The sequence below is a fragment of the Castanea sativa genome, chromosome 6 (genome assembly GCF_040712315.1).
Source record: "Castanea sativa cultivar Marrone di Chiusa Pesio chromosome 6, ASM4071231v1".
In the NCBI taxonomy this organism is placed as follows: domain Eukaryota; kingdom Viridiplantae; phylum Streptophyta; class Magnoliopsida; order Fagales; family Fagaceae; genus Castanea; species Castanea sativa.
The window spans coordinates 52,302,454-52,374,542 of NC_134018.1; the positions used below are offsets into that span (position 1 = coordinate 52,302,454).

The 72,089-nt window shown below is 34.1% G+C and overlaps 4 protein-coding genes across 8 annotated transcripts in view; 3 read left to right on the top strand and 1 right to left on the bottom strand.

The window, feature by feature from the left end:
• Nucleotides 1-15,279: 15,279 nt before the first annotated feature.
• Nucleotides 15,280-17,163, top strand: LOC142641554 (protein NUCLEAR FUSION DEFECTIVE 4-like). Its single transcript, XM_075816001.1, has one exon. The coding sequence runs from the start codon at nucleotides 15,354-15,356 to the stop codon at nucleotides 17,136-17,138; it is 1,785 nt and encodes a 594-aa protein (XP_075672116.1). The 5' UTR covers nucleotides 15,280-15,353; the 3' UTR covers nucleotides 17,139-17,163.
• Nucleotides 17,164-41,795: 24,632 nt separating this feature from the next.
• LOC142638044 (protein SEEDLING PLASTID DEVELOPMENT 1) lies at nucleotides 41,796-46,731 on the top strand. The gene is made up of 9 exons (XM_075812033.1): nucleotides 41,796-42,491; nucleotides 43,296-43,510; nucleotides 43,995-44,145; nucleotides 44,250-44,441; nucleotides 44,687-44,849; nucleotides 44,979-45,220; nucleotides 45,565-45,741; nucleotides 45,825-45,986; nucleotides 46,273-46,731. Exons 1-9 carry the CDS (start codon nucleotides 42,021-42,023, stop codon nucleotides 46,573-46,575), a joined length of 2,076 nt encoding a protein of 691 aa, XP_075668148.1. The 5' UTR covers nucleotides 41,796-42,020; the 3' UTR covers nucleotides 46,576-46,731.
• Nucleotides 46,732-49,430: 2,699 nt separating this feature from the next.
• On the bottom strand, nucleotides 49,431-57,999 carry LOC142638122 (4-hydroxybenzoate polyprenyltransferase, mitochondrial-like). 4 transcript variants are annotated; one of them, XM_075812118.1, is made up of 10 exons: nucleotides 57,502-57,999; nucleotides 57,276-57,411; nucleotides 56,034-56,155; nucleotides 54,882-54,951; nucleotides 54,605-54,754; nucleotides 52,107-52,242; nucleotides 51,843-51,939; nucleotides 50,839-50,910; nucleotides 50,543-50,602; nucleotides 49,431-49,507 (listed from the first exon to the last, which is right to left on the bottom strand). In XM_075812118.1, the coding sequence occupies exons 1-8, from the start codon at nucleotides 57,939-57,941 to the stop codon at nucleotides 50,841-50,843; spliced, it is 1,221 nt and encodes a 406-aa protein (XP_075668233.1). In that variant the 5' UTR covers nucleotides 57,942-57,999; the 3' UTR covers nucleotides 49,431-49,507; nucleotides 50,543-50,602; nucleotides 50,839-50,840. The 4 variants fall into 4 exon arrangements, with proteins under 4 accessions (XP_075668233.1, XP_075668235.1, XP_075668234.1 ...); XM_075812120.1 differs by having other exon boundaries at nucleotides 50,543-50,626; XM_075812119.1 differs by having other exon boundaries at nucleotides 49,431-49,908; nucleotides 50,543-50,626.
• Nucleotides 58,000-71,155: 13,156 nt separating this feature from the next.
• LOC142640676 (glycine-rich RNA-binding protein RZ1C-like) overlaps nucleotides 71,156-72,089 on the top strand; it is a 5,602-nt gene continuing 4,668 nt past the window's right edge. The window contains exons 1-2 of one of the 2 annotated variants that reach the window (XM_075814877.1): nucleotides 71,156-71,410; nucleotides 71,517-71,656. In XM_075814877.1, the coding sequence (XP_075670992.1) occupies nucleotides 71,546-71,656 (111 nt within the window). In that variant the 5' untranslated portion in view covers nucleotides 71,156-71,410; nucleotides 71,517-71,545. The remainder of the gene's footprint in view (nucleotides 71,411-71,516; nucleotides 71,657-72,089) is intronic. The other variant, XM_075814878.1, reaches the window with a different exon arrangement.

Here is a 72,089-nt window from a genome sequence, read left to right on the forward strand (position 1 = left end):
TACATGTAAATCCAATCATTTCCAAACCATTTCTAAACCCAGCCTAAAAATTCCGAACCTTTATGTTACTGTCATGGTTTGAGTGGGTTGGAATTTGGAAACCCATTAAACCCAATCAATAGTCAACCTGACATGTGCTTGTTTATTATGTAATTAACTAGTACATAAGCCGTGTTACTGCATGTGAATAGATATTGATGAGGTCAAAAAAATCACCAGTAAGCTACAGGCACTCTCCAACTCGAGTCAACACCTGCAAAGAGAAAACAAAGTGACCTAAAAGAGAGCACCGGTGTGGTGCCGGCCAAAAACCCTCCGAATGTCAAGTTAGAGTCTTTTCAACAACTCTAGAGTGCAAGAGTTGAGATAATTGTGCGTACCTTTGGGTCATGAGGGTTTTGGGGTATATATAGTGGTATGGGCCGAAATAAACGCCTTGGTGAAGAAGTACTTTCCTTTTAGAAGAGTAATTCGTGTATCTTTGCCTATTGTATAGAGCCCTTTCCTTATAGGAATCTTCTTGACTAAAGTCGAACGTGTAGCGCAAAAACTTTCCTTATATTCACGCATGTAGAAGTCAAGATAGGCTAAGAATGAAGGTTGGACTACTCCTTCAGCTTTTACCTGCCAAGGTCATCAGCCCACATGTACCTCCTACACTGTCGTCAGCCTATGTATGTCTCCACAAAGAACGTCAGCCAAGGACCCTTACAACCAAGGTCGTCAGCCTTCACTCGTCAGCTTGATCCATTAGCCTAACGTTGCCACGTAAGGGGTATAGCCTCGAACGTCAAAAGGAGGCATCTTAATGAGACTGGCTGACGGGTTGTATATTCCCGTCAGCCTCCTTAACGCATTGACAGCATGTAAAAAACGTCACTATCAGATATAATTTAATAAAACAATGAAAAAAAATTGTATTTTATTATTTAAGTGATACTTTGGTTTTGTTTTATTTATTTATTAATCATGAGTTTATTCATGTTTAAAAGGCTTAGTTAAATCTAAATTTATGTTTAAATATTAAACGGGAATGGATATCATTTATTAAAACAATGAAAAAAAATATATTGCATTTTATTATTTAAGTGATACTATTGGTTTTGTTTTTATTTACTTATTAATTATGAGTTTATTCATGTTTAAAAGGTTAGTTAAGTCTAAATTCATATTATTAATTAGAAAAATTCATTAACAAAACTTAGCATTATGTAATTTTTTTACAATTTCATGGATATACTTAAAAAAATACACATTAAGATGCATAATATAATTCTTATATATATATATATATAATGTAAATATTATTGATAAATAATCATTCTTATATTTTGTTAAGTCTTTAAAAAATGCTGTAAGGATATTATTAGGTAGATTTATTCATGTTTAAAAGGCTTAGTTAAGTCTAAATTTATATTATTAACCAAAAAATTTGATTAACAAAACTTTGCATTATGTAATTTTTTTACAATTGTATGAATATACTAAAAAATACACATTAAGATGCATAATATAATTCTTATATATATAATTTAAATACTATTGATAACCGCACGGGAAATGGTTAATTGTAGTGATAGTATTGGTCAATTTTTCTTTTCTTTTTGGGTTTATCACAAAGAGGATAGAATTAGATAAAAAAATTAAAAATATATATTGCATTTAACTACAAATTTTTAATAATCACAAGGATAAGGTTGATTGCACTTTGAATTTTCCACAATCGATAATCATTGATTTTGGCAAACCATTAAGGAAATCATAATTGTAAAACTTTTGCAAAGCTTAACAAACAATTAACAATGGAACAGAATATTGCATCTTTTGCACGTCACTACAAATTCTTCATAACCTTAAGGATAAGGTTCATCTTGGTTCCAATGTCCCATTCCAATTTTGTGGCATGCTTGAAAGTTTAGAATTTTATTCATATTGGTTCTTGCAGTAAGTAGTGGAAGCATTTTTCGGCATTTGACAGCCAATGCTTCCCATGTTTATCATTTAAAATTTTTAAAAGGTTATCAATGCTTTCATTATTTGACTCACAAAGTAGCATGATTCCATAAATATAAGGTGCAATAAAATTGCCACATGGAAGAGTTTTTTCAATTTTTTTTTATACAACAACTTCTTCATTCAAAAAATATTGGTAGCTTGCCACTATCAGTAGTGCATAAGGATTTTTTGCTTCATAACATGAAAATATTAAGCTTTTTTCTTTGTCATGTAGTAGAGATGGATGATTGAAATACAGAGTCAACTCAATTTGTTGGAGGACTAATTTCTTTTCTATTAACTTCTTGAAGTGTTTGCAATTAATTAAGACAAAGGAAAAAATTAAATTAATAGACCGAATTATTTATATAGAGAGAAATGAATAAGTAGATATAAATTGAAGAAATAGTTTTTTTACCTTAACTTAATGTTTCCTAAAAGTGTTGCTGAATCTTTGCCCACTTTCGAAAGGATTTCAACCCATATGTCATTAGGAAGGTTTTTTTGAAGTTTTCATATTGTTGTTTTATTTGAAATAGTGTTATAACATTTCATCTACTATTTATAATAAAATCATTTTTTAAGGTTCATAGTATGATATTAAATAACAATACATAATAATCACGTGTTTAAGAATTTTGAAATGATTATACATGAATTCGATGGTGAAATGGTTCAATTCGTATAGAATTTTGTATTGCAGTTGGTTCTTAATGAATTTCATTGTTTCTATCCGCTAATATTAATACTTTACAGTGAATGTTAGTGGTTAATTAGGTTCATTGAATTGTTGTTTTAGTCCCCTAACGATTCACAGTATTAGAAAGTGGGCAATGATTCGGATCCCAGGAATATAACACAAACTAGTTCAATAAATCAACAAAAACGAAAATCAATGTAAAACATAAAGGAATTGAATTTGCTTAGAAGGAAGGGAAAAAAGTCATAACATAGAAAAGAAAATTGATCAATCTTATTAATTATTATTTATTGAACCGTACAATGAGAAGAATCCAGAAACAACTATAAAGATAGATTCAGAATTGGGTCACTGCTTTCTTCAAATTTATATTCAAATATTGGTAAATTATTAAAGAGTGACAAGAAATGTAATTCATTTAAATCACTCAACATATTATGGATTCAATTTTAATTAGTATATATTTAGTCATTATGAGTTTAGTCATGGATGTTTATGTGTGATCTTATTATTATATGTTTAAAGTGACAAAGAAATGAAAAAGACAATAAATACGAGTTTTTATCATGTGATATGGTGAAACCTCCCATCGAATTTGACTCTTGTCATAGTTTATAGTTTGGAAAAAAAATTATCAAAGACTTATGGGGTTACTGTTCAATGTGACATGAATTATTAATTGATATGATATAATTCTTGTCATGTATAAGTTGGTATAACCTTGTTAGTTTTTTTTCAAAGTGACAAAAATGAAATGAAAGAAAATAAGAAATCTAGCTTTTTACAATGCAACGTGGCAATCCTAATTAACTACTATGTAACCATGTCACGGTCTAACTTAAAATATAATTACGAAAAAAATGGTGGAGTTATTACTTGATTTGTAATGTTATAGTCCAACATGAAATAGAAAATAAAAATAAATAAATAAATAAATAAACTGAAATAAGTTGTTTAGTTACCCACTTGATTTAAGATTATCAGCAAATATAACAAATTAAGTTACTGTTACCTTTTTATTAATTAACTATTTAAAATCAATATGATTGGAATATATAATATTTACTTTATAATGATTATTTTTTATCATTAGACCAAGATATTAATGAATTAAAATAATTTATTTATTTATTTAATCGGGGCTTTCATGCACTAAGAAAAATCATAGAAGTACTATCTAATAATGCTACAATTTTATAATTGAAGAATAGGCTTAAATTAACCATTCTTTAAGGTCAATCTTTGACTTAACTCTATTTCATATTTCAAATGGGGAAAAAATCCATATCATCTTTTTTAAAATGAGGGATCCGTTTGATTCCTCTTCCTCGAATACATAGGAATCCAAGCCCTTTTCCTTCCCGTATTTTTACTCAAGATATCTTTTGCTATACAAAGAGCTTTTTTGGAATAGGGCCTCTCGTCTTGCTTTTGGGAGATATCTTGATAGATCTCTAAAAAATCTTGGACTGAGGAAGCAGTTTGTTTATCCATCTTCACTTTCTCTAAGTAATTGAGTTTGATTGGACTCGGGTAAAGGCTCTGTATCTGGGAGTTCCAAAAGCTGAGGTTTTTTTAGAGATTATGGGAGCAAAGATGTGGATTATGAATGTAGAGGACACTGATGATTATTTTTTTGACTGTTCATTGTTTTTTTTTCCTTTCATTTTTTGAAATGAGAGGTTCATTGATTTTGGCCTCTTTGATTTTAGTAGTAAATCAATTGGCCTCTCTCTCTCTCTCTCTCTCTCTCTCTCTCTCTCTCTCTCTCTCTCTCTCTCTCTCTCTCTCTCTCTCTCTTAGAGGCTAATTTAATTAAATTATAATCTAGATCTAATGCAAATTCACTCCAACATGGGTTATATTTTAATCATAAAAGAAAATAATCTATCTGAACATAGATCTTTTCTACAATTTATTTAAAAAATATGACCTATTAAAACAAAAATGTTCAAGGCTTTAACGAAAAGCGTATTAACAGTAAGTCATAAAATTTATTGGTAATTTTAACAACACTATTTGTAAAAAAGTAGCTAACCTTTTCACGAGAATAAGCAATTATTTATACATTATCAGGGTTAAATACTAACCATATTTTTTTGTAATCACAACATAAACTGGGGAAAAAATTGACATTTGTTAACAAAATAAGCAGATACTATGGAACATCACAGCTAATTACTTTTCATATTTTTGAATGATTTAAGAATAGATTCAAGGGATAATAGAAAGTTTTGGTACAATTGTGACTACCGTTCAAATAAGAACATCAAAAACTTTAATAAATAGAATATCAACAGCCTGTCAAATAATTCACTAATAATAATAACAACATAAACAATAAAAACAGAGCTGACCTTTGGTAAGGAAATCAGTAGTTCTAAAGCCTCAGTTCGTTGGCAACAAAGTTTCCAATATTATGACAATCTCCTGTGGGGGGAAAAAGCACAGCAACATAAACTATGAAAACATAAACGACCTTGGTCAAGATAATAAGCTGTTTATAGCATATACTATTACGCAATCAGGGGAAACCTGATTAACATAGGCAAACAAAAAAACTTTTATGAAACATGAAATAGAAAATAAATATGTAACATCAATCATAGGCAAACAAAAAAACTTTTATAATTTAAGAGCAAAAATTGTTCACAAAAAGGACGGAAACAATAGGCAGATGAAAGAAAGGAGTAATCAAACCTTAGGAATGATTGAAATTCGTTTTGCAGACCATAAATCAGGACCATTAAAATTCTGAGTTTTATTGCAACTTGTTATGAAACAGAAAATAAACATGCAACATCAATGATAGGAAAACAAAAAAAAAATTATAATTAAACAATAACAATTATTTACAAAAACGAATGAAAGTATAGGCAGATGAAAAAAAGAAGTAATCAAACCTTAGGAAGCATAAACCAGGACCATTAAAATTGTAAGTACAATCTAAATCTATGGAAAACATCTTCTTATATAAAATACAGAAATACCCAAATACATGCATCATTGATTGGAGGGGAAGACTTTTACGTTTTGATTATTGGAGAAGGGGAGATGAACCTTGAAATACGCAGGTGTGGAAAAAAAAAAAAAGAGGAGCACACCAGAATTACAAATGATCTACTTAAATTTAGACAAATGGAACCACATGAATGTTGGCACATGGCACAAAATTAGGATTCTAATTTAGAATTGAAATTAGAGTTTCTATCTGCGTTACCTATTATATATATATATATATATATATATATATATATATATATATATATATATATATTCATATCGTTAATAAAGTTTCTTGTTTCATTACCAAAAAAAAAAAAAAGCAAACATAGAAGAAAGGAATTGGGTGCGCCACTAAAATTTATTTTTCAGAACTTTTTTTTATTGAATTATCAAAAGAGAAAAAAATTGGAGAAAAAAAAAAGAGAAGGAAGATTATTTGAATAATGCACGGCACACATAAAAATACATAATTTATGCCACAACTCGCTATGTGATGAGTTGTGAGTGATGAGGGTGTCTCCACATGACCCACGAACATATTGCCACTACTCATAAGTCACAACTAGTCACATGACAAGTTATAATATAAAGTTATGTATTTTTATGCGTCTTGAAAAAATTAAAAAAAATTATACGCCAAAAGCCAAACGCCAAAACAGGGAAGTAGCTAACACGGCTCTTCCTCTTCAAACATGTGTGGTTCGCAGCAAATACATCAACTTCAGCGTACCAAACTAAACTGCGTACCAACTTCAACACATCAACTTCAGCGTTCAACCATTTATTTCCCAAACTAAACTGCTAGCTAACTTGTCTTCCCTCTCTCTCTCTCTTGGCCCCCACCTTCCCTCCAATCCCAGAGGAGATCCTTTCGAATCTTCTCTTCAGTCAAATTCTCTGAACTGTTCCTTTATCTCTTTATTATATTGTATCAGCCATCTACCACTTTTTTAGCATGGCCCGTCTATAGGTGATGTAATTGATATACCCTCAAATAAAACAAGTCCCCGCTTGAAAAAAAAAATTATATATATAATATATTTATTTATATATTTTAATTAAAAAAATTTAAGCACTTCTATTAGTTAATAAAATGCAATAAAAAAACCCATTATATCTTAAAATACAAAAAATTAAAAAGAAAAAAAATATAAATAGTCATAATTCAGCTAACAAAATTAAATTTTAAGAGACAAATTTATTATTAATAAAATATAATTGTCTTGAAATACGTTAAAATAGAGATTATAAATTAAAAAAAAAAAAACTCCCATCTCTCTATCTCTCTGCCTTTCCATCTGATTATATTCTTACCTTTCTCTTGATTCTTGATTTTTTTCCAACTCAATTTAGCTTGAATTTTTTTTTTTTTTTGTCGATTCCCTTCAATACACAGAAAATTTAAAATTGAGGAGAGAAGCGTACCAAAGCCAGAGATAATCTTCTTCCCCTCTTTATCGGAAAAATGAAAATGATGAGTCTGATGTTTATTTAACTTAAATTATATATATTTTTAATTTATTTTATTACACAATTGATTGATGGGACACATTTTTAATATGATAAGACCTTTTTCTGCTCTTCTCTTATTTCACTGCACAAGCGATGGGAGTGGGACACGTTTATTTATTTCACTAATTACTGCACAAGCCGGCCTGGGTTTTAGTGAGTCTTTTGGGTAAATATTGCTAAAAGTGAAGTTTTTTGAGGTTATAGTAACTGTTCGAAGTTATTTGGGGAAATGAGGAGAGAGAGTGAATTTCGGCAACAGTGTTGCCGAAATTCGAAGAAAAGTATGAGAGAGAAAATTAAAAGTGAGGAGAGAGAGATTTTGGAATTTCGGCAACAGTGTTGCCGAAATTCCTTCTGCCCAAACCCTGCCCGCTTCACTGAGTGCCCATGCGCCTGAGTGCCCAAAAGGAAAAAATAAAAAAGGTTTGTGGCAATCCCATTGCCGAAAATGGAGGGAAAAGAAAAAAGAAAAAGAAAAGAGAATTACAGCAATGAGATTGCCGAAATAGGGGGGAAAGAAAAAGAAAAAAAAAAGTGGCCATGTAGTGCCGAAATAGGGAAAAAAAAAAAAAGGAAAATTGGCAATGGGGTTGCCGAAATAGGGGGGAAAGAAAAAAAAAAGTGGCCATGTAGTGCCGAAATAGGGAAAAAAAAAAGGAAAATTGGCAATGGGGTTGCCAAAATAGGGGGGGAAAGAAAAAAAGAAAAAGAAAAAGGAAATGTGGCAATGGGATTGCCGAAATAGTGGGGAAAGAAAAAAAAAAGAATTATGGCAATGGGATTGCCGAAATAGAAAAAAAAAAAAAAGAAGGAAATGTGGCAATGGGATTGCCGAAATAGGGGGGAAAGAAAAAAAAATGTGGCAATGGGATTGCCGAAATAGGGGGAAGGAAAAAAAAAAAAAAAGAATTGTGGCCATGGTGTTGCCGAAATAGGGAAAAGAAAAAAAAATTGTGGCAATGCAATTGCCGAAAATGAGAAAAAAAAAATTTTTAAAAAAAAGAAAATCAATTATGGCAATGAGGGGAAAACGACAAACTCAAGTACACTGAGTGTTTGATTCTTGTCTTGTCTGTCTGTCTGAAAAAATTCAAGTACCGTTTGATTCTTATTCAAAGTACATAGATTCTAAAACGTACATGAAAGAAAGTTATAGAAGAGAAAAAATGATTGATGTGTACCGTAAATAAAAAATAAAATAAAAACTGAGATTTTTGTAGAGATTCTTTGCAGTGGCATTGTCGAAATAAAAAGAAAAAAAACGTACACAACATTTTTATTTTTACAATAAATTATAGATGGTTAGTTGTTGTTGGTTCAAATCTGAACCTAACGCTAAGATACTTTTTTGCCCTAACAATAACAACTAGTAACAACCTGACACTTATAATTTGTTGTGAAAATATTCACATCTTCCTCTCATTCTTATTTTCTGCCTGAAATGATTCTATTCACCCTTCCCAATAAAAGCATATCACGCCTAAAATTTGGTTTCAGAGATTCTTTTTACTTTTTATCCCTCCTCCCTGTAATAAGTCTTCTCATCTTTTTGGCTTTTTGTTTTTTTATTAACTGTGTTGTGACAAGTCTCCTCATCTTTTTGACTTTTTGTTTTTTTATGAACTGTGTTGTATTTTGTAAATTTTTATTAGTACAATTTAAAGTACATAGATATTCTTATTCAGATTCTTATCCATGCATGGGAGAAATTTATGGAAGAAAAAATGATTGATGTACACGGTGTAAACAACAAAAAAAAACAAAAAAACTTAGAATTTTGCAGAGATTCTTTGCAATGGCATTGCCGAAATAAAAGGAAAAAAAAAACGTACACAACATTTTTATTTTTACAATAAATCATAGGTAGTTAGTTGTTGTTGGTTCAAATTTGAACCCAACGCTAAGATACTTTTTTGCCCTAACAATAACAACTAGTAACAACCTGACACTTATAATTTGTTGTGAAAATATTCACCTCTTCCTCTCATTCTTATTTTCTGCCTGAAATGATTCCATTCATCCTTCCCAATAAAATCATATCACGCCTAAAATTTGTTTTCAGAGATTCTTTTTACTTTTTATCCCTCCTCCCTGTAACAAGTCTCCTCATCTTTTTGGCTTTTTGTTTTTTTATGAACTGTGTTGTATTTGGTAAATTTTTATTAGTACAATTTAAAGTATATAGATATTCTTATTCAGATTCTTATCCATGCATGGGAGAAATTTATGGAAGAAAAAATGATTGATGTGCATGGTGTAAACAACAAAAAAACTGAGGATTTTGCAGAGATTCTTTGCAGGATTTGCAGAGATTTATAAATGATTGATGTGCACTGTAAACAAAAAAAACAAAGATACTTTGAGATTTTTTGCAGAGATGGTCCTTGCTGTATTTGGTCAATTTCTATTAGTACAGTTTAAAATCTAAGAATTTAACTTATACGAAACTTGCATCTTATTTAAACAGCACCAATATTACTTTAGTTTTCACGTTTCTTATTTTCCACTCTTTTCCCCCTAAAAATTATATCAGCCTTCTTCTTCACTCTTATTCCCCTCATAATTCTATCAACCATTTTCAATTCATGCGTGCCATACATTCTACAAACAATTATAAGGAACTGAGCATCTTGGCCATAATTGTATTGCCCAGAATAGTATGGAGGTGGAGATGGATGATAAGAAGGAGGGGTTGAACTAGGCTGGGGATAGTGGTCATAACTAAACAAACCCTCTAATCCTTGTCCTATGGAAGTGGATAATCCAATCTGTTGATATAAAGACATACAATACTCATTGACATTAATTGGATTATACTCGTTGAGGGTGGTAGGCTCATTATGGGCAGATGTGGATGGCCCAGCTTGGGTAGACGTGGATGGTCCAGCTTCATCATTTCTACGTTGTCTACCATGTCTTCCTTGGTGCCTTTGTCGTCGCCCAAAGTGTGTCACCCTCTCAATAGGGACGGAGGAAATATCTGCTTCCATTGATAACTTCACTCGAGTAAGGCCCTCTACTATTGCCGGAAGGACTTGTTGTGCAGTCAGGTCAGCCCTCCCTTGGTTTGCAACAGCTGAAGTTAACATCTTATTAATTTTCGTTTGCTGCCACATAAAAAGAAAAAAATAATTATTAGTGCAGTATTATTGAAAATGCTAAAATAATAATTTGTTATCAATATTAGTGCAGTATTGAAAATGCTAAAATAATAACCTGGTACATATGGGCAGCCGCCTCTGGTGTCGTAAATGAGTGGCCATGTTGGTGGTACCATGTTGTGTAGTCCACATCTAGATGAAAATTTTCATCTCCAACTATATTTTGAGCTCGCTGGTTCCAAAGTTGGTAGTAATGTGCATGATGCTTACACCAATCAACACCAGCCTTTCCTGTCAACTTTACACAATGTATAGATTTATCCAAATTGTCAGTAGACCACTTTGGACATCTTTGCAACAATCCAAATTGTCGCATGACTCTCTCTGGATGGTAATACTCAACAATTTGGGAACATAGCAATGGCGCTGTTGTAAGCCATATATGTTGTCCTACAAGACACCATGGATGCAGATAATTATCGTATGGTGTCCAAATAACCTGCGATTTCAATTACAATAACTATGTTATAATCGATCAAGACAATAATATAACTAGTAAATTAACCATTGATGCATTGTGACAACATATATTACCTGATCCTTATTATGTGCATCGTGATTAGAACGGTACGCAGGTAGAACATGCGTTGGTGTGTGAGTATAAGTTTTCCTAGTATCCCACCTATACACAATTAATGATTGCCACTGATTTTAGGGTTTGGAAGTATCAAGGATAAACGCTACAGTATACAATTTTGTATAGAAATAAAAAGTAAATATTATACCTGCAACCGTATGGGTCGTCACCATTTAAATTTATTGGAATTATTGGAATTGGGGTCAGATATGGAAGATGCTCCCATGCCCATAATTGTAATATGAAAATAGGACCTGCAACCTCTGTGGTTTTTTTAATAGAAGCAATACACAACTCTTTATAAAGGAAAGCAAGTGTGGCACTACCCCAGTTATATTGCCCAGCTACACCAAAGTCCGCTAACAGCCTGAGAAAGCAGCAATGCAATTTATTTTGACTCTTATTTCCAAATAGTAAAGCCAAGACCTGGAACATGTATGCCCTAGCATACTGTTCGGTTGTTATAGCATTGACACCTTCTGGTAGGTTCAAGAATGTATTCCTAACCCATGTTATTTTAAGGCTACCATATGTCAATGCAGTTTCAGGTGGTGTCACTCCAAGTAAATTCTGACAAACTGGTCCCCATTCCATATTAGTGGGCCCGCACACTGCATTGCCATCAATAGGCAATCCTGTAATGATTGCTATATCTTGTAGAGTGATCGACATTTCACAATTTGGTAGGTGAAATGTATGAGTTTCAGATTGCCACCGCTCCATCAAAGAAGTGATAAGACTCCAGTCAATATCTATATGTGGTAGGCGGGTAACACGGTATAGTCTACATTGATGCAAATATGGGGTGATACGCTCACCTAATTGCCGGGGGGGTGCAAACCGTTGGGGTCGCACTCGTAACGTGGAAACCTGAATTTTAAAAAAAAATGTACAACGTTATATTGCTAATGTTGAAATTATTTTCATGTAAATTGAATAATTGTAGATATTATTAGGATATTAATAAATTTGGTTCTTGCAACGTACATTGCCTTCCATTGCATCATTAGAGATGTGATATTGTTGTTGGGTTGGCAGAGAATGATCGAATGACCCAGGCTCCATTTCAAATATATCCTACATTAAATGCTACAATGAGTTAAACCATATCTGAAGATGAATTTTCACAGTATCTTTAATATACTGTACTACTGAGATTAAAAAATTACAATATCTGAAAGTACATTTTCTACAAATCATCTATATAAAAAATTACAAACTAAGCAAATAATTTCCAATTAAATAAGGGGCTGAGAAGCTTACTACAATTGTGATACGAAGTGAAGGAATGTAAGAATTATAGAGTGATGCTTGCAAGAAAAGAAAGAAAGAAAGAAAAAAAAAACATAATCAACAAATGTAGGATTACTAAAATATAATAACATTAATATAACCATACATAAAGCATATAATTTTTCCACGAAACACAAATGTAGGATTTATTGTACTAAATAAAAAAAAAATACACATACATATCTTTATTATAAATCAACAAACATATTATGCAATATAGTTTTTTCCAAGTAATGATGTAATAACTGATAATAACAAAGTAAAATTGACTATAAAAATATCACAATAATACAATTTATTACAATTTTTGTGGTCATATACTACTAATAATAATAACAATAAATAATATTAAATAATTTCAAAATTAACAAAACATATACGTAAATTTAATTAGATAGAGAGTTGAGATGCTTACGATAATTGTGATACCAACTGAAAGAGTGAGAATTATAGAGTGATACTTGCAAAAAAGAAAAAGAAAAACACAATTAGATAATAATAAATAAACACAAAATAACAACAATACTAAAAATATTTGTAGTCCTAACCATAAAAAATTTATTAATCTAAAATTTGAATAAAAACAACAACGACAACAACAACAACAATCATAATCGCTGAAGCAAAAAGTAAAAAACTTACATTAACCCAAAACTTACAATTGTGTATGCTGAAGCAAAACTGAAGAAAAACTGAACAATCGGATAGAAGTGTTTTGTGAGAAAACTTCAAGCAAAGATGTAGAAGTGTTTTGTGAGAAGGAAGGCTTGCCTTTTATTACAAAGATGTGAACTAAAAGACAAAAAAAATTCATTTGTCATGGAGACTAACTGAGTTCCAGTCTTTTTGTTACATCAATCATATTTTTCTTGCAAAAATTCTTCTTCAAGTCTTGTTTGATTCTTAGCAAAGAATCTCAGCAATGTTTTATTCAAGTACGAGTCACATTACTATATTTTTTTTCTATAACTTTCACGTGTTAGAATCTATGTAATTGAAATTGAAGATGTAGATAAGAATCCTTCTATTTCGGCAATGTTATTGCCACAATTGATTTTCCTTTTTTTTTAATAATTTTTTTCACATTTTCGGCAATAGCATTGCCACAATACCAACAATTTTTTTCCCCTTTCCCCCTATTTCGGCAATACCATTGCTACAATTCTTTTTTTTTTCTTCCCCCTATTTCGGCAATCCCATTGCCATAATTTTTTTTTTCCTCTTTCCCCCTATTTCGGCAATACCATTGCCACATTTCCTTCTTCTTTTATTTTTTTTATTTTTTTATTTTCGGCACTACATGGCCACCATTCTTTTTTTTTTCCCCCTATTTCGGCAATTCCATTGCCACAATTCCTTTTTTTTTTTTTTTTTTTCTTTCCCCACTATTTCGGCAATCCCATTGCCACATTTTTTTTTTCTTTCCCCCCTATTTTGGCAACCCCATTGCCAATTTTCCTTTTTTTTTTCCCCCTATTTCGGCAACCCCATTGCCAATTTTGCTTTTTTTTTTTTTCCTATTTCGGCACTACATGGCCACTTTTTTTTTTTTTTTTCCTTTTCCCCCCCTATTTCGGCAACACCATTGCCAATTTTCCTTTTTTTTTTTTTTTTTTTTTTCCATTTTCGGCAATGGGATTGCCACAAACCTTTTTTATTTTTTCCTTTTGGGCACTCGCGCATGGGCACTCAGTGAAGCGGGCAGGGCTGGGCAGAAGGAATTTCGGCAACACTGTTGCCAAAATTCTCAAAATTTCTCTCTCCTCAGTTTGGATTTTCTCTCTCATACTTTTCTTCGAATTTCGGCAACACTGTTGCCAAAATTCACTCTCTCTCCTCATTTTTCTAAATAACTTCGAACAGTGATTATAACTCCAAAAAATTTCATTTTTACCAATATTTACCCAAAAGACTCGGGTCTTAGTCGTAGGACAGGCTGGCACTTGGGAAAATATTAATTCAAAATATTGATACAAAATTCTGCCCCTCTCTTAATACTTAATTGGACCATTTTCTGCTAAGATAGTACACGTTTTTTGCTTTTAGCCTTTTACACTTAGCCATAGGAGTATTAGCCTGGCTGGACATCTCACATCTACACTACACTGTGCGTAGGCGCACAGCAACACAGGCTGCACTGCAAAATGTGCACTGTACAGTGCAGCCACAGTTATAAGACAATCCATTTTGCTCACTTTACCGACTATTATAAATTATTATACTAATTAGTAATGTAATAGATATTATTTTGATTTATTTATATTACAGCGACACTAATTTATTGAATTATAAAATAATTTAATTTTTATTTTTATAGGTTTAGATTTTAATGTGATCACGACTTTAAAAAAATTGTAATAATTAGATTCTATCATTTTATACTTAAAATTTTATTTTTAGTTAAATTATAATTTTTAATTAAATAAAAAATTTAATATATATTATTTGATTAAAATTTGAATATAAAAAGATTCTACTTAAAATTTTTGCCTCAAATACCTAAAATTGTTGAGCCGGCCCTATTTGTTAGTACTTAAATTTCACAAAATTGAGTTTTTGTTAGTATTTAAATTTCACAAAATTGAGTTTTAAATAATACTAAAGTAGTATAAGGTAGTAATCCATCTTACTGAAGTCGATTACTTTTTTGTCTTCTGCTCTTTGGTTTTTTGTTTTTTAACTGAAGAAGGTAGAATTGATATATTAAAATTGGCAAAAGTACAAAAGTATAAGAAGAGGTCCAGAGCCACAACAGGCCTACCAGCCTAGGCTACACGACAAGAAACAGGCTAAAGAAGACATGACTAAAGAAAACGAATAAAAAATTGCAAAAAGCTGCTTTGGAAGTTCGAATAGGAGTGTCTGAATTGATGGATAAGTTGTGGGAATGGACATAATGAGCTTTGACCCATGCATGGGGGCTGGATCCACACGGTGCTTGCTCCCAACATATCCTTCTCCCTCCCGCTCTCACACGCAAATACAAATTCATTTCTATATATACGCTACTTGTTTCTTCTAACACCATTACAAACTTGTGAGATACTTATCCAAAGAAAAAAAATTGTGACTGTGTAAGAGTATTGTTACAACTTAAAGAGTGAAAGAAATGGAGGGTGCTAAACCCAAAGGTGGTGGTGGTTTGGCTAGCAAGAAGACCTTTATCATTCAATTACTCACAGGGTCATGGTTCATGGTGTTCGCATCATTGCTAATCATGTCCACCGCAGGCACACCCTACGCGTTTGGTCTATATTCAAACGTGCTCAAATTAGTGCTCGGCTATGACCAAAGTACTCTCAATTTGATCAGCTTCTTCAAAGACGTTGGCACCAACGTTGGAGTCCTCTCTGGCCTCATTGCCGAGGTCACACCAACATGGTTCGTTTTATCAATTGGTGCAGTCTTAAACTTTTTTGGCTACATAATGATATGGCTAGCCGTGACTGAAAGAATGGCTAAGCCCCATGTATGGATGATGAGCTTGTACATCTGTCTTGGGGCGAACTCAACTGCTTTTGCTAACACTGGAGGACTTGTAACCAGCGTGAAAAGCTTCCCTGAAAGTCGTGGGGTTGTGTTAGGGCTTTTGAAGGGTTATGTGGGACTAAGTGGTGCTATAATCACACAACTATACCACGCTATCTATGGTAATGACTCAAAGTCTTTGATTTTGCTTATAGCTTGGCTTCCAGCTGCTATATCTTTCCTTTTTCTACGAACTATAAGGATCATGAAGGTCAATCGGCAGATGAACGAGCTCCAAGTTTTCTATAATTTCCTTTATATATCACTTGGCCTAGCTGGGTTTCGAATGATCATGATCATAGTGCAACAAAAGGTTACATTCACGAAAAGTGAGTATAGTGGTAGTGCAGCTGCAGTGTTAATCTTGCTCTTTCTCCCACTTGCTGTGGTTATCATGGAAGAAAATTATATTTCAAAAAGCAAGAATTTTTCAATGATTGACACCGAGAAGTCCAGCACGGGAACCACACCGTCTCTTCCAGAATCAACTCTTGCCAAAGCCAATTTGATCACTGAAGTACAGGACACAGAAAAGCATGTTTCATGTTGGAAAAAGGTGTTTAGGCCACCGGAGAGAGGGGAGGACTATACCATATTACAAGCACTGTTCAGCATCGACATGTTAATACTGTTCTTCTCAGCAATTTGTGGCGTTGGAGTCACTTTGACAGCAATAGGCAATTTGGGACAAATGGGAACTGCCCTTGGATACCCAGCTCGAAGTATTAGCACCTTTGTTTCTCTTGTGAGTATATGGAATTATCTTGGACGAGTGGTCGCTGGTTTGGTCCCTGAAATTCTATTGAAAAAATACAAGTTCCCTCGACCTCTCATGCTGACTCTAGTGCTCCTATTAGCATGTGTTGGTCACCTTCTAATCGCGTTTAATCCTCCCGGTGGTCTCTATGTTGCATCAATAATTATCGGGTTTTCCTTTGGTGCACAATGGCCATTAGTTTTCGCAATAATTTCTGAAATTTTTGGCCTAAAGTATTACTCCACTTTGTACAATTTTGGGTCAGTGGCTAGCCCCATTAGACTATATGTACTCAATGTAAAGGTCACTGGACATTTATATGATAAGGAAGCTAGAAAGCAGCTGGCTGCCTCAGGAAGCGTAAGAAAGGCTGGGGAGGCTTTGAATTGTATTGGGGTTGAGTGCTTCAAATTGTCTTTCATTATAATTACTGCTGTGACATTGTTTGGCTCGCTTGTTTCCCTTATTTTGGTTCTTAGGACTAAGAAGTTTTATAAGAGTGACATTTACAAGAAGTTCCGGGAGGAGGCGCGGGCGGCCGAGATGGAGATGGCTATGGCCGGAAACAGCATTGGATCGCAGGACACAAATAATGGCCAAAGACGTTGACTTCAAGTATAAAAGATATCACATACCTCCGTTTGGTTACAGCGTTTGCGTTGTTGTTGTTTTTTTTTTTTTTTTTTACCTCAGCGCCTCTTGAACTATATATAAATGATAAAAGAAGAGTAGAATGTGGTTGTAGATGGAGTGAAAAGTGGTGTTGAGTATGTTAGAGATATATTAGCCCATTAGTATAAGTCCAAGCTTAATCCTATCTTGTATGCAAGTTAAGTTTTTTACTTGTATTAAAAGTCTATTAGTTTAGGGTTTAGTCTACTACATATATACATGTTATGGTTCATTGTAACACATGATTTGTTCTACACTCTAATATATTATTGATGTAGCTCTTTAGGGTTTTCTCCGTGGATGTAGACCGTTAGACTGAATTACGTAATCCTCTTGTGTTATTGTGTTCTATACTTTATACTTTCGCTTTCGCATCCATAATAGCATATTCAACATGATATATCAATACTAATATTTAACAGAGTAAATGACTCGTAATGAATAAAAAACCCATGCCAAACCCAGCCTCTTGAACTGTTCATTAAATTTTTTTAATAAATAGTCCAATCAATTTTTTAATAAAAGTTTATTCTAGAGGAAATGAGGAACATATAGAACCTGTTTTATAGTATAGTTATAACATATTTTTATACATTTTAAACAACATTACATATTTTTACACTTTTTTTTATCACACGTATATCAAAAACACCTAAACAACATAACTAAAACTATTCTTTCAAACACCTCCATAGTATTCTTTATCTGTAATAGAGCAAAATGGGTATAAGTGCAAACATTGTAGGATTTTCATTATTTATTTATTTATTTTTCCAGATTTGTTCTTGCATGCAAAGCTGTTTCTTCATGTTTTACATCATTACAGGAGTGATCAATTGTCATTTGGTATAGGTTAGAAGTATCACGAACAAAATTGTCATTTGCGATACGTTCCAAATGGAGTAGCCAAAAATATGTGGTATTGGTTTAGACTAAATTGACCCAAATTTGTACTTATTCTCACCCTCGATTATTCTAGGACCACAATTTAATGACATTTGCATCATGATGGGTGAATTATTACTTTCATACGAATCCAGAATTTTTTTCTCTACTATTTACATGTGAACATATCCGGATTGTGGCAAGAATAGCATAATAGTTGTGTTCATATACTTTCTTTTTGAGAGTTAGTTTGTACACGAATTTGGTATCGGTTAAAGATTGAAGAAAAATTATTTATCTGTTGTGTTAGAGATGCCTAAACCTCAAATTCATTCAAAATCAATTGAATATAATAATTATACTAGAAAAATTGGAATTTCTTAATTCAGTATTCCCTTGCAAGACAGTGCTAGAAAGGGCAGAGAGACCAAACGTATATAAGCACAAAAGAAGTGGCGGCTTGCAAGAGTAATTGGCCTGGGCCTCGCAAGGGGTAGAAGTTGGCGCCCTTATGCTTATGTTCACGGTTAGCCTAAAACGAGTCTTTGACAATGAGCACCACAACAATTGGTGGTTGACCATACCTTATTTCCCGTCATGTGTGTCATGTAGCTAGATCGTGTGCTCATTGGCAAGTTTTAGAGTGAGAGGTTAAAGAAAGAGACATTAAGGGCATTAGAACATAAGCAACTGATAATAGAGAGAAGATAAAGAGAGAAGGTAAAAAGGGGGTCGAAAAAATTACTTTGTCTCCCTTGTTGGAAATATCTTAAATTCATTGGTTTATTTGGCTTAAAAAATTAAGTTGAGTAAAATTGCAATTGTAATTAAAAAATAAAAAAATAAAAATTCGTTTACACAAATTTATTGAAAATACACCTATTTATAAAATGAATAAACTATTAAAAAAATAAAAAGAAGAACAGGAATGAACAATTTTATTGCAAGTCTATACTTGAATGACACTTATTAGAATGAAAATCTTTAGGGGTGTTTGACACAACAGTTTTAATATATTTTTACATATTTTAAATAATATTACACTTTTTTATACACTTTTTTACTCACACATATATCAAAAATACTTAATTTAAACTACTCCCGTAAACACCCTCAGCGAAAGATGCAGACTTTTCAAAAATGACGCAAAAAAATAAAATAAATCGAAGAAGATGGTAAAGCAGGTCCCAGATGTGAAAATGAAAAATCTCCAATAAGCCTGGGACTTCAAAGTCTAAAAAGGCGTGTGGTTGCTTTTACAACATAATGAGCTGGGCCATTTTGTGAAAGCGGTAGATCAGCTAGCGGGTGTTTTCGATGCAATAAGCCCTTTGCACGAACAACTTTGTACCACCATTATTTTTCTTAATATTTTATTAAAGTGATTGGTTGCAAGTAATGAAAAATCACTTTAGCATAAATTTACTATTAATATCACTTTATTGAAATGATAGGTTGCGAGTGATACAAAATTACTTTCGCATAAATTAACTATGAACGTCACTTTTATTTTCACCAAATACATAATGATAAACCCCTTAATAAAAAAAAGAAGTAATCGTGAAAATAGATGTCACTAGATTCATAATGTTGCAGTTTTACATGAGTAGAATTATCCCTATAAATTCTAATTATGGCAATTCTATTATAACCAGAAAATCACCTAATTATGGTGATTCTATTATAAATTCTTGCCATTGTCATGTAGTCAATGATATTAGTATTATTTTTTTGAATTCAATTTTTTTTAATGTTCTTCTTTGTATTTGATCCTTTAAACTTTTTAGAATAATTGGCTGGTAAAAATTTTAAAATATTATTTATTCATTTTGAAATGAGTAAATTGGATTTTCTAATCATGTCATCAATAAGGTAAATAGAAACAAAAGTACTGATAGTAAAAAATTTTAAAATATTGATGACACGACAAAATCCAATTAATGTATAAAATTTTAAAATTTTCACTGTAAAATTTCCCTATAAACTCTTAGGAATCTTAATCCATTTTAAGCCCACATTTTCTGCTTAATGCTTCTCTTTTGTAAGAGCAATGGATTTCTTATATGTTCACTGTCCAACACATGTGCTGAACATGTATTAAAAACTTTTTTCAGCTAAAGAATTCTTCGATTTTTAATTCTAATTTTTCTTTGTTGTAATATGGCCTAAATTGGTCAACAGCTTTGGCTGAATTCAATGAATATTAGGATTCTACGTGGCCAACCTTGGCTATATTTTGGATAACCATTCCAACAAGGCTTTGGTGACAAGCTTTTGCCGACTTTGGAGTTGTATACTTTGGAATAGTAAATTACAAGGTTCAAGGACACTTTTATCCTATTTTTGTGCACAATTTGCTTAAGTGGTCAAGGTGGTGGACAATCATTTTAACAATGACCTACCATTCAACTAGCTCAGTGCATTGTGACAAAAGTTGTTTCCCTAGGCGTAGACTTATTAATGATATATTGATTGATGTCTCGCTCTTTGTATTTTATTCAAGTCTTTTGTTATTTTTCAGAGACAGTTTATTTAGGTTTTGTGATACTACTATAATTTGTTTAATTCATTAGTAAAACTTTTGCTTCAACACTACTCGTTAACGCAAGTTTACTCTCAACCAAATAATTTGTTTAATTCTTATAAGCTTGACTTTGATGCAGCTGTTTTCAAAGCTTCTAATTCAGTTGAGATTGAGATTATAGCTCGTGATTGGCATGGGGAAGTTATTGGTGCTTTGTCTCAGCCTATCCCGGCTTCTCATTCAGTTGCAGATATGGAAGCAAAGGCTTGTTGAAGAGTCGTCCAGTTTGCTGTTGAAATTGGGCCTCGCAGAGTTGTTTTTGAAGGGGATTCGACTTTGGTGATCAATGCTATTACTCAAGGAGCTATTGATTTCTCAACCTATGGAAACATCATTGATGACATTTCCTATATTGCCGCAAATTTCCAGTTTGTCAAATTCAATCATGTTAGTCAAGTATGTAATTGTGTTGCTGATGTTTCACCTAAAAAAGCTAAAAGCATTTTGGAACTTCAGGTGTGGATGGAAGATCCTCTAGATGACATTGTTCCCCTATTGCTATTTGATGTTCATTAAAATTTTTTTTTCTTTCAATAAAGCCCCAAACTTCTAGTCTGGTTTCTCAAAAAAAAAAAAAAAAATTTGAAGCACGTAAATTTTAGTGTTTCCTATATAATATTTATTTTTATTTCGCATAAATTTACTATAATTAGTTGTGAATTCTTTATTTAAATTTTGAGCTTTTCAATTTTCGTTTTAGGGGCTTTACACGAGTAGTTTTTTTTTTTTTTGGAGTAATTAATCTTATATTTTCTTGAGAGTAATTAATCTATTCAATTGGTTTTTTGGTAGTGTCCACAAACCTTTCATCAGCAACAAAATTTTAAATAGTAGAAATTCTGGTTGCAAAATTGACATTCTAAGTTTATTCAGATTTCATTTCAGTCATTTAACTTTGCTTTCATTCATTTCAATATTCTAAGTTTCATATTTATTCAATTAAGGCCTTTTTGTTTTTATTAAAATTTTTTGAAAAAAAAAAAAAATTGAAAAATATTTTTCAATCATTAATTGAATTTTTTAAATTAAATCTAAAAAATTGAAAAATTAATCACAACATATAACAAAAGTTGATAGAAAAGTCTTAATTGAATAAACTTAAAAGTTAGAGGACTAAAATGAACGGAAGCAAAACTAGAAGATTGAAATGAAATCTAAAAAAGTTTAGAGGGCCAATTTTACATTTTGACCAAAAGATTAAGAAAATTGAATGTGTACCCAACGAAAACAATTGCACCCATTCCTAGAGAAACAAATTTTTCTAATCAAATTAACCTGCAATTTCAAGGGAATTAAGACACACATCTAGTGAAGTATGACACATTATTTTCAAACTCTTTTGGACTAGTTCTCTAAGAAAATTACAACTTATTTTTCAATAGAATTCCCCACATGCTTTTAAAGAAAACTTACATTTTTTTTAATGATATTGTCAAGTTAGTAAATGGACGGATAGAAGTAAGGGCAAAGAAAAGAAGAAAATCATCAAAGAACAAGGTTGTAAGCTAAACGACAGTACTGTTCTATAGCAGATAGTGTAAATGACAGGTAGTTTAGTTTCTGCATATAAATGTTAAGTGTGTGATTGGCACGTGTGATTGTTTGTTAGTTTGTTATTATTGGAGGGAAAGTTAGTTACTCCTCCTATGTTATATATATATATATATATGATTGTATCCCTTTGTACAGAATTCAATTCAATACAAAATCTTTCTCTAGAAGTTTCTCTGTTTTTTGATATGGTATCAGAGCAATTATTTGCTTCTGCTTATTTTTTCAAACAAGAATTTCACTTCTTCTCTTCCAAAAGCTAGGTTTTCTTCTTCGAAGCTTCATCAATGGCTTTCTATGATCAAGTATTTGCGAGTATCACTATTGATGAATTGCATCCATTCTTTATTCAGCCGAGAGTCCTGGTGCAATCCTTGTATCCCAACCACTGATTAGAGGAGAAAATTACCAAACATGGGCATGATTAATGTAGAGAGCCCTCAGAATCAAGAATAAGTTTTGGTTGATTGATGGCTTTGCTTCTCTGACTTCAGCTATGGAGAAAATTCCTCTCCTTGTTCAAAGCTGGGCACGATACAATGACATTGTGGTTTCTTGGATCATTAATTGTGTTTCCCTTAAAATTGCAACAAGCATGGTGTATTGCAAGACTGCTAAGGAGGTTTGGAAGAAACTTCAAAACATGTTCTCTCAAGGTAATGGACCTAGGGTTTACCAATTGCAAAAGGATCTTGCCAGCTTCTCTCAAGGAGAGCTCTCTGTGAGTGATTACTTTACTAATCTTTCAATTTTGTTGGATGATATACAGAACTATATGCCACTTCCTCTTTGTTCATGTGAGAAGTGTGTATGTCATGTGAATAAGAAGATTTTTAATCTTCATCATAGAGAAGCAATTATGCAGCTTCTAATGGGTCTTAATGATTCTTTCTCTCACATTCGAGGCCAAATTTTATTGATGGATCCTATTCCATCGGTTGACAAGGTGTACTCCTTATTGATTCAAGATGAAAAGCAAAGGTCAGTTGGACAAGGCAGCAACAATTGTCCTTTTGTTGATACACAGCTTTTGTAGCAAAGACAATGAGTCTTGGTTCCAAGAACTTCAAGAAAGAAAAAGAGAGGCCTACTTGCAGCCATTGTGGATTGCTTGGTCACACTGTTGAGAAGTGTTACAAAATTCATGGTTATCCTCCTGGATACAAAACCAAGCTAAGGGCCAATCAAGTCTCATCTCTTGATTATGTTCAAGAATCTGTTGCTGCAACCACACAACAACCTTTTCCCTTTACATTGGAACAATGTCAGAAATTGCTTGCCATGATTGGAGGGACTGATGCTCAGAATAATACCGTTGCTATGGCTAACAATGTTTCCTTCAATCAAGCTTCAACATATTAGTCCACACCATTGGCAGGTAATCTCAAGCATTCCATATTTTCTACTGAGCTTGTTAATAGAACTGCTTTTGGTAATAGTATGTGGGTCATGGACACAGGAGCAAGTGATCATATTATTTGCTCTATCTCACTTTTTAAATCTTACACTACTGTTTCTCATTGTGTTGTTGAGTTACCTAATGGTGAATCAACACATGTCACTCATATTGGAACAGTAAACTTTCCAATTCTCTTATTCTTGAACATGTTCTTTGTGTTCCATCTTTTTCATTCAATCTCTTATCTGTTAGTTGATAGGCCAAAAATGTATTGGCTTCTTTGGCAAATTAATTAATTAATTATCCAAGCTAATTAATTAAGTCAATTTAACATGCAATAGCGTGGTAGCACAAACAAATCACCAACTAAGTTAAATGTAGCGGAAAATAAATTTGACACAGGTGATTTGTTTACGAATGAGGAAAACCACCGAGGCAAAACCCCACCGGGTGAATTTAAGGTCACCACTCCTAAGAATCCACTATTATCAAAACAAGCGGTTACAAGTAAAAGGAATCGCAGTATCTAATACCAACCTACAGTTGAACCCTTACCCCAATACCCAATTAGACTTGCAATGTAGCGGCAAACTCTCCTTTCAATGCACGAATCCCAGTACGTGACTAACCAATGATGCACGGATCCCAATACGTGACTAACATACCAATCTTGAGTAAGATGTTGGTTGCAAAGTTCTTTAGTTCATCAACATAAAGATCAAGAAGCTCTTTGGTTACAAAACCCTTGGCACAAAGACGCAGTAACTTCTATAGAGAGAATGATGAATTAGGGCAATATCTGTCTCCGATCACAATATGCATGTAGAGATTCAACAAAACCTTTTGCAACTCTAAGACGGACCTTAAAATAATCCTTATATATGTCTAGGGTTGTGAGAAAAGAAACCCTACACAAATACACTTGGATATACGTGTAATCATAATTGAAAAGGCTGATTTCGTAATTCTCAACAGATACAGCTTTTGTTCAGCTGCTGTCGAGCTTCAACATTAAATCTTGATAGATAGGCTTATATCGGGACATCTGTCAAGCTTTAATGAACATCACTTCTTCACTTGTTTCTTGAACAAACTTACATGACTTTAACACTTGACTTGATCAACATGTTTCTTGAAGCCTTAAACCATCTTAGATCTACTCAGTTACAAGTAAATTGCATTTTGTCAAAGGATTAGCCAATTACATAAAATAACGTCCCTAACAATCTCCCACTTTGGCAATCCGTGACAAAACCATAACAAACAAATGAATCATGAGAGAAGTCTTAAGTCACTAAACTCATAATCACTTGTTGAATTACAAAATAAGTCTAATCCTAACATAAATTCTTGAAAAAATTTGTAAGAAGAGAATTCATGGCAAGATAGATTTTCACAACCTGTCTTTCTGAAACACTTAAACGAAACACTTAAACAAAACTCATCAAGGCATCATATGTGAAACAAAAATAAAAGATTGCATACATAAAGAACACATGTGTATTAAGAGAGAAAGGAAACAACACATGGGAGAGGTGAAGAACAACACACATCATCATATATATATATATATATATATATATATATATATATATATCAAAAGATAAGTACAATGTATGTCAATAAATGGTTACAAGACCAATATACATGAGGTAAAAGTAACTAAAAGAAAAAAAGATACATAAAATCCTTACTACATTCCTCAAAAAAAAATGTATAGACACTCCCCTAAACAAAAAATGTCTTATACTAACTCTCCCCCTAAGTACAAGACTACTCTCATCCAAAACTACTCTCCCTTTTTGTCACAAATGACAAAGGGTAAGTCACTGAGAGGGCGTCATCTCGACATCATTGGAAGAGCTAGCATCCTCATCACTATCAGCACCATCATCACTATCCTCATCAACTGAACCTTCTGGAGAAGGAGATGGTGAGGGAATGAAACCACCAAGTTGAGCCTACAGTCGCGCAATACGATTGACACAGGTGTTCACTTGACATAGTTTATTAGAAAAAACGTCAGGGCGAGTATCCATGCGCTGAAGTTGCGCCATGATGGCCACTAGGGTTACAACACTGGTTGAGGAAGAAGGAATAGAGGTGGAAGGACCAGCAGAAGCTGCAGGATCAGGAGTCACCACACGTGGCCACTTCAGGCGAAGTTAAGCCTCGCACCATCGAACGGTACCAGCGTCGATGGCACCCATAATGGGAAAGAGATGAGAAGAATCAAGAATCTCGATGGAAAAGTGTCGAAGGATACGCGTGATAGCCAACGAAAAGATGAGCTTATCACGTGTAGCCGTATCCTGATAGACATCGATGACCAATGTGATGAAGTGAGAGGGGAAGTCAATCGAGAGAAACTCCATTAGAGCAAGAAGAAAACAAGCACGAGGCTCAGTGATGGAGTTATAGTGAGACAGTGGAGTAAGAGTGAATGTCATCACTATGTTAAGGAACCTCGGACCTTTTGCAAAGCCCGAGCATGGGGTGGTTAACTTACCACTCCATGTGAAAGGTGTCTCACAAAAGTGAGACAGAAGCTCGTCTCCAGACACAGTCCTAAGATGCTCACAACCAGGGTAGTCAGAATGTGCTACCCTAGGTATATGTAGTACCTCGAAAATAAGCTCTGGGGTAACTACGATACATGTACCTTAAATGAACGTAGCAAACTGAGGTACAGAGGTATTGATTCCGTGTATATTGGAGTAAAATTCCTATATAATCACGACGGGACACCTCAGTGGACTCTTACAGAGAGAAGCCCAACCTTGGGTCCGAATGACGGCAGGGAGAGGAGTGTCGAAAAATTCCGACAGAATGACTTGGCGTTCCGAATGAACACCACGTCTTTGAAACTTCTCTGAGAAGTCCTTTCGGGCCTCCTCATCATGGAACTAAATGTGAAGAGGAGAAAGATTAGAAGAAGAAGACCTAGAACCACGAAGAGGGTTTTGAGCTGGAGTGAATTTGCGCTGTTTGGGTGCCATAGCACAGTCTATCTGAGAGAGAGAGAGAGAGAGAGAGAGAGAGAGAGAGAGAGAGAATAAGAAAACACATCACAAACAGAACCAAAGAATGGAAAGAAAGAGGTACGTTTGCATGAAATATGCATAAACATGCGACGTTCAAGAATAAATACATCATGGGCATAGCCCAATCCAAACCTACCAGCATTCATTTCGCATTTTAATCAAACACACATCTATAATGCATGAAACAGAGTTAAAATGCAATGATAATACAGTGCATGAGAATATAACAACAAATCAACATTACCCAACCCAAAGATTTCACAAAAACTTCAAAAACCCCAAAACCTATGTCTAAAATGCATCAATGCTTGTAAAAAGAGGGTTTAAGAACACTTACCAAGTGATTGAGGCTTGAACAAGGCCGAAATATGAGTGGGTGAGGAGATTGGAGTGAAAGAAAAGTGTTTGGAGTGAGAGAAAATATTTTATGTCTAGAGAGAAAGAGAAAAAAGTGAGATCTGATTTGCGCCACAAGTATATAAAGAAATCACAGCTCGATGGATTGAAGTATCTGTTGAGATTTTTCGAGCACTAAATCTCGTCGAGGTGCTATCGAGAATTTGTTGACGGCAAAAATGCTTCAATGGATTGAGAAGCTATCAAGAATCTATCGATTAGATAGAAGGTTGCTCGATGGATCGAAGAAACTATTGAGCATCTATCAAGAAGAAACACAAAAACCTCTACGGATCGAGATTGCGATAAGATCTGTCAAGACAAGAAGAAAGAGGGGCTCGATAGAAGAGAATCTATCGAGGATCTGTCAAGAAGATGACGAGCTTGAAGAAAGGAGTTTTTTAAAGAGAGGAAAAACACATGAAGATGAATGCAACAAACAAGCTACTCAACATAGATCCAATCAACATATTAAGCTCTCAAAAACATCTCTCAACATATATGTAAAGCATTTAGAGATCCAAACACACACACACACACACACACACACACTAAACAAGTCTAACTAATTTTATATTTCAAAAACAAGTTAAGACAGTTTAGTGAGCATATGTTAACACATGTATTCCTTGTGATGGCCAAATCACATTGTACCTGCACATGTATCAAAAGTAGCAAAGAATTTTTGCATGAAGTGTGTGAAGAACATAACAAGTTTGCATAAGTTTCTCATATTATGATGATTTGAGATATGAGGGAAGCAAAAACACTCACACATAATCATAACTGTTTAATGGAGACTATCACCTTCGAGGTATATTCTATAACTCCCACATCTCCTAAAAACACGCTTGCAACCATATTTAAAAGCATTTTAATTCTTTTTGCTTTTATATTTCTTTGCATATTTTTCTTTTTGAACATATCATGCATGGGCATATAGAGAGGGAGAAGAAATACCTAATTATGTAAGCCAAAATATCACAATTTTGCTATGCCAAAGCACACAGATGTTATACATGATTGGTGAGCTTTAGTGGTGTGATGGTTATTTATGCCTTTCTCTTAGGATTTTTTAGTCATTCTTGTCAAAAAGAGTGAGATGAGTATTAAACGTAAAAGAGACAAACTTAATCGTACTCATCACGAACATGAGCCACAAAGCTCACTTGCTTAGTTGTGCATTAGAGTGCTCATCTAAGCTATAAGAGATACAAAGTTTAGAAAACTTTGTTTCAATGGCCATACAAGGTACACAAGTACCAATATATTCAAACACACACTATTTTGTATTTTTCTAATTTTTCAATTTTTTTTTAAATTTTTATGAAAAACAAAATAAAGCAATACTGAAAACAAACAAACAAAAACATGTTAAACAAACAAAGCATAAAACTAGATGCAAATGCATGAGAAAAAAGGAGAAGAAAGGGAGATCACTCCATGGAGATTACACCAATGTTTTGGTGTAAGAATTCAAACAGTTTGCTATCAAGAGGTTTAGTGAACAAGTCGGCCTTCTGATCATCAGTATGAATGAACTTAAGAGTGAGTGTGCCATCTTCGACAAGCTCCCGAATGAAGTGGTGTCGTATCTCTATATGTTTTGTTTGAGAATTTTGAACAGGATTTTTAGAGATGTTAATGGCATTGGTATTGTCACAATAAATGGTGAGATGTTCCTAACAAATACCGTAATTAAAGAGGAGTTTTTGCATCCATAAAAGTTGGGTGCAACAGCTACCAACAGCAATGTATTCAACCTCAGCAGTGGAAAATGAGATGGAATTCTGCTTCTTACTCATCCAGGAGACAAGATTATTACCCATGTAAAAACAACCCGTTGAAGTACTTTTTCTATCATCAGCATTCCCAGCCCAGTCTGCATCAGAATACCCAATTAAGACATCATTGGTGTCCTCGCTATACCACACTCTGAAATCGGCAGTGGATTTGACATATTTTCTGATTCTTTTTAAAGCAATCATATGAGACCTTTTGGGGTTAGCTTGCTATCTAGCATAAACTCCTACACTGTAACTAATGTCAGGTTTACTAGTAGTAAGATAAAGAAGACTACCTATTATGCTTCTATATAAAAGAAGAATCAACACTTTTGCCTAACAAATCAACAATGAGTTTAACATTTGGGCTCATGTGGGTTCTAACAGAACTAGCAGATTCCAAACCAAACTTTTTCACAAGATTTTTAGCATATTTAGATTGAGATATGAATATACCTGACTCTTGCTAACGAATTTGCAATCTAAGAAATTGATTCAACTCTCCAATCATGCTCATCTCAAACTCGGCCTGCATAAGCTTTGAAAAGTTTTGAGCAAGTTCATCCTTTGTAGTCCCAAAGATGATATCATCAACATAGGCTTGAGCTACTATCAACTCGCTATTCTCCCTTTTGATAAACAGAGTTTGATCTATCCTCTTGTGAAGTCATGTGAGATCAGGTATTCTGTAAGTCAGTCATACCAAGCTCTAGGTGCTTGCTTTAATCCATAGAGAGCCTTCTTGAGGTACAACACATGATCCAGAAAGTGTGGATCAATGAATCCTTTTGGCTGAGCAACATAGACATCTTCTTTAAGAAATCCATTCAAGAGTGCAGTATTCACATCCATTTGGTAAAGCTTGAACTTCAATTGACAAGCAAGGGCTAGAAGAACCCTAATGAATTTTATGCGAGTTATAGGAGCAAATGATTCATCAAAATCCACTCCTTCCACTTGAGAGTATCCTTGGGCCACCAGATGAACCTTGTTGTGGATCACATTTCTCTCCTCATCAGTTTTATTGCGGAATATCCACTTTGTGCCAATGATGTGCTCTCCTTCTAGTCTAGGTACTAGGGTCCAGATATCATTCCTTTGAAACTGGAGCAGTTAATCATGCATGGCCTCAACCCAGCTTTCATCTTGGAGAGCATCTTCAAACTTGATGGGTTCAACCTGCGACAAATAGGAAGAATAAGACACAAAGTTAGTAACACATTTATCAACTGTACGCTTTCTTAGTGTAAGTTCATTCATATTGCCCAAAATAACTTCAGGAGGGTGATTCAGCTTGATCCTTGAGGAATGTCATTTCTCTTCATGAGATTTAGACTCAGGTGATGTAGGAATATCTACTGAGGCTTCTACAACACTTGGAGAAACAGGCTCATTATCAACTTCTACTTGAACAGCCTTAGGCTTTGAAGGAAGTATTTCCTTAGGTATTTCCTCACTTCTTTTCTCAGAACCAGAGTTTGAAGCTTCATTAATAACAACACTGACAGTTTTCATCACCTTCTTGGTCCTTTTGTTGTATACCTGATAAGCTTTGCTTGTGGAGGAGTATCCCAAAAATATTCCTTTATCGCTTTGGGAGTCAAACTTTCCCACATTCTCTCTATCCTTCAGAATGAAACAAGTACTTCCAAAGATTTTGAAATACTTCGCATTTGGCTTTCTTCTCTTCCATAATTCATAGGGAGTCTTCTTTGTACCGAGTTTGAAGTATACCCTGTTAACCGTATGACATGCGGTATTGACTGCTTCTCCCCATAGATTTCTGGCCACATCTTTATTGTGCAACATGGCTCTAGCCATTTCTTGTATGACTTTGTTCTTTTTTTCTACTATACCATTTTGCTGAGAAGTAATAGGAGTAGAGAATTCTTGATATATACCAGATCTAGTGCAAAAAAGATTCCATGTATGAGTTCTCGAATTCTTTACCATGATTACTGCGAATTCGATCAATTTTCATATTCTTCTCATTTTGCAATATTGTACACAAAGCTTCAATGTGCTCAAGAGCATCTGACTTGGATCTTAGAAGAATGACCTAAGTATACCTAGTGAAATCATCCACTACAACCATGATGCACCTCTTCCCTTCAAGAGATTCATAACTAGTTGGACCCATGAGATCTAGATATAGTAGCTCCAAAGGTCTAGATATAGCTGATATTTGAGTGCCTGGATGTTTTTCTTTCGTTTGTTTCCCAAGCTGACACGGTCCACACACAACATTGCTAACCCTGTTGAGCTTTGGTATTCCTAACATTGATTAATGCTTAGATACAATTGACAAATGTTTGTAGCTAGCATGTCCCATCCTTTGGTGCCATAGGTCTTCATTTGGCAAATGAATACTATGCACACAATATCAGCATCAGGTACCAATCCATAGCAGTTATCCAGGGTGCAAACTCTGCTTATGAGTTTCTTCCCAGACTCATTCAACACAAGGCATTTCCCTTTTGAGAACAACACCATGAAGTCTTGATCACATATCTAACTTATTCTCAACAAGTTTACTCTTTGTAATGTCTGGCAGTCCAGGTAGAGAGATAGCTCCCTTCCCTTTTATTTGTGATTTGCTCCCATCACCAAAAGTGACATTTCCACATTTCTTAGACTTGAAAACCTTGAAGAGAGAACGGTTTCCAGTCATGAGTTTTGAGCATCCACTATCAAGGTACCACAAACATGTATCCATTACCTTAAATGCAAACTTCATCATAAAGCACACTTCATGCTTGCTTGACAAATCAGTAGGGAAGGTTTTCTCTCTTATCTGCCATTTATGTACAAAATCTTTAATTTTCACCCTTCTTAGACGAACTCCTTTGTACATTTTCATTTTGAAGTAGTCTAGTTTCTCCGTTGTCACACTAAGACCTTTTTCAACAGTCATCAAGATAGCTTTCAAATAACTTTTAGACTTACATTTCCTGAGACATTCAATCAAATAGAGATTAGAAAAGTAAGATGTATTTGAAATAAAAGATCTTTTCATGCTGCTTGCAGCCATGACAATAGGGGTCAATGGATCACACAACAAAGATTAACCCTAATCAGAGTGTGCTCGCTTTGATACCACTTGATAGGCCAAAAATGTATCGACCCCTTTGGTAAATTAATTAATTATCCAAGTTAATTAATTAAGTGAATTTAAATTGAAATAGAGTGGTAGCACAAATAAATCACCAACTAAGTTAAATACAGTGGAAAATAAATTTGATACAGGTGATTTGTTTACGAATGAGAAAAATCACCAAGGCAAAACCCCATCGGGGTGAATTTAAGGTCACCACTCCCAAGAATCTCCTATTATCAAAATAAGCGTTTACAAGTAAAATGAATTCCAGTACCTAATAGCAACCTACAGTTGAACCCTTACCCCAATACCCAATTGGACTTGCAATGTAGCAGCAATCTCTTCTTTCAATGCACGAATCACAGTACGTGACTAACCAATGATGCACGGATCCCAGTACATGACTAACACACCAATCTTGAGTAAGATGTTAGCTGCAAAGTTCTTTAGTTCATCAACATGAAGATCAAGAAGCTCTTTGGTTACAAAACCGTTGGCGCAAAAACGCAGTAACTTCTACAGAGAGAATGATGAATTGGGGCAATTTCTGTCTCCAGTCACAATATGCAAGTAGAGATTCAACAAAACCTTTTGCAACTCTAAGACGGTCTTTAAAATAATCCTTATATATGTCTATGAATGTGAGAAAAGAAACCTTACACAAATAAACTTGGATATGCATGTAATCAGATCTGAAAAGTCTGATTTCGTAATTTTCGACGGATACAGTTTCTGTTGAGCTGCTGTTGAGTTTCAACATTAAACCTTGATAGATAGGCTTCTGTCGAGACATCTGTCGAGCTTTAATGAATAACACTTCTTCACTTTTTTCTTAAACAAATTTGCATGGCTTTAAACATTTGACTTGAACAACATGTTTTTTGAAATCTTAAACTATCCTAAATCTACATAATTACAAGTAAAGTGCATTTTTTCAAAGGATTAGCCAATTACATCAAATTATGTCCCTAACATTAGTCAACTCACTTAACGATTGCCTCTTTGTCTTGTGTTTTTGTCTCAATTTTGTTTCATTCAGAACATTTCTTGTTAGAAGACAATTGGAGTGGGTGAGGTCCAAAATGGTCTGTACTTGTTGCAGAAATCCACTTCTAGGATTGCACCTTCTCTGCTAGATCATCTTTCCACCAACAAGAACCTCAAGTCAGCCTTTTCAATTTCTGTTTCAAATAAAGATATGTCAATCTTGTGGCATTTTAGATTAGGACATCCTTCTTTTGATAAATTGTCATCTTTAACGGATGTATTACCTTCTTTCTCTGCTAAATGTACTGATGTTTGTACTATTTTTCCTTTGGCTAAGCAAAAGAGATTGTCTTTTCCTTCTCATAACAATTTGTCTACTGAACTTTTTTCTTTGATTTATGTGGATGTATGGGGTCCATATTCTATCTGTACACATGATGGTTTTAAGTTTTTCCTTACCATTGTTGATGATGCCACAAGGTCTACTTGGGTGTATCTCATGAAAGCTAAATCAGATGTCAAACATCTTTTAATCTCTTTCTATAACGTGATTTTCACCTAATTTAACATTGGTATCGAGGCAATCAGATCAGATAATGCTCCTGAATTTTCCTTGCTTGATTTTTATAGTAATCATGGCATTATACATCAAAAGAGTTGTGCTTATACACCTTAGCAAAATTCTGTGGTTGAAAGAAAGCATCAACATCTTTTGAATGTTGCTAGATCCCTTAAGATTCAATCCAATCTCCTTTCAGCTTATTGGGGTGATTGCATTCTTACAGCAACTTATCTCATTAACAGATTTCCTGTACCTTTGTTAGACCATAAATCCCCTTTTGAACTTATTTTTCATAAGCAACCTTATTTTAGCCATCTTAGAGTCTTTGGTTGTCTATGTTTTGTTTCTACTCCTTCTGTTCATAGATTGAAATTTGACTCTAGAGCTATTCCTTGTGTTTTTATAGGTTATCCCTTTAATATGAAACGTTACAAGGTCCTTAACCTTCATACTAGGAAAATTTCTGTCTCTAGAGATGTTTTTCATGAATCTATATTTCCTTTTTCCTCTTCATCTAAATCCTTGTTGTCACCTCCTTTATCACTTCCCTTGTCTAATACTTTTGCTCCTGCTTTTGAATCTTCTTCTTGTCCAATTTCTATTCATGTTCCTACTACAGACACACCTCTTGCTGAGCACCTCTCTTCCCCCACATCTCATGCAGACACCTCTTCTGTAGAATTACCTACTCCCAATTCTTCTATTTTTATTGGTTCTTTATCAATTTCTTTGGATTCTGTTGTCCAACCTGATCAGTCCATTACTCTTCCTATTATTCAACATGATCAGTCCTCTACTCTTCCTCTTGTTCAACTTGATTAGTCCACTATTCTTCCTTCATCTGTACCTTCTCTTAGAAAATCCACTAGGATTAGTCATAAACCTGCCTATTTGCAGGCCTATCAGTGTCGCTAGGTGTCTTAGGTTTCCTCAAGCACTGCTTATCCTTTATCTTCATATTTTTCTTCTCACAGACTATCCCCTAAACACTTGCACTTTTGTAATATGATTTCCTCAATTGAGGAACTGAAGTTCTATCACCAAGCAATTCAAGATCCCAAGTGGAGGGAAGCTATGGCAACTGAGATTTTTGCCCTTGAATCTAACCACACTTGGTGTCTCACTGTTCTTTCACCTCATAAGAGAACCATTGGATGTAAATGGGTGTATAAGGTGAAATATAGGTCTGATGGTACTATGGAAAGGTATAAAGCCAGATTAGTGGCTAAGGGATTCACTCAAAAGGAAGGTCTTGATTATCTTAAGACTTTTTCTCCTACTGCAAAGCCTGTTTCTGTAAAATGCCTTCTTGCAGTGGCTGCTGTGCAAGGCTGGTATCTTTGTCAACTTGATGTCAACAATGCATTCCTTCATGATGACTTGAAGGAAGAAGTGTATATGGATCTTCTACCAGGCTTCCACAGCAAGGGGGGCTAGTATGCAAGCTTGCTAAGTCCTTATATGGACTAAAGCAAGCTTTAAGGCAATGGTTTGCGAAATTCTCCACTGCCTTACCCCTTCTAGGTTTCACACAGTCTAAAGCTGACTATTCCCTATTCACTAAGAAGAATTCTACTTCTTTTATTGCCTTATTGGTATATGTTGATGACATTTTAATTGCTAGTGATAATAAGCAAGTCATAGATGAATTGAAGGTTTTGCTAGATCATCAATTCAAGTTGAAAAACCTAGGTGATTTGAAGTTTTTCTTGGGTCTTGAAGTGGCAAGGACTGCAGATGGTATTGACTTGTGTCAAAGGAAATGCACACTTGAAGTATTGAGTGATGCTGGTATGATAGGGTGTAAGCCAGCAAAGATACCAATGGATCAAAATCTCAAGCTCAATAAGTATACAGGGAAAGAGTTACAAGATCCTAGCTCATACAAAAGGTTAATAGGAAGACTTTTGTACCTAACCATAACCAGGCCTGACATAACCTTTGATGTGCACAAATTAAGCCAATTCATGGAACATCCTAGAGAACCACACTTAAATGCAGCTAATAAGGTCTTGCAGTATCTCAAGGCAACACTAAGACAAGGCTTTTTCTTTTCAAGCAAGTCAAAATTGCATCTAAAGGCCTTTGCAGATGCAGATTGGGCTTCTTGCCCTGATGCTAGAAGATTAGTGACTGGTTTTTGTGTTTTTCTTGGTGAATCTCTGATCTCATGAAAATCTAAGAAGCAATAGACAGTGTCACGATCCTCAGCAGAATCAGAGTATAGATCCATGATAGTAGCAGTTTGTGAGATTATTTGGCTTCTATATCTGCTCGGTGACATTCAAATAAAGCACCCTCAAGAAGCTCTTTTGTTTTGTGACAGTTAGGCAGCCCTTCACATAGTTGCAAATCCTGTTTTTCATGAAAGAACCAAACACATTGAAATTGATTGTCATCTTGTGAGAGACAGTTTTGGAAGGGTTCATCAAGTTGCTACATGTTAGAACAAACTCACAAATTGCGGATTTGTTGATAAAGGCTTTGAATGCACAACAATTTTCTTTGCTTGTGTCCGAGTTGAATATGGTCAATATACATGCCCCTCTTCCACTTAAGGGGGGGGGGGTGTCAAGATAGTGAATGGACTGATAGAAGTAAGGGCAAAGAAAAGAAGAAAATCATCAAAGAACAAGGTTGTAAGCTAAACGACAGTACTGTTCTATAGCGGATAGTGTAAACGATAGGTAGTTTAGTTTCTGTATATAAGTGTTAAGTATGTGATTGGCACGTGTGAGTGTTTGTTAGTTTGTTATTATTGGAGGGAAAGTTAGTTATTCCTCCTCTGTTATATATATATGATTGTATCCCTTTGTACAGAATTCAATTCAATACAAAATCTTTCTCTAGAAGTTTCTCTGTTTTTTGATAGATATAACACTTGAAACTTGACATGTAGCAAGTTTTTATTTGTGAAGTATAAAGTGAACTAGGGAAAGTGGGATAGAAGATTTGGATTCTCGATTCAAGCCCCAATTTTTATATTTGATGTAACTAGGGTACAAAATTTAAAACATATCACTGAGTTTGTGACTATTGATCGATTAAGTATCAATTGAATGTCCATTGAATTTTGAATCTCAATTGATCGAGTGATTGTTGAAATTTAGATAGAGTGTCTTTTAGGTACTTCAATAAACACATTGATCTTGAAAACTTGAATAACATTTATAGATTCAATAAATATTAAATTGTCATGGAATTCCTCAATCTAAATATTCTAATAATTTTATAAATGGAATTCAAATATTATGATTGCAGAATTTCCTATAACAATTTTGAAATATAAAACTTAAGATACCATAATCAAGTGGTTAATTTTTGTTTGTGCAACCTAATTTTTCATACTACCGTGGATGTAACAAATTTTTTGTGTTAATAAATAAAAAAAACGTTCCATAATATAATAAAAAGGTAATGGAATAGTTTACTCTTAATTTGAAACCTTTCAGGAATTCTTTCTTTTTTCGTGTATATGGACAGTACAATTCGGCATTTTAAATCGAAACTTACTTGACTAAAAAAATTAAAAACTGCATGAAATTAGGGAGAAGAAAAAAATTATTTTTAAAAGTGGCGTGCAAAAGTATTCCATAATTGTGGGTATATATCAATTAGACTTAAGTCGGCTAGTCAATAATTTAAGTACCAACTCCACGAGTCCAAATCTTCTGTCCACTCTTTTTACTCCACTATATACTCCACAAATAAAAACATGCCACATATCCATCTATTTTATTAAATGCTAAATTTATACTTTCTATTATTTCAATTGCCTAAATATGATGGGTTATTTATTTATTTATTTTAGGAAATTGATATAATAGAAGGCATAAATTTAGCATTGGATAAAATAGATGGACATGTGGCATGTTTTTATTTGTGGAGTATATAGTGGAGTAGGAAGAGTGGGACAGAAGATTTGGACTCTAACTCCACACCTAGTTTTTATAACAATGATTCTCGATTTATTTATTAAGCAAAAGCTAATGTAATCATAACAATCATCTTCCAATTTAAAACTGCATTTTTTTCAATGTGATTTCAATCTACCACTCTTGCTTCTAAACCCAAAAAAATAAAGCACCAATACAAGACTACACCAATTATCACCGCTACTTATCCATATATCAATACAAGAAATTTGGTCTTTCGTGATGGCTTATAGTTGTTGCTAATGCTTTAAATATCGTCACTAATTATATTGGCAACGAAAAATATCGTCGCTAATTTTCGTTAAATGAAAATAGTAACAAAAAAGTTTTTTTAGTGACGATATTAATGTCGTCGCAAATACAATACTATTAACGACGACAAAGTCGTCGCTAACAGTGAGAATTGTCGTCATAAATAACTCGAGACCCCAAGACAAAATGTTGTCGCTACTAGCTCATTAGTAGTGATGAATTTTTTTTGTCGTCGCTATTAGATTATTATTAACGACGACATTTTTGTTGTCCCTAATATGTCATTACTAGAGACGACATATTAGCGACGAGGCTTGCTGTCGTCATAGATAATGATATATAAGTGACCACAAACATGTCATCACTAAAAATTGCATATTAGCGATGATATTGTTTGTTGTCACTAATGATATGATAAAATATTAGCGATGACATTGTCGTCGCTAATAATATTTTACATTTTTTTTCTTTAAAATTTACATTCTGAATTTTACACGGGTACCTGTTGGGAAATAACAAAGCATAATCCTATGTACATATAAAATTTTCAATCACAAATACTCACATATGCATAACAACTGCTCAATCAATAACTACTAATAAGGGAAAATAATACCCAAGTTCAATATCATATACATAATAAAAGTTCCAATCTATTCACTCAAATATTTATCAAATGATAACAAATTCCTCATGAAGATATGCAACCAAGACCCAACAGAGGTTAACTCTTCAGCAAATGGCTTGGAGGCAATAAAGTCATTAAATTAAACTGAAGGTGAAAGAAAAGTAACAATTTAAAATGTTATGATAGTTCAATTATCACAAAGAATCTTTTCCATCATACCTTTTTCCATTTAATTTTTCATTAAAAGATGTCAAAAACATTCAACTGTTTTCTTAAACTCTCAATCTGCAATCACACCCACAAAGCTATAGCAAAAGCTGCTAGAGTCTTCTTAAACTCTCAATCTCTATATGAATTTGGTCGGTTATCTAAGGCCTTAAGAAATAGAAGAACTATTAAAGGAAAAAGGAGTTGAAAATTAAAAAGAAGACTCATGGGCTTGGTATAGCGTATTCTATCCATTCTGTCTACTTTGGTCTTATTTGGTCCATTTTGTTTATTTTGGTTCTATTCATTCCACTCTGGTCCTATTTTGTTCTATTCAGACCACTTTGGTCCTAGTCGGTCCACCTTGGTCCATTTGTCGACTTTGGTCGTATTTGGCCCCCTTTGCCCCATTCGGTCTTATTTGGTCCCCTTTGGTCTTATTCGGTCTGCTTCGGTCCCTTCTGTCTACTTTGGTTCTATTCGCTCCATTATGTCCACTTAGGTCCTATTTGGTCCACTTTGGTTCTGTTCAGTCCACTTTGCTCCTATTTGTTTCTGTTTAGACAACTTTGTTGCATTCAATCCATTTTTGTGCACTTACATAATAGGAAATATATAGGTTTGGGTTGAAAGCACTTATTCTAAATCCAAATTTATAGAAATATATATATATATATATATATATATATATATATATATATATATCAAACTTGTAATATCTAAAATCTTAAGCATAATATTTTCTGTTACTAGTTACTACGCTCCTGTTAAGCCACGTTAACATAGCATTTCAATCCACTTTTGTCGGCCTAAATTTGTGTAAAAGTCTTTCCAAACATGAAGGGTATGAATATACAAATGGAATCTTTAGGGTTGTTATTCATTTGTTTTAATGCTATTAATTTTAAATGAATTGCATAAAGTTGATTAAACCTTCAAGCAAATATTTATTTAATTATTTATATTGCAACACACAAGATAGTAATTGGCAACTAAGTGAATTTGGGTTTGTTTTCAATGTTTTTGTTTTGATCCAAGAGGAAAAAAAAGGTGATAATAATAAATTGGCATCTCCCAGCAAAGAGCATTCTAGTGAGAGTGAGACCACCCCCATTACTATTCTGCAATGGAATAAACTTAAGGCCCGTTTGGATAGAGGGGGGAGGGAGGGGGAGTGGAGGGGAGTAAAATAGAATTGGCTGAAAATAAGCTAATTTTAAGCCAAAACTACACTACTCTACTCTACTCTACTCTCCCTCCCTCCCCCTCAATCCAAACGGACCATTAACGTCGGTACGTATAAATCTTATTTTTGTCATATGTGTGTGTTGACTGACGCTGATTTATTACTTACTGTCCTTAAGTTCTCTTAACTAAGCCAGGGCCTTTATCAAAAGGATTAAAAAAGAAAAAGAAAAAAAGAAGCTAGGTATTTGCTTCATTCCAAGTAATTTATAACTTTGTACCTACCCTTTGCAGCCTATTAATAATACTCTTGGTTATTTTTTATTTTTTAATCAATTCCTCTTCGGCTTATATGTCTTGTACAGAAGTTATACCTTGTATTAGATATATGCTTCTTCTCTCTCACAATTGGTGGGTCTTTAGTGGGTTCCACTAAAGACCCACCAATTGTGAGAAAGATAAAAAACGTATACCCTACACAGGATATATTTTTCCATTCTGTAAGCTTATGTATGCCGAAGTTGGATTATCCATAGACCTATAGAACTTGGTTGGTATACAAAATCTATCTGTTAACTTAGGATTGGGTTGGTGAACCTTAGCCCATGCAATATTTTTTGGCTTATCAATTTAGTACTTTATTTTAATATCTTTTGGATAATATTTTAAATTTCATCTCTTTTTTTTTTTTTTTTTCGTTATTGATATGATCATAAATTATGGATTTTTTATTATTATTTGGGCATAGACGCATAGTTCGGGAAATTGGACTTTTGCTCTTATTTTGCAAAAAATATAGCAATATGTCCCCGTTTTGAAACTATTCAGGTCCGTGTTTCTGTTTTGAAAAATTGAGTTTCAATGTAAAACTTGATTTTTAGAAAATCGAGTTATGCTAAATCAAACTTTAAAAAAAAAAAAAAAAAAATTGTGGAACCCGAGTTCCATTCATATAATCAATTTTCTACAAATCGAGTTTTACATTGAAACTCGATTTTGAGAAAATCGAGTTTCAAAACAGGAACACGAACTTGAATAGTTTCAAAATATGGACATATTGCTAGATATTTTAAAAAATAAAGGCAAAAGCCCAATTTCTCCCACATAGTTCTACTTCTAATAACTAAGTTATCAATAATATTTTTCTAAAAAAAATTATCGATAATATGCTTCATAAACAAAATGAAGGTAGTGATTATATTCCATTATTCTACTACTTTGTTCTCTGCCTTTCTTTGTTTGGAGTTAGGACGTTTACTGTTCCATTACTTTCTCAGAGCACGTGAAATGGATGTACCGTCCATTTTTTGTCCAAAAGTTCCATGCTATCAAGACTTACAAAAAAACTTAATGCCCAAAAAACTTAATTCTTTCGATGTAAAAACAAAGGGGCTCAAACAAAATTAGACACTTTTGAGTCATAAGCAAGAGACTTCAAATAGTGAAATCCTTTCAACATGGATTAGGATTCTCTCCATTTGTTTTCATGATCGAGAGATCTATTTGGTGGTGAAATTTTAAATTAAATATGGTGTCATGTATTTAATTTAATTTATTTATTTTATGGAATGAGGCTTTAAAATGAGTATTATACACTATTTATGAAAACGTAGATTTTTACCGTAAATATTGACCCTTTTTATTTCAAAATAAATGAAGAGATCCTTTCCATTTCAACACATAGCCATTAGCGTTGATCATAGCCTACATATAAATCCAATCATTTCTAAACCCAGCCTAAAAATTCCAAACCTTTACATAAAAATACATAATTTGTGCTACAACTCGCAACGTGATGAGTTGTAAGTGGTGAGAGTATCCCACATGACCCACGGACACAATTCCACTACTCACAAGTCACAACTCGTGAAGTAACAACTTATTATATAAAGTCATGTATTTTTATGCGTACTTAACATTACTAGTATTATTTAGAGAAATTGCGTTTCTCTTTCTGAAAAAATTAAAGAAAATTATACGCCAAACGCCAAAACAGGGAAGTAGCTAACACGGCTCTTCCTCTTCAAACATGTGTGGTTCGCAGCCCCACGAGGTTCAACCTCCTTAGCTTCAACACTTCAACTTCAACGTTCAACCATTTATTTCCCAAACTAAACTGCTAGCTAACTTGTCTTCCCACTCTCTCTCTCTCTTGGCCCCCACCTTCCCTCCAATCCCAGAGGAGATCCTTTCGAATCTTCTCTTCAGTCAAATTCTCTGTACTGTTCCTTTATCTCTTTATTATATTGTATTGCCCAACAGTTCAATCCAAAGTCCAAACTAACCAGAAAAAAAGAAAAAACAATTACACAAATTTAAAGGAATGAGAGCTTTGAATTCACATTTGGTGCTGATTGATCTGCACACATCATGGCACTCAGCGAACCAAATCCCAACTTCGACTCTCACGTACCTCAAGAACTCCTCAAACTTCATCTCCGCTCTCTCTTCGTCATTTCGTCGAACACGTCGTGCGCGTCCCGGAATCGCTTCGTCGTCGGGATTGGCAGCCCCGGAGATTCGTAGACCTTCCGATCGTTTCTTTCCCGGAAATGGGTCACCGTCGATTTCACCGAACTCGGCCTCGACGTCGCGATCGTCGGAGCTTGAGATGTTTCTCGAATTGCTGCCTCTGAGCATGGGGAGGGAGCTGTTTCAGCACGAGGAGATTGGGGAGCTTATTGAGGTTGTTATGGATTTGGGAAGGCAGCCTCTTGCGAGGTTTCCTTCGGGTGATTGGGTCATCTCGGAGCAACCCGTCAAGCATGAAGATCTAAAGCACGCGATATCTAAGGTGATCAATGCCATTTCCGTTGTTTTATTGTTTTTGGAGATTTGAGCTCACTGGAATTCTTGCATGGAAATAAAAATGCTTCATTTGTTTGTTAACGTGTTTCATTATGTGCTCCTGCATTTTAGACTTTTAGAGAGATGGTGACTTAGCTACTATTATCATACTTAGAGCACTTTTTATGTTATATTTAATTGAATTGTCAATATTTGTGCGATGAGTGACGAGGTTTTTATAAATTTTATTAGATTTGGCTAATGCGAGCACACAATAATTAATAATTTTTGAAAATTAAATAAGTATTGACAACTTTTTCAATTTTCGAGAAAATTTTACTAAAAATAAATAACTTAATGTGTGGCTAAATTTACCAAAAATTTTCGAGACCCAATTTTATTACATGTGCCTTAAAGGTCATGGTTCAGCTTTTAAAAACAAATCTAGAAAAGTAGTAATTAAAAGATAAAAGATTATGGATTTTGCTAATGTGTGTCCTAAGGGCACACAATAATTATTCATTTTTAAAAAAAAAATTCTCAAAAATTGAAAAAGTGTTGACAGTTTTTTCGATTTACCATAAATAGATGGCTTAATGTGTGTCCTTAGGGTACACATTAACCGGATCCAAAAAAATTGATAGTTACTTTGGCCTTTTTCTTGTGTGATTGGCCGTGCTGCTTATTGATGAATAACTTCTTATATAAAATAGTATTCGGATTACGTGAGTATGGTGTATTAGATGGTTAGGATATTTGTGGAGAGGTGGATGTTTAGAGAGTTTAATGTGAAGTTACTTGATTCTATTAGGTTGGTGATTTTTCGGATGACAACCGTTCGGGTATTAATAATTCTTTACATCGTATAAGTGCTATTCGGAATCGGAAAATGCAAATCATTGGACTCACTTGCCGGGTTGGTCGTGCTGTATCCGGAAGTGCCGGGATAATACGTGACTTGGTTGAGGGGGGAGGTTCCATCTTAGTCATAGGGCCTCCTGGGGTCGGCAAGACAACCTTGATCAGGTACTTACATTTCTGATGTGTAAAATGAAGCTATTGAGTTGATGATCATTTTGGTAACCGTTTAAAGAATTGATTTTTAATGTCAAACTTTTTGTGTGCAATTTCGGTTGAACCATTTTTCATCCTCACCAACAATGCGCTCTATATCCTGTCCATGTTTATACTTGTTGTCTACTAGAGTGCTTTTTTCTTTTTTGTTTACATTTTGTTCTCTTTAATACTTTTGAAGAATAATTTCCCGCCATTGGCTTGCCATCATTATGTTTCTTCATATCCTGTTATAATTAGTTGGTGCATACTTTTTCATGATAATGATCTCTACCATATAGTGTTCAAGTTCTTCCATTGTAAGAACACAAAAAGGATGAATTTAAACTTTTATGAGCATTTGAATTGATGCTTTATGCTACCGCATTTCTTATATTGTGGCTACAGGCATCAAGAATACATTTGTTTTATATCTGAAGACCCTTTGCTTGTGCAGAGAAATTGCTAGAATGTTGGCAGATGAATACAGGAAGCGTGTTGTTATTGTGGACACATCTAATGAGATTGGAGGTGATGGAGATGTTCCTCATGCAGGAATAGGTCGTGCAAGAAGGATGCAAGTTCCTAATGTTCATATGCAGCATAATGTAAGCTTTGAACTCAATCATATGGTTTGTGTGTTTTCAAATGGTATAGCTTTGACAAGTTCACCTTTTCAGTGATGGTATTATCCTGTTTGACTCCTATGCAGGTTATGATTGAAGCAGTTGAAAATCATATGCCTCAAACCATTATAATTGATGAAATTGGAACTGAGCTTGAAGCACTGGCAGCCAGTACTATTGCTCAAAGAGGAGTCCAACTAGTTGGAACAGCACATGGAATGACTATAGACAACATAATAAAAAACCCCTCTCTGCAGAACCTTGTTGGTGGCATAGAGGTGCAAAGTTATTCCTTTTGTTTTAGTCTACATTCATTCATATGGATTTATAATTAGTAAGGTTAGCCTGTCTGTTGATCTCATAAAGTGCAAGTTGATCCAGACTGTGGTATCATATCTGAATGGGAGTCCATAAAATAAGAAATTTCCACCATAATTTAGTTTGTGTGGGAATCTTACCAACTTTAAGCCTTGCTAAGTAGGGAATTTTGACTGATCAAAACTAGTTCTTCATCTAAACACAGAGTGTAACTCTTGGAGATGAGGAAGCGAGGAAGAGGAAAGTGCAGAAGACAATTCTTGAACGGAAGGGGCCTCCAACATTTACATGTGCTGTTGAGATGATATCTAAAACTGAGTGTCGTGTTCATCACAGATTGGATGCCACAGTAGATGCCATCTTAGCAGGTATTGTGCTGATTTTTCTATGGAATATTTGAATTGATTCTTATGTAATATAATGTTCACATACTTGTTTGAGGGTTGAAGTTTTTAGGCCAACAGTTAATCTGAAGTTGAATTTTTATTGGATGATAGGAAAATCTCCTCTCTTTGAAATCCGTCACATGGATGCTGATGATAATGATTCTCTAAAGTTTACTCTGTTACCTGAAAAAAGCCATATAGAAAAATCGAATAAGAATGACGGTAAAGATGTAAGCTCTGACATAGAGTCTGACGAGGAAGAAGCAGGTCATCCACCCAGTTGGTCTAAGAAACAGAGCACTAGTATACATGTGAAGAAGCGGAGCTCACCAGTGTGTGTCTATACTTACAAGGTAAAATCCTCAAGTTTACATCTGCATTCATTTATCTCCTGGTTCTCCCACTTTAAATTTTAGTCAATAATACATGGAAGAATATTGAATCTACATTCATTGGAGATAAGATTTTGAAAAAAAAATTCCCAATTTAGAAGTTATTGAATTATTCCTCATTTTAGACGCTGCCTATGCTTAGTAAACATTTTTTTTTAGTATAAGTGTTTGATATCATTTGGGACTTAAGATGCCATAAAGCCATTTTGGAGCTGCATAATTTTTTATACCTGAAAAACCATCTGAGGCAAAAGACTTGTTATAAAACTTCTCATTTTATTTTTGGTTGGTATGGATGTCTTCAGATCCTTGATGCTGATCTTCTACAAGTAGCAACAGTAATGGGGCTTGAGGATGAAATAGATGTAACTGATGACATTGGAACTGCAGATGCAATTTTGGCGTCCAGTTCTGAAATGAAGCAGAACCCATGGATCCGTGGTATAGCAAAATTCCATCAGTTGCCTGTATTTGTTATCAAGGTAACTCTTGTTGCTTTATTTATTTTGCAAATAAATTAGATTAAAGTTCCACCTAGCAGATAATTTAACATTTGTTGTTGCAGTCAAATACCATGGCACAAATGGTCAAGGCAGTTCGCATGATCTTCGAAATGGAATCATTTTACTCAGCATCAAAGCAACCATTCAATAATTTGTTTGACATTGAACTCGAAGATGATGCCCCAAAAAGAAAACCATCCCTAGAAGAGATTGATGCATTGGAGGTGCAAATCCCTTCTCATTGCATATTTTCCATTTCGGTTTTTCATCTGTTCAGAAACGTTTCAATTTCTCTTATCCTTTTAAGTCTTAATGGAGTAACTGTTTGTTGGTCAAAATACATAATCTTCGAGTGAAGATGTATATATCTAATACATGAGATACACTCTTCACTTACGCGGTCAATAAAAACAACAATTCCACTTTTAACTTTTTAAGTTATCTTACCATGTGTAAATTGTAATAGCTTGCAAATGTTTAATTGTTAGCACTCTCGTTCTTTTCTGACAGGAGGTTCGACTTGCAATTGAGTATATTGTGATTCCTGGTGGAGAACCAGTGGAGCTTCTTCCTAGAACCTCTGAAATTATTGCTCGGCAGCTTGAGCTTGTGGAAAGCTATCAGTTGGCTGCTGAGAACTCAGGTACTGAGCTTAATCCAAGGCTGCAGATTCTCCCTCAAAGGTTAAGCAAGAAAAATTTACCCAAATCCCCTAAATCTCATTCAAGTTTTCAAAAAGAAGCAGATTCTACACCATTAACTCGCAGTGGCAGTGGTACAAGTGTTTCTAGGCTGCCCCTTTTGCCCGAATAATATGACCATGTCTCCAGTTGTAACACATTCAATCATTGGTTGACTAGTGTGTCATTTCACGTACACATGTAAATTATGTCTCTCATACCATGAATCTCATACCATGTAATTATTCAACTGTCAAATATGTAATGCAATTTGTATTCATTTGCCAAATATGAAGTGCGCTTTTTACCCTGCTTTGTATCTTTTTTCTTTTTTTTTTGACCCAGTGAAATGGGTGATTCATAAGCATATCTTTCCTTTACCCTTCTTTCCAAGGAAGAGAATAAATACTGGTCCACTTTATTTAGATATGTTAAAAAAATAAGATGTAAAAAAGAAGAAATGACATAACAACATATAATTATCAGAATAAGACAGACCATTAAAACATATGAAATTTTTCATAAAAATACATTTATAATGAATGAATGGGACTATTTAAGCTGCATTAAAAAAAAATTTAGATTTGGGTCACTTCCCCTAACAAAAAGAAGGGGCAGAGTTTCCAGACTTTGGAACTGGATGGTAGAAATTTTCGGCTCAAACATGTTAAGCAGAGACTAGATCTAGAATATGCAAAGCTAGGAAAATGTTATTTGATTATATAATACCATCAAATGAACCATATTTATACCCATAACCAACAAATAGATGGACGCATTCATTATGGAAGTCTAGACTCGAATATCGGTTAATTGCATTTCCACATTAATTTCTTGCACCAGAGAAATAGAGCCGGCTCTAGTATTGCAAGTCCCCAATCTTCAATCTGGTGATAAAATTTCAGTAATTTATTGGAATGTGTCCTTCGAAGAAAAGAGATGACTACCAAATGTGCCTCACATAATTTTGTGCCCTTAACAACTTCTTAACAACTTCTACTACATTCATGATAGTCTTTTTATTTCTTTAGAGGCGTAAATGCACTTTTGGTCTCTACATTTTGGAGTCATTTCTATTTTGGTCTCTACATTTTTATTTCATCATTTTTAGTCCCTAAATCAATTAACGCGTTTCATTTTGGTCCTTACTGTTACTCACTTAACCAAAATTGCTGACGTGGCAAACGGCCTTCATTGTTGGCACATTAAATACTGACATGACCAATAAAATAATATTAAAAATGCCACGTTAGCTTATAAATTAAAAAAAATTATTTATTTATTTTAACTAAATAAAAAAATTAAAAATAGATTATTTAAAAAAGAAATTAAATTAATTAAATTAAAAAAAATTTACATTATGTTCTTCCCAGTCATCCTGAGTTCTTCCTCAAAATCAAGAACATGCAACATGAAACACCCAAAATAAAAAAGTCACAGATGTACAATATACAAAGACCAAAGATTCAAAACACAATGCACGACCAATTTCTCTTTGATTCATAATTCGACGATTCTTCTTCACTCACTCTCTCTCTCTCTCTCTCTCTCTCTCTCCAAACCCGCTTAAACCTCTGACCCATCTCCCTAAATGGATCGCCCGCGTCCGCGCCATGCCACCCAACCCAACCCTGGATTCGGTGGCGGAGGAGGAGGAGGAGGGGGACGCGAGGACTGTTGCAGCGAAGGAGTGACGAAGACTCTAATCGAAGCGTGGGAAGAACATCCAGTGCAAGAACCGTCAAAACGACGATGAAGGAAGTCCAATCGACGATGATGTCCTCGGTTTGCTCCACGACGACGATGATGATGTTCTGGGTTTGCTCCACGACGGTGGGCCAAATGAGTACTCCCTCGCCGATTCCAAGTTGACCCTCAGTCCACTCATCTCCGTCTGCAAATTCGACTTGGGTTTTTCTTTCCGATCTGGGTTTCTTCTTTTTTAGCTAAAGTTTTGGTTTTGTTGAGTTTCTTGTGTTCTGTTTGTTTGCTGGGGAAATAGAATGATTAGAAAGAAAATTAATTGCTGGGGTTTATTTGGTTTTCGAGAGAATGAATTTTTTTTTGTGCTGATCTAGTTGGGCTTTGTTTGGTTCCGAAGAACAATGAAAAGAAATGGAAAAATGAATTCTTGGGTATTGGAAGCAGATGATGAATGTTAGTTCAATTGAATAAAAGAGATTTATTCATTGTCTTGACTATCATACAGACTTTTTATTTGATTTGATTTGATGTGTGGTTCTTGATCTATGTCAAGTGGGCTTGATTTGGTTTTTGATCTGTGATTTTTTATCTGTATTTTTAACGATCTTGAATGGTTGTTTTTTTTTTGTTGTTGTTGTTTTTTTTTTTTAAATTTCTGGGCTTGTGTTCTTAGATCTGGAATTGTCTTCATGTTGTTCTTGTTCAAGCACTCTTAGATCTCAATTAATGTGATTTTTTGTTTTTAATTTTGTTTATTTAATTAAAATTAATAAATTAATTTTTTTATAATTTAGATGTTGACATGACAATTTTTTAATGCCAAAATAGATTTTTTAATTATTATTTTACTGTGCCGTCAGCCACGTCAGCAATTTCTGTTAAGTGAATAACGATAAAGACCAAAATGAAACGCGTTAATTAATTTAGGGACTAAAAGTGGTGAAATGAAAATGTAAGGACCAAAATAACAATGACCCCAAAATGTAAGGACCAAAAGTGCATTTACGCCTTCTTTATAATCATAGTGATACAATCTAAACATATGCACTTTTTAAATTCCAGCTTGTTGAATTGGAATAACCCTCCTAAAGGCAAGTCACATTACTTTTAACCATATATTAGAAAAAATAATGTTAAAAGCCCTGTTTAGATACCGCTTATTGCTGAAAACACTATAGTAAAATAGTTTTTAAATGTGTGAATAGTACCGTGAGACCCAGTTTTAAAGAAAAAGTTGCTGAATGAGGGTACTTGTGGGACCTGTGAATAGTGCACAAGACCTACATAAAAAAACGCTTCCATTGGAAAACGCACAAAACGTGCTTTCCAAACGGAGGCAAAGTATACCATTTTCATCCCATCTGCATTTCTCCATAAAAATGAATCTTACATCAGTATCCATATAGCTCTCTCAAGCAACAACAAAAAAAAAAAAATACAGTATCCATAAAAATGAATCTTACAGCAGTACGCATACACCTCTCTAAAAAATATTAAATAAAGAAAGAGGAAAAGAAATGAATCTTACTACAGTATCCATACAACTCTCTAGAATATAATTTTACAATGACCACAAAATTTCCAAAGCTGGACTTTTAAAAAGTCCACTTTAGAAGCTCCCCTGATTTCTAGTTAAAAGCAAGGGCTTTACATAAAACTACTCCCCCCTCTTCTCTCTCCGAATTTCCCGCCAAACTTTCCCAAATATCCATCCCCCAACCATTTATCATCAACACTAAATGTCTGACAAAGCAGCCCACAGCTGATTCAAATAAAAATAATGATCAATAATAAATCTGAAATAAAATGGACTCAGAGCCAATCACTTGTACTAATGGAAGGTACTTTGCAGCACTGTCTTCCATCTTTGATATAGCTAAATGGTCCAAATATTTGACAATGTTGTAGAATTTTCAAATTTCTTGTAAAATGACGACTTCAAAATCTCATCACCTCCCACCCCACCCCCCCAAAAAAAAAACAAAAAAACCATGGTTTTAAATACAAGAATGGTCAAAGAAACTGAAAAGGGATTGGTTCCTGGTTTTTACCAGACTGGTTTAGGGTCTACTTCTTGGTTGAACCATCCGGTCTAGTTTGAAGCTCAAGTAATTTTGTACTAAAAAGTCCACCTAAACCATGGATTTCAATGGAAGATAATTCTGAACACCATCCAAACAAGAATCAAGATTGGTTTTTTCTAACATGCAACCCAACCCAATGATCCCATTGGGTGGGTGGTTTCACCATACCCATTGGTCAGTAGCGGGTCAATATGTGACCAACCTGAACTGACCCACAAACATCCATTCAAGTCTATCAATTCAGTGTATATTCATGTATGTGTGTGTGCACACGTGTGTCTTGGAGAGAGAGAGAGAGAGACAGCAGCTTACTATTGTTTTAAACAAACTCAAACTGTTCAACCATTTATTCAATTTGGAAGCCTTCATTCCCTGCAAATTCAATATACAGTGTCCCTGTGAATCATTTGAAATATAACATATTCAAACATCCGTGCTGCTTTATGCAGGATGAGGCCAAAAAAAAAAACCAGAGATGCATACACAAGTAATGCCCAAATGGGGTATTTATCAATGGGATCATCATGTTATCAAGGTGACATGAGCAAGGAATACTTAGATTTGAAGTTTATATCAGGTATCATCTTTTATAGAAAAGGTAACCATACCACTATGATGAAAATCTTCCAAATAAGATCCCACTGAAAATAATAGCACCAAACCACTTGTTGGAAACAAATCTGAAAACACGCAAAGACAATTCAATAAAAAAGATGAGCTGGTAGTGGTCAAAGATCAACAAAGAAGAAAGAGAACTTCTTAAAACAAACTAAATTGAGACTCATTATGTGTCATGTAAAAAAATTGGATTACTCAAGATTAGTGCACTGTTTTAATTATGTAAGGTTGGGAGCATATAAAGAAAAGGCTGCCTTATTTTGCATAATGTGCTCTTAATGAGCATTTAAGGGGCACTAAATGGTTAGAAACAATTCCAGCTGATAGAATTAGACAGCAAAGAGAACAAACATGAATAACCGAAGGTAAAAATTGATAGAGATGAGATTGATGGCAGGTTGCCAGTGACACTCTTCAGTAATTCCAGTAATCTTAGAGAGGAGATCTATATACTCTCCGATTATGATTTCATTGTACATCAGAAAGAATATATTTGTGTGTTTGTGTGCATAGAAACTGATAAAATCAGATTAGGAAGAAAGCAAAAGATTTGAGAGGAAAAAAAAAAAAAGGCTTTCCTTGACAGGAATGTCAGTTATACGATCTTAGGCATCACTATAATCAATAAATTCATGCATGAACCCTCTCAAATCACATTCTTGACCAAAGTTCAAGTGAATGGATCAACGTGACTATTGCATTTATCGAAACACTTAAAGACATCATATAAACAAGTTTCACTCAAAATCTAGATAACAACAGAGGTGGCATTTGTGCAAGTAGTGCACTTCCAAATTCAAGAAAGAAGCTTAAGACTGGAAGATGATCTCTAACTACAAGGCTGCAAGAGCATAAACAGAATGGGTTATGTCATGTTAGCAATGGTGCAATTAGAGGAATTGATACAATAAATCTCCATTGTACTCAAACCCAACAATATTGTCTTAAAATAATTATTTTTATAAGTAAATTGTCTTAAAATAAAATTACGCACTTCCTATTGCAATCAGCACGTGATGATAGGTCAACCGTCTGTATCTGCCAAGCTAATTGTCCAGATGCAGCTGTCAGGAATGCATAATATGGCCACCCTGCTCCACAATTTTTTCCCCAAAATAAAAAAAGATTATAAGCCAAGTACATTTAAGAGGAAATTGCAAAAACAGACACATAGAAATACCAATCCCAAAATTAAATCCATTATAAGCCCAATTAACAGTTAACACAGAGTTGCAGGTACAGAAAATAGAGCACATACCAATCCCAGCATTATATCCACAGAGGGCAAGACTACTGATGGATGCTATTCCAAACCCAGTAATCCACTCTTTAGTTGAATCCCCAAATTTCAAAGCTGTAGATTTAACACCCACTTTCAAATCATCTTCTTTATCCTGAATGCATGTTAACAGCATTATTTATTAGATAGTAAGGAGAAGTGCAATTACTCAACCCAGCAGATCTTGGAAACCACAAACCCTTAAATTATAATTATTTCTGATCAAGAAAGCCACAACAGATTAAGTTTCTTCTTGCCAATAAATTACACCATAAGATAAAAAACAATGAATAAAAAATTAGATTTAATAATTAATTTGGTCCTCTAACTATTGGATAAAGAGAAATTTGGTCCCTCAATTATTAATTTCTTTCAATTTAGTCCCTCAACTTTCAAAATCAAGTCAATTTCATCCTTGGATCTCCTATCTGTTTAAATTTTAATGAAATAATAGTTGAAATTGATTGGAGTTTAACTTTTTTAAACTTTTTATAATAACCTTTTAACTTGTGCTCCATTTTTCACATTAACTATATTCATTAAAATTTTAAAGGATAGTAAAATCAAGGATGAAATTGACTTAAATTTGAAAGTTTGACTGAATTGGCACAATTAATAGCTGAGAGACTAATTTGAAACAATCAAAGGTTGAGGAATCAAATTGAACCTTACCCTATAGTTGGGAGGACCAAATTCGTTATTTAACCAAAAATTTATAATTCAAACAAGTTTTTTCAGTACTAAAAAATAGAATCTAGTTTTTCCATGCTCTAAGTCAAAGTAGAAAAAGAATACCTTTCTCTTTTTAATGTTTAAAGGTTATATAACTAAAAGTATTATTAGTTGAGGATGTATAGTAGATACAACCAGAGCAACAAAAAAGGTGCATATGCATTAACCAAAAACTAACAATGGAACCCCCTTAAAACAATACATAAAAACTGTCTACTTCATAATAATAAAAAATATGGAAGTGCTGAATGTTAGATGAAATCAAAATAATAATGGCTCTTATGCAAATATGCAAACTAAAATAGTCCACTTTCTTCAGCCTAGATGAGATTAAGGGAACACCAAGATACCAATTTCTCTGTCAAAGAAAAGAGCAAAAGATAAAGTAAAATAAGGCCAAAATAGGAAATTGACACCATTTGCCAAACAATATAATTAGTAGGCACTGTTTTCAAACTATATTTTTTACTAACATCTCGAGTTTAAAAGACTCGATTTAGCCCTATAAATCGAGTCTTTGAGACTCGATTTTTATGGTCTGATCACGTCTGATGTGGCATTTTTTCCACGTGGTGATAACTTAGAAATCGAGTCTATAAGACTCGATTTATAAGAAAATATCCACACGCACGAGACAAATCACCTAAGGGTCAGAACATAACAACTTTAAATACAATTTTCATAGCATTATTTTTCCTTCTTTCTCTTTCTTTTCCCCTCTGTCTCTTTCACCTGAGTTTACCAAGCTAACAAACAAAGAAGAAGAAGCCACAGCCGTCACACCATCAGTTCGAGCCTCCCTTCAGATCTGCTAGTTTTTCTCCATCCTTTCGCGAAACCGACGTTGCAAATCTCTTCTTTGGCCTCTGATTTGCAAAACCCAAGAGTTCGATCTCCATTTCGGAGACACGCACCGCCATGCGGGGTGGCCGTCGACCCACGAGCCGTCACAGATTTCCCGTCGACTGGTGGTTCATGAAACCAACGCCACGGATCACTTCTTTGGCCTCCGATGTGTAAAACCCAAGAAGCAGGCGTCCATCTTCAGCCTGACGTGCCTCCATGTGCGGCCTGAAGTTTTGCCGTCAACCCACACGCCATCAAAGATCGCCGTTGGCTGTGTTGCTCCGATTCCGAAGAACCTATGCCTTCTTCCTGCACTTTTAGAACCCAAGAACTGTGCTGGTAGTGGTTCTTGTGGGTTCTGGGGTTTTCATCACTTTGTATTTTGGGAATTTAGAGGCAGTCCCATATACGAAGCGAACCCATTTCGTGCTTTTGTCAAAAAGCATGGAGAGGAGGCCGGGAGAGACTTGGGAAGTGTTTGTGGCTTGGAGGATAAATCAAGCTACTAACTGTCGAGATATAAATCGAATCTTACAGACTCGATTTTTAGGTGGTCACCACGTGGAAAAAAATGCCACATCAAACGTGATCAGACCATGAAAATCGAGTCTTTGAGACTCGATTTATAGGCCCTAAATCGAGTCTTTTAAACTTGAGATGTTAGTAAAAAATATAGTTTGAAAACAATGCCTACTAATTATATTGTTTGGAAAATGGTGTTAATTTCCTATTTTGGCCGTAAAATAAACTACTACTAACAAAAACCATGAGAAAAGACTTTGTCCTAAGAAATCTTGTTCTAAATGGCTCCTACAAGTCAATACAGTTACATGGAGCAATTAGAGAGAATGAGGCAAAAGGAAATGAGATTAGAAACTCAAAAAGATATATAATAGTACCTGATGTGCATATATCGTATCATACACAAGAGTCCAAAATACTCCAGAAATGTACAATGGGAGCACTATAGCTGGATCCAGACTTCCTTTAACCGCAGCCCAGCCTAACAGAGCACCCCAGTTAAAGGTTAAACCTAGATAGGCTTGAGGCTGCAGTGACAAAGTTGTACTTAATCAGAATATTAGTTAAACTTCATGAAATTGATCATCAAATGAAAGAAAGAAACAAAGTTATACTTGCATATGTTAGCAGATACAGACATGTAAACATCATTACCCAAAATGTAAACCTCTTCATAAGAGGATAGGAGAAGACTAGCAACAAGGATGAAGCCCCCAAAATGCAGCTGGTAGAAATAGATGAGCCACATTCATTTGATTAGATTTACAAAGAAAATTTGTAAAAGAAAAATGAGAAGAAGAAGAAAATTCACAAATTACACAACAAAACTGTTGTCCCTTTGCAGCATTGTTTAACTAGGTTTCACAAAGAGAGTAAAAAAGTAGAATTAAGACCTTGAAAACAAAGTTGAAATCATTCAGTTTGGAAAGCTGATAAACTCATTGCTAGCTGCCACCCAGATCAATGATCAGAGTAAATTATCATTGCAATGATTTTGATTTATTTCACAAAGTGCTTAAGCTTTAAAATTGCATCAATGCTCTCTTCCTTCACAAAACGCAACGAGAACATCCTTTTTCTGGAATTTGATAGTTCACCATTGAACACACTGTGGAGTGTGCACTCAACTATGTTCTGTTTTAGAATTTTTAAATTTATTGAATCTGAGATTGCAAATTTTTGGGAGTGGTTTGGTACACACGATATATTTGAACAATCTCCTCTTTTGAATAAATTTATAACTTACCAAAACAAAGTATAATTCTAGAAGCGCAAACCTATCTCCCATATGGTGCTGAGCACAACATTAGATTGTTAAATAGAAATTTAATGCCGTAGATCAAATTGTAATTATGTGCATTATCAAAAGAAAAAAGAAAGTATTTACATGCAAGCAAGCTAAAAGTTCGCATGGCGGGTTGTACATGCTTAGTAAACCAAGTTGAATCTTGTTCTAACTTTTGAATTTGACAAACTAGTCATCGATTTGCCAACAACTTTATATTGATGGTGAATAAGATGTAAGATTACATAGATTGCAGTGGTAGTTTTATGCATATCTGTTGCCTAACCATGCTATCAATTTTCGCTCCACAGAAATAAGTCTAAAAGGTTAAAATATAAAATTCATTTTAAGGAACATTTGTTGAAATGAAGCAACAAATCCCACTGATTGTTTTTGTGGGATCCTGCTCAAATGATGACTTGATAGCTCTCAATTCAGAAAACAAAATAGTCACAAATATTGCAAAAGTTGATGATTCATCTGAGTAACTCAAGTAAGGCAGATTAAAAAACAACACTAACCTATAATTATTCAATTGAAGGAGAATCCCAAGACCCAAAAGCAACTGAAACCCAAGAAAACAAAGCCCATGAAATGGTGACAAAAGACCACTTGCAACTGGTCGCAACTTTGTACGTTCCACCTGCATTACAGAGAGTTCTTTTATAAAAATGCTCTAGTTGAAGGAAGAATGATCTATCGAGATTCAGATCAAAATATCCTTAGGTTTCATTTTGTTATCAATCATATAAAGATAAAGAACAGTGTACGGATGGGAGTGTCTGATGCTGCAATTTTAACTTTAAAATTAAATGAAATTAACGAAGACTAGAGAACTATAAAATAAAGGGAAAATTTAACAGATGCTCTAGGTGCATTGATTTAGAAAAAAAAATTTAAAAACTTTTTATGGGAAAAGAAAAAAGCAATTGATTTTTTTTAAAAAAATTTAATAACTTTTTATGTTTCCCATAAAAGTGTCAAACTTTCCTAAAATGGTCTATTAACAAATTCCCTTAGGACACCCGATAACTGGACCCTAAAATAAAATGCCAAAACCTAATATTTTTCTAAAATCCAATCATGTGGTTTGAATTTTCAAGGCACTAAATCACAAGCACAAAAAAATAAATAAGTAATGAAAGAGCACAAGTTCTACAAGTACTCCAATGTTAAATAGATCTTGAGTACTTCGACTAGGTAAGTATTAAAACATTTTAAGGTAGGTCATTGATGTTAAAACCATTGATAACATAGTCAAATGCATCCTAAAGATCTAGTCATCGTAGAGAAAATATTTGTTGATTTACGAAATTGAGTGCTATGGTATACAGTATACATCAAGTAGCATCAATGGTACATGAACATAGGCCAACTACTGACTATAGAATGCATACAAATTAAAATTATAAATTAATTAGGAAAACGAAGATTGAGTTCAAAAGATCATTTAACCCTCTGTTAAACCCTCTTTTAGTTGTGTTGTTTTGGAAGGCTTGGAATCCTTTATCTCCAATAGGCTAAATTTTATTCTAATTAGGGCTTTTATATAATAAAGGTGTGCCTATGTAATTCAGTCATTTCGCTAGCTATCTAGCCCTGATGATTTTTTTGATCTCTATTGCTCTCTCTTTGGTCTATATGTTATGTGGGTTTTCTCTACATTACTTGTACATGTACTTACAAAATGACAATACTTAAAGCTCAAGCTCAGAACTACCCACCACGAACATAAAACGAAAAATTGCATCATATGATACTACCTTTATATCAATGTTGCGATCGATGAGGTCATTTATGGTACATCCAGCACCCCTGAGAAGCAAAGATCCACAACCAAACAGCAACATCATCTTAAAATCAGGCAAATGTCCCGGAATTGCGGCCAAGCTAATCGACCTGAACCGAACCAAAAAATTACACATGAAATGAATGCATATTTATCCAATTCATTGAATTGAAGGCAATCAAGCATTTGCTGTTACTTACCACATACAAGGCCAAGCAAGGAGCCAAGTCCCAATGGGCTTATCGAGGCGAGCGAGAAGAGCATAAGGTCGAACATGTTTCGGCAAATACAAGTCAATCCACGAAGAAGACACCGCCAACTCTGCCTTCTTGGATCGATCATCATCATCATCTTCATCATTGTTCTTTTCCTTGACGCTACTTGTTGAAATGTGGGCAAAGGATCGAAAACCGCAACCGAATTTGAAAATTTCAGAGGCGGGAGTGAAGGGGTTGGAATAATTAGGGTTAGGGATTGGGGTTTGGTAAAAGGCAGTAGTAGTAGTAGGAGGAGGAGGAGGAGGAGAAGAAGAAGATAAGGGATTGAAGATGGAGCGAGCGAGATAGAAGGAAGAAGAAGAAAGAGAGGATTTCTGAAGCCTACGCATACGCGATGCTCCACTCGCCAAATACCGCGCCATTTTTGTTTCTCTGCATCACTCCCAGACTTTATATCAATGGATTTCAACAGCTTGGCAAACATGTATATAGTTTTTAGGACAAGTATGATTGACATTGTAGAAACTCAGTAAAAAACACTGGCCCCGGAACACACTCACGTACGTACTCAAAACGATTTTTTTTTTTTCTTTGAATAAGAATTAATTTATAACATATATTGTAATTTGAGATTATTATATTTTTTAATTTTAAAATAATTTTAGGTATGATGAAAAAATATATCACTTAGAAATGCATAGCATTCATCACATTCCTAAGTTTTTTTTTTTTTTTTTTTGTGATTGAAAAATGTAGTGATCTCAAATAATAATAAATATTCTAAATTAATTTTTACCCATAAAATAGAAGAGATTTTGAGTAAGAAAAGGTACCTAACATTTTTTATGGTGTAGTAAATTAGTAATTATTTAAAAAAAATGTAAATTTAATTCTCGCATAAAATTACTCAGATGACAAATATAGTTTCTTTTACAAAAGAAATTTATTTTTTACAACAATTTTTTAGATAACAACCACTTTATGTGAGTTTGAATCATTACAATAATTTTTGTAAAGTCTCCCATTTGAACTTATCTAATTTTTCATTCAATATGCCCTATTATGCATACATCAACCTGAGAGAGAGATGAGTAATAGTTAAATAAGGTTATTATTACTTTAAATAAACCAAATATATTAAAATAAAATTTTAAAAAAAGAGCAAACTTTATAAATGTAATCACGTTGGTGCAAAGTGTATGTATTTAATTCTTTTTTCTTTTTTTTGAGAGAGTTTCAACCTATGGTGTCCGCTTCTGATAATTGCTCTTTATTATTAGACCAAGACACCAATCAGTTTTTGGTGTAGGCGAGGATTGAACCCCAGATCTCTTATACAACCATCAGAGACTTTACTAATTGAGCTAATTATAACCCACGATAAATGAATAAATGAATAAGGACTTCTTTTTTTTTTTTTATAGAGAAATGATAGAATATATTGAATATCAAACAAAGAAAAATGTATAGAAAGTATGACCCCTAGCATAGCAAACACCTAGCCCAAGAGAAATAGAAAAAGAAATAACTTCCAAAATACAACCAAAAGAACTAATAACCAGAAAACTACATCTCGGAAGCAGCAGCTTATGAATGTTTTTGGGAAGCAGCCAAAGAATGACTTTTTCATAATTTGATTATATAAAATAAATAAATAACGCAAAGCAAAAACACAAAGCAGATATGAAATATCCCAAAATCAATTGAAACTATGAATTGAAATTTAAAACCAATAATAATCAAAGCAAATATGAAAATTGAAAGTTAGAACCAATAATAATCAAACTTGAACTAAAAGAGAACTCTCTATGAATAAGTCTTTACCTCTTCGTGTGGCTTTTTCTCTGCTTTATAGGTTTTGGTTCTTTCGTGTGGCTTGAATTCTCCAAAGCCCAAGTAAAAGCATAGAGTACACACCTTTAAGTGTCTCATAGATGGTGCACTCAAAATATCAATCACACTCGACTTGTCACCATCGATTCTGTCCTAGACTCCTAGTCCTACCCGGATATCAAACTTTTGTCCACCAAATTCTAAACTACCTTCAACCTATTCTACTTATATAAAAATCAGAAAACTCACCAGCCATCATTAACTGTTTCCACACAAAAATTCCTAAAAATTGAGACTGGAAAAAAGAGAACAAAACATCTTTGAAACATAGTCCATAAGCATTGATCATCAATACCAAAACATTTTCTCACATTTACAAAAACAGATTCACAAAAAAGATGTCTACCCATTTCACATTGTACCCTAATCAAATTTGATTAATTTTCACAAATTCTCTCTGTTTCTCTAATTTCCTCATATCCAATTTCACAATCTCTTCTCTCTTACATGAACAAAACACATAAAAATAAAAACAACCCATAAAAGAAAAAGATAAAAATAACAAAGAAATCAAGAAGAAGATAAGTTTGGTACATGAAAATTGCAATTTTTTAAAGCCAAAACTGTTAGATGATTACCTAGGAATGGGAGGAGAAGAAGAGGAACAACATTTAAGGAGTAGTGGTAATGATTGAAGAAGAACTTGTACCATTTCTTTTTTTGTTTTTCTTTTTTAAAGATTCAGAGAACAATTACAAACTCACTTTCTTCTCAGTTTCTCTGACTCTGTATGCATGTCTGTGTTGTTGATGTGCTTGTTTATTGATTTAAAAACCAACTTATTGTGAAGGAGGAAAAAAAAAAAGAGATTTTGCAAAAAGATTTTTTTAAAAGAAGAAGAAGAAGAAGAAGAAGAGAGTTGATTGCCGTATTTTAATAGGAGTGATTGTAGCAAATTTGAATTTTAGTTGTGGTTTAGTGGATGTGAAGTTATTTTGTAGTGGGTTATTTAGAAGTTAGAAATGTAATTTTATTAGATTGTCCTCTAATTTTGTCTAGGTATAGGGGTGTTTTAGAATAAAAAAAATCTGGTCCAAACAGAAGAAGCCCTTTGAATAGTAGTATAGAAAAGGAGTAATGGTAATTAGATAGGAATAGGAATAAGAATTCAGTCAAAACCAAAAGAAGTAACAGTAATTAGGTAGGAATAGGAATAAGAATTCAGTAAAAAAAAGAAAAAAAAGAATAAGAATAGGCATTACAAGGAATACAATACGCTGTAATGTCATTATCTATACTACTATTTAAGGAAATACTACTATTTAAGGAGTTTTTTTGTTTGGTATCCTCATTTTTTTTGGTTCATAAATCGCCCTACACCTCTATATATATATAAAGACAAAACTAAAGGATAATCTAGTAAAAATATAATTTTGACTCACTAAAATATTGCCTAAAAAATATGACCATTTTCCGGTTGATTTTCAAATTATTTTATTCACTTATAAATTCTAATGCGTAATATTAATGAGAAAATGTGTAAATCTTAAATTGGAATGAATGAAAAATTATGACATTCATTTGTTTGGTGACAACACAATCATAGAACCCTAGAGACAATAGAATAAAAGCATTTTAAATTAAACTTAAGATATATTTTAGGAAATATTTCTCTCATATAATTATATTTCATAATCTATACTACTATTTAAGGATTTTCCCTATTTGGGATCCTCATTTTTTTTAGTTCAAAAATTCCCTTGCACCCTTATATTTAAGTAGAGACAAAACTAAAAGAAATGGTAAAAATCCAACTCTAATTCCCACTAAAACATTGCCTAAAAAATAGGACTACTCTCCAGTTGATTTTCAAATTGCTTTATCCACTTATAAATTCTAGATGCGTAATATTAATGAGAATACGTGTAAACCTTAAATTGGAATGAATGAAAAATTATGACAATAAAAAATTAAAAAAAAACTTACCGCTTGCGCGAAGCGCGTGTAATGAGGCTAATTATTACTATTCATTTGTTTGGTAACAACACAACCATAGAACCCTATAGACAATAGAATAAAAAAAAACTTTAAATTAAACTTAAGATATATTTTAGGAAATGTCTTACTTATATAATTATATATCATAAAAAATAATATTTTTTAAATTTGAAAAAGATATTAGTTGTTTTTTTATGAATTTTTATTTTCATAAGTGTTATGTGCACATGAAAAGTTTGTTTATTTTGAAATATATTAATTTTAGAAATTAATACACCTACCAAGGAATAACTATTACAATACTTAGTATTCTAAAAAAAAAAAGTAATAACTATTACAACTCTTTTAGAGATGAATAATTATTCATTATTTTAAATAATAGCTATTCATAAGAAATGACTATTCCTTGTAATAAAAATATAATCAAACTACTGAATAGCTAAACTATTAGAATAATGTTACATTATAGTGCCTATTACAGTCTACCAAATATATTCTTAAACATTGACAGATCAACCAAATGGAGGGTTTAATTTTAATTTGTGACTTTTGTTGTGACGAAGGTGTGATGAGTTGGGGCCGTAAACAAACCGAACTTTGTCAAGTAATAAATGTTTAAGCTCAAGTCGACAACAAAGATAGAATGCTTAGGTATGGCTTGGGCTTAAATCAAACTTACAAATAATGTTCAAGTTTGAGCTCGTTATAAAGTATACAAGTTTGAGTTCAGCTTGGCTTGATATTAGTCAAGCCAAGCTTGAACTCAATATCATACTTCGAGCTTGAGATCCAACACAAGTATATCATTAAGCTCATATCAAGCTTATTACCTAACTTGTTTTGTTTGGATGAGTAGTCTCAACTTAATTAAAATCTTAGAAATATATCAATTTATTAGTCCAACTCATATCAATCTTATTATCAAACCCATTAATAAGTTTAAGTTAAACTTGTTTTGTATCAAGCTTTAATGTTCACGAGCTTGTTCATGGACGATTTTTTTTTTTTTACTCAAGCTTGGCTTGTTTATTAAACAAGCATAAAACTAAAGCTTAAATTTTGCCTGTTTAATAACAAATAAAATATTAATGAGCTTTTTATCAAATCAAATCCAAGATGTCTATGAACGGTTTGATTCATTTAAGGCCCTAGGGGCAAGTGGGATAATGAAATATGGGATATGGGTTTGGGTTTAAAATTTTGGGTTTGGGATATAGGCTCAGATAGATAAAATTATGGTTTTAGGTTTAAAAGGTTAGGTTTGATGGGTGTGGACTTTATGGATTTGGGTTTAATAAGAAACCTAGTTGGTTTGGTTTTCAAGTTGGGTTTGGGCTTTGGGAGCAAATGCTAGTTTGACCTTGGCGTGCCTCTATGGTGTGGTGGTAATGTTGTGAAAGGTGCGGATAGAAGATAGGAAAAAAATTATTATTGTTATTTATATTGGGAGAGAGAAAAATATATTTAAATAAAATAAAGTTAGAAAATTTTAGAAAATTTTAAAGATTAAAATTTCACAAACACCATTAGCCACATGAGGTGTCCAACACCTCAGTCAATCGTCCGATTAGTGTTGCTTGTCCATCACCTACAAAGTTGGATAAACAATAACATTTAGCCCCCTCGAAACAAAGTAAACATTCTAATTTATGTTTATACATAACGTCACTAAGACATGAGAGAATGCATAGGTGGTTGAATCTGGATCTTACACGTGGAACGGCTGTGAGAAAAGGAAGAGAAAGTGTTGGCTAAAAGATTTTGTCTAGGTCCATGCTAAAGGCGTGACTACCTTAGGAAGTAAGTAAGATTTGCACTTGACATGGTACTCAAGCATTCACAGAAATGGAGATAATGACTTTCTAAGGTTAGAGGCTATGAGGACACCTCTTATTGGTTGAATGCATGTTGGACCACATCAGAGACACGTGTATCAATCACAATACTCCTGATGTCCCTCTCAATGTCCAAGACTTGTTTCCCAAGTGGTAACAAAGTCACCTACTCACGGGTCCCAGTTTCATGTTGGCGTAGTTCTTATTCGTGAGAGAACTAAAATTTTCAAGAAAGAAGTCTGGGTCGCTTAGAGCTCCTAACTCGCCTTCCAACTTCTCAATCTCTTTATTTAAAGAGTTACGCTCTATAGTGACACCTTCAAATTGAGCTTGAAGGGCAGAACTTGCTTCTTGCTGGGATGTTAATTCTACTAGAAGTCTACTGATAGATTCCTGGAGTTGAGTGATTGAAGTGACACGTACCTGTAAGGCTGATTCCGTTTCCTTTGCTTTGTTGATGCATGAGTTCTCTTTAACTCTTAATTCACGAAGTGAGGATAAGGAATCATGAACAGAGAGTCATGCCCTCTTTAAGTCCCTCAATGTAGGGACACGGCTCTTTAGCCACCCGACATTTACACTTAGGCTTTCAACCTCACTCAGCATGTAAAGGAAGTTGTCAAGGAGAAGAGCTAGATAATCCTCTTTACCCTTTGACTTCAATTGGGATATGATAGACCCAATTTACTATAAAAGAAAGCCCCTAAGAGACAAGGTCCATTTGTTAGTATCCTTCATGGTTTTGAGATATTTGGAGAGCAACAGAGAATAGATTACTCTTAAATTGGGAGAAACCAATGAGAGCAATGGATCAGATTCTATCTGGGTGCCTTCACCCTCTTGTTCCTTGGAAGTTGCTTCTGTTAAGTCTTCTTTCTCTTGAGGATTTTTGGCATACACCTGATTTGAGTCCTCCCTTTCAGTGTTAGACTCTGTTTCTTCATTAGAAGTCATTTCTTGTACAAAAACCTCTCGGGTTGAAGAAGTGACTCATGCTTTGGGTTAAGCTTGAGAAACAGAGGCTGTAACCTGTCAAAGGTCAAAAATGGAGAAAGAAAGAAAAGTTACTTGCGCCATTGGATAAAAGAAGAGGTTACAAGAGTTAGCCACTATAGAGAAAGAAGTGTACCTTGGGCTTCTTGATAGAAGGGGTTTTTGCAGTTTTCTTTCTCTTAATGCCTGAAGGTTTGACTTTTGGAAGGGGCTTTAAAGTCAAATCTCCCTGAAAAATAGGAGGGACATCCACTCGTTGGGCACCATTTTCCCTAAAATTCCTAACATGTTCTCTAATGTCGGACCACCAAGACTTAAACTTGGGTGAAGACAGTCTAATTTTGGTGGGGGAAGTAAAGGGGATTTCAAGGCTTGATACTAATATTTTAACGAGATTCTCTCTTTTAAAGGCTAGAGAGGCCACTACAGTAGGTAAAGCTAAGGTAGAGAGATGCCCTAGTAAAGCTTGGTCAAAACCAAATTGGCGGGCAAACCTATGGGGATTATAGGTTTGAGTTTTCGTACTCATCTTGAAATCGTATCTGAAGATGAGAAGGAAAAGCACAAGCAATAAAAGAAAGTTCTTCCTCAGACCAGGGGATGTCTCCGTAACGAGAAATAGAAATGCTCTTTAAGGAAGTGAATCGTGGGGGAAGTCCACCCTCCAAGGCAGAGTTAGGCCTAGTTGTCCAATCAATAGGGTCATCCAACACTTTACTAAGGAAACTATTTGAAGACATTGCCACTTTGTTACAATGTCAAGAGCGTGGCAGGCCTTGGGGTGATGGCAAGCTAGTTTTATAACAACTTAACACCTTAGGGATAGGGGCTTAGTTCCTAAAGTGTTCCCACAACCATATTTGCAAAAAGGCAATGGGTACAAAAGTTTCAACTTGAAACTTACCCCATGAACGTTGCAAGTCAAGGGTAAAATGATCTAGTTAAGAATACAAAGTTCCTAGAAATAAGGAGCAAGGGGAAGTGATTGTCCTTTGGCTAGTGTGAAAGACCGGACTTCTTGAGGGGTGCTCTCAAAAAAGATATTTTTGGGTGTTTATAAGGGCACCTCTCTTTTAGGGTAGTGGTGTGGAGTCGCCACTTAAAAAAATAAATATAATTGCATGTTTAAAGTACCTCAAATGTTATTGATTGAATAAAAAAAATACAATTCTGGTAAATTATCCTTACAAGGCTTTGAGTTCTAGTTATAATCTACTAAAATTAAAAGACAAAGCACTAATCTACCTATCCAAAATCCTAAACTCAGGAGTTAGGTTACAGAATGGGAAGGTGTTAGGCACCTATTCTGCCTAGACAGAGTTTGATCTTCTAGACTTTAATGACCAGTATACCATTTTTGCATGATGTTGAATGATATGTTGAACATACTTGACACATTTGACAAAAATTAATCTAAATAAATCTGCCTCACGAATATGTCTTTTTAAAAGAAAATTAGATTTTTTTTGAAAATTAAAAAAAAAAAGTCTAAGACTTGGTTTGTAAAAAAATCAAATCTATTTTTATGAAAGAAAAAAAAAAGGGATTTTGTTAAAAAGAATCAGATCTGTTTTTGTGTAAAGTTAGATAAAAGTGATTTTATCAAGAAAAATCATATCTGTTGTTTGTAAAAGAAAAGTGAGACTTTATTGAAAAGAATTAGATCTGTTTTGAAAAGTTAAAAAAAAAAACAAAGTTTTGTAAAAGAAAAATTAGATTTGGCTTTTTTTTTAAAGGACTCTTTGAAAGAGGATTCACATTCATGAGATAAATTTATTATGCATGCATCACATACATTAAAAAAGACTTCAATCTAACTTTTAATCCCTTCTTTTAAATTTCAAAATCTGCAATTTTGTAACAAGAAAAACTTTTCAGAAAGAAAATCAGATCTTTATTTAATGAAAATACAGATTAGTTTTGAGTTTAGAAAAAAATCAGATCTGTATTTAATGAAAAAATAAATCAGTTTTGAGTTTAGGGAAAATAATCAAATCTGTATTTAATGAAAATACAAATCAGTTTTTGAATTTTTTTTTTAAAATCAAATTTGAAAATACAGACCAATTTTTGAATCTTTAAAAAATAAAACCTTTGATAGTCATTAGCAGATTTTGAAACTTAAGAAAAAGAATTACAATAAACAATCATCGAAGAACATGTTAAAGAAAATTCTAGCAAAGCATGGTAATTATGTATCAAAACAAAACATAATAAAACATGCTAAACATATTCATGCATCAAACAATAAAAAAATTTAATGAAAGAAGAAAAGAAAAGAAAAAAAAAAAACCTTTTGCATGAGCGTGCTCTTCTAATGAAAAAATATTTTAGAATTCAAAGAAGTTTGTTTCCCTTTGAAGCCTAAAATACTTTACTTACAAAAAAAAAAGTTCCTAAAGTAAAAGCCTCCAGTAACATAAGGGGAATTGAAAAGTCAGAAGAGAAGAGCCCCTATTTTTGATTTGTTTCCTCTATTTATAGAGGTTGGGAGGCTTAAAAAAATTAGCTAAATGATCGGATACAAATTGGAACACATCCTTATCTCTAAAAATTAGAAAAAAGATAAGTCTTATCTCAATCAGGAAGTCCTTAGGCCGAGCCATGAATTTGTACCAATTGGCACTTGAGAAGTGTCGATTGGCACTCCAAGAGTGTCGAATGGCCCTCTTGGGTGTCAAGCCTGTGTTTGAGTTTTAGTTCAACTTGGACTCATTTTTTGAGGATTTTTTAGCCGAAAATTGCACATAGACGCATTTTTAATCCGTATTCCAAAAATTAATCATTTTTTATGGATATTTTGATCTTTAAAGTGATAATTATCTTTTAGATAAATATTCTAAAAAGGCTTGATTATCTACAATTTCTTTGTTATCTGATTATCCACTTTGTTCTCTTGCAAGCAAGTCTATTTTTGACACTAACTAACAATCAATCACAAAATTATTTAATTAATTTTAATTGTCTAGCCAATCAAAATTAATTTAAATTAATCATGAGTGGTCAGTTCCACCCAGAAAAAATGCATGTAGACTGGGCAAATTTAATCATGCGATTTCTTTCAATCCGATGGTCCGATTTGAAAATTGGACATAACGTCGCGACCGTTAAAATCTCAAGATCTTTTTTATGATATGTAATGAATGAATTAATGCATGAAATGCAACTCTAAATTTTGGGTCTATGAATGGTCACTTTAGTTATCTTCCAAGATTAAATTATGGGTGCAAAATCAAGTGTCTACAGCTAGTTTAACGGCTAAGGGAAAATGTCAACTCAGAATCTTCTCGTGAGGATATCCCTCAAATAAATGGCAAGAAAGTAAAATGGCAATAAAGGCTTCCAGTTCGTAAGAGCTAGAATTACCTTCTCCTACAACAAAGTCGATACCTTCCTTCAGGGAGTCTCCATTAGCTTCCTCATCTACGCCATCAGCATATTCTCTCCAGAAGTATTTGATCCATCCCCAGAAATTGACCCTGGAACCTTTGTCTCCGGCAACACTAGTATCTTCTAGTACTTTCTCGCTAGGAGCTTTCCCTTTCCTTGCTTCTTTCAAGACTGGTTTCTTTGAAGTCTTCTTCACTGCATCTTCAAGGAACTTCACAGCCTTAAACTCATAAGGAGATAAAGAGATGTTAACTACTTCACCATCTCCGAATAGGGGAAATCTAAATATCTCGTAGCCATCTTCCAAAGATTGAGAGATTTCTTGACACCCTGTGAAGAATGTATGAGTAGTAGAGTTCCATTGATACAAAAGAGAGAGCAAACTTTCACTATCTTTGTTGATCTCTAGATTAGAGAACACAAGAATGGTTTCCACACACTTTACTCTTTACAAAATGTTCATGAAGGGAGGATGAGCCAACACTCTTCGACACCAACTTCTCCAACCCCTGGAAATAGAAGTATGAGATTTGAATACTATATCTATGATGGGAGCAAAGTCCCTTCTGTAAGTGCCAAGTCTAGGAATGTGCTTTAATTCTAGATCCATGGTCAAAAGATCATCAAGTTCCCCACATGCCGTATAGGGAGGGTCTTCAGAATAAGCAGTTAAATCCCAATCGAGACTTTTATCAAACAGATAACTTCGAAGAAAGGAGGAATAATCCACTGTTCTTCTGTGGAAGGATTTTCATCTCCTCCTAGAAGGGGTTTGTTACTTTTTGAAGGGGAAGGTTTTGCAAATTTGGCTGAACTAGATCTCAAGCTATGTTTCACACCCATGATTTTGGTGTTTTAAAATTTTGGGTTTCGGGTTGAAGAAGGAGAAGAAGAAGAAGACGATAAGGGAAAAAGAAAAAAATAAGGGAAGGAAATAGTTTTTTGCTTTTATACTTTTGAGGAGTTAATAAATTTCCTCCAAAAGAGGATGGTTTAAAAAGAGAGACATCTTTTCAAAATTGACATGTGTCAGCATAGGGAGAAAATTGAATTTCTGACAAGAGATGGCAGTTGATGCTGCTGAGATCAAGGAAACTGCCTTCATAGACAAAGTGCAAAGGCGTAACCCTTCACCAACAAATATGATTTAATTTGCTGCATTTCACATTTTGTTAACTGACGTGTTTACCCTTTTATGTGTTGTGTAGGAATTTTATATGTGATAAAATAAACATAATGTACAACATAAATGGAAACAATAAACATGTGATAAAATAAACTTTTCATTTCTTTCATATATTTTGTATTTAAAGTTTTTTTACAAAAAATTAAAAAGAGGGATTTACATGATTTGGCCCATATGGCCTATCACCTCTTTTCTAAATACAAAAAAAAAAAAAAAAAATCAAAATTATAACAAAATAAAGAAAGATACAGTTTCAACAATTTAAGCCAATAGATAGCTAAACAAAACAAACATAATAAAAGAAAAAAGAAAAGAAAAGAAAATAAAGAATTGTAGGTCTGGTGGCGGACAACTCAAGAGGACCGTGGCGCATAGGCTTCCATATCATCCCTAGAGTCCTCTTGGGGATAATTTGGAGCCTGATACTCCATCTCCTCTTCGTCATCATCATCCTCTTCTTCCTCTTCCTCCTTCTCACCTTCATCTTCCCCTGAGTTAGAATCATCAGAGGAGCTATCATAGGAGTTTGATTCCTTAGGGTCAAAAAGCTCTAAAGCGACTAGACTTCGAGCTTGACTGAGAAAGCCTTCACCTTCTCTTGTGCCTGATAGGAGCGTCCATAAATGCAACAGTCGCTGCATTCTTAGCATCCTCTTCGGCCTTTATCTGAAGATCCTCCAAGTCTTCTTCTTCTTTGTCACTTTAGTTTAAGGGAACGACCTCTTTAGGAATGAAGACTTGAGGAGGCAAATGGTGAATGAGAAAAGGGAGAGGGGGATGCATAGGACTTGGTGGTGGAGAAGGAGGGTGGCCACTAGAAGCACTCTTAGAAGAGGAGTGTTTTGGAAAGTTAGGACCAGCATAAGAGGGGTTCGACATTTTTATTTATAGGGGTTAAGGTTCTTTGAGAGAATCCAAAAGATACAAAAGGAATGAACATTGAAAAAGAAACATTCCCTATTTAAACTCTTAATTGCAGTTAAGTGAAGAGACATGACATTTATGAAGAGTAATGTTTGTTTGCCAAAATGTGAGAAACGAAGAGGCGCCAAAACGGCTAGGAATGTCCTTAGTAGCCATGTGTCCATCTTTGAACGTCACAAGACATGATTATTAGAGTGTTAATGCCTAAACCAATGTGACTGTTAAAGGCCTTTGCCATTAAACGCCATTGACAGTTAGGGGGCTAATGTACATAACACCACTAAGGCATGAGAGAATGCATAGGTGGTTGAATTTGAATCTTACACGTGGAATGGCTGTGAGCAAAGGAAGAGGAAGCATTGGCTAAAGGATTTTGTCTGGGTTTGTGTTAAAGCCGTAACTGCCTTGGGAAGGAAGTAAAATTTGCACCTGACATGGTATTCAAGCATTCACAAAAAGGGATATAGTGACGTTCTTAGGTCAGAGGCTGTGATGACACTCTTTATTGGTTGAATGCATGTTGGACCACATCAGAGACATGTGTATCAATCACAGTACTCTCGATTTCCCTCTCAATGTCCAAGACTTGTTTCCCAAGCAGTAGCAAAGTCACCTACTCACGGGGTTCCAGTGCCATGTTGGTGCAGTTCTTATCCTCTAGTCAGTTGATAAAATCACAGCTGTGAAAATGTCCAAAATAGAGAAATGATGACTTGACACCTGTCTTTGTACTCAGCCATATTCTCTAGAGTATAAAAGGAACATGCAGTTGTGTTGTTAGGGTAAGAACCTAAATAGATATTTGTAGAAGAGGATAGAGAGTTGGTGAGAGAGAAGAACAACCTTGTTGTAAGAAATTGATCTCTTTTCATACATAATACAATCTGAACAGGGCAAGAACATTACATTCTTGCTCAAACCGTGGTTTTTTATCTATTTTCTAGGATTTTCCACGTACATCTTGTGTTTTTTTCATCGGTTTCTTTTTCTTGTTTAAATGTGCGTTTTTTTCATGTCTTACCATTATCTTCTTTTACTTGCTCAAGTGTCATGTCAAAACTAGCATTTTGTCAAGCTTTCTCATGTAAATGTACTATTAGATAACTTAGTTTCCTTCTCTATATAAGCTCAAATCTAATTTGCATGTACAATGTACATTCATGTAGAAATCGCTACACACCATGCTAGAAGGTCCACATACAATCCCTCAGATACTATTTTTATTGGTCAATATAACTTGGTTTTCCTTTTTTTTTTTTAAAATTTTTTTTTTTGAATTTAAATTATTTAATAGGAAAATCTAATGCATTGAAGATATTTTAGCTAAATTTTTATCCAGACCATATTTTTTCAGTACCCAATAAAAAAAATGCCCAAAAAAAGGCCCAACCTATTGGGGAACTAAATTGGGCCCATGAACAACCCAAAAAGCGATTAAACCCACTAATAATACCTCCGACCTTCTCTACAAACGGACCTAGCTAACTGGAAAGACTGCAATTCCTGTGGCTCTATTTTTCACCGGTTGTACCTTAAAAATTGCCAAATCACCAAAAAATCGAGTGAAAATTTCAAAGGTACAACGAAAACAGCGGAACCCAATCCACGACGTATAGTCTAGGGTTTCATTCAAAACCCTAAAATACTCCAAAAGTTTCTTTACATTACGATATACAGTGAGCGAGTCTTCCACTTTTTTTATTTTTTTCTATCACAAAAATTCATACCCTAGGTACTCACTATTCCCTTTCTTTTTCTTAGGGAACAAACAGAACTTAGGGTTTTTTTTTTAAAAAAATTGTTTGAATTGTCACTCACTGTTTCTTATTTGTGCGCAGAAAATTTTGTGCGTGTGTGAGAGAGAGTGATGGCTGGGAAGGAAGAGAACCGAATATTTGTTGGAGGTTTGTCGTGGAACGTCACGGAGCGACAGCTCCACCACGCTTTCGATCGCTTCGGCAAAATCGTTGAATGTCAGGTAAGATTCTCTCTTCATTTCGTTGCTGTTTCTACTCTGTTTGGTTGCCGAGAAAATTAAGGAAAACGAAAAGAAAACTAGGTTTTGGAATTTCAATCTGGTGTTCTGTTAGCCAAATACGGAAAAAAAAAATAAAACAATGTATTACTTTACACTGGTATGCTTGTGAAAACCTGGGAAATAATGAAAATAGTAATAAAAACATAGTGATTTGTGATTCTTCACATTGGTTAAATCACATTAGAATGAACCAATGCATATGTGTTGTGTTTCTCCGCGTCGTGCTCAGCCATGACTTGATAAGTGAAGTATCTTGTCTGCGAAATTACGCTTGTATTTGATTTGTTTTTAGGTAGTTTGAGGCATTAGTCCTGTTGCATTAAGCAAATAAAGAAGAAATTCAGCTAGGCTGCTTTCTTGCAAAAGCACTATT

Coding starts and splice junctions, on each gene's coding strand:
- LOC142638044 (XM_075812033.1), top strand. CDS start 42,021: ATGAGAGCTTTGAATTCACATTTGGTGCTGATTGATCTGCACACATCA. Junction 43,511..43,994: donor GGCAAGACAACCTTGATCAG/GTACTTACATTT, acceptor TTGCTTGTGCAG/AGAAATTGCTAGAATGTTGG. Junction 45,742..45,824: donor TGCCTGTATTTGTTATCAAG/GTAACTCTTGTT, acceptor TTGTTGTTGCAG/TCAAATACCATGGCACAAAT.
- LOC142638122 (XM_075812118.1), bottom strand. CDS start 57,941: ATGGCGCGGTATTTGGCGAGTGGAGCATCGCGTATGCGTAGGCTTCAG. Junction 56,156..57,275: donor ATCGCAACATTGATATAAAG/GTAGTATCATAT, acceptor TCTGTAATGCAG/GTGGAACGTACAAAGTTGCG. Junction 50,911..51,842: donor CGTGCTGATTGCAATAGGAA/GTGCGTAATTTT, acceptor GCGTGTTTTCAG/ATTTGTTTCCAACAAGTGGT.
- LOC142641554 (XM_075816001.1), top strand. CDS start 15,354: ATGGAGGGTGCTAAACCCAAAGGTGGTGGTGGTTTGGCTAGCAAGAAG.